Below are 72,089 nucleotides of genomic sequence, written 5' to 3'. Positions count from 1 at the left end.
CGGTGGCCATGGAGCGTCTGCTTCCTCATGAGGTCGTCGAGCGGGAGCTGGAGATGCAGGAGGCGGCGGAGATCGAGGAGCGCCGGGAGGAGGAGTTGCACGTGGCCTAGGTCGAGGTAGAGAAGAGTCTGTCCGTCGAGGAATCGGCGGTAGAGTACCAACGTGAGCTCTGGCGCAGCCACTACTACGAGTACTACAACCTTGAGGGTGGCGCCGAGGACGAGGACGAGGACATGGTCGACTTCAGCGGGGGGGCGCGGAGTCTACCAACGGCGGCATGTCGCCAGGACAAGTCATCGACATCTCATCTCACACCGGCGATGCATAGGCCGGCGCGGCGGCGGATTTGTTCAAATTATTTGTACTTAGGCTTTGTTTTTAATGTTGGTCTTTTGTTAGAGCAATGTTTAGGTGAACTGTCTCTGTTTAATTACTAAAATTGCTCGATTCAGTAAGTCTGGTTTGTGTGTTGTGCGCTCTTTTGTGTGCCCAAATTATCAAGCGATGTTAAATTATGCAATGACGTCCGCGGGGAAATTTCCACCAAAATTTCAATTATCAAACTCATCCCATGCGTGTTAAGCAGAAGAATCGTTTGCGATGCACACTATCATTCAAAGTGAATGGTGTCCGACGGCACCGCACGCAAAGTTTTCCTCCACATTTCAAATTTTTTTGGCCTACCACCAAAATATCTACCCTCCCCCCCCCCTCCCCATCCCCTTTTCTCCCCGACCACAAGTCACATTTCCCTTGTTTCCCCCTTCCTTCCTTCCTAAGCTATAGCTGCTTCCTCGCTTGCTTCCTCGCTCTCTTCATCTCGCATCCTACCACCGGGGTCGCCATGGTCTTCTTCAAAGACCTCTCCAGCGGTTCCTCCTCCGATGACGACTCATTCACCACCCGGGTTGAAAGTGCATTATATCGACTAGAGGGGGGTGCATAGGCGATTTTTATGAATTCTTCACTGAGGAATTTGCTGGTGAGGAAATTCCTTAGCGAAGAACTACTTGCAGCGGAATAAGTACTCAAAGGTAAACATAACAGAACACAAGCATAGTCATCATGATGAAAAGAAGACAAGCATAGAGTACAGAAAGCGTAAACACAGGATAAGGATAACACAAGATGAAGACGGACAGACTGAAGAAATTGAACTGAGGAAATTGAGAAAGTCTTCAGTCAAAGTCTTCAAACAGATATGAACAAGCACACAACAAGTGAAATGAGTAATTGAAAGAGTTGAGGAAATAGAACCAGTAAGCTTGGTGAAGACAATGATTTGGTAAACCAGTTCCAACTGTTGTCTCAGTTGTACATCTGGTTGGAGCGGCTAGGTATTTAAATGAAAGGACACACAGTCCTCACCGTATTCTCCTTGAGCTAAAGTCACACAGACCTCGCCCAATCACTCGTGGTAAGTCTTCAGGTGATTTCCGAACCTTCACAAACTCGGTCACCCGGTGATCCACAATTCCTCTTGGGTGCTCTAGACCTTGGCGCCTAACCGTCTGGAAGAAGCACAGTCTTCAAAGGAAACAAGCGTCGGATCCATGCAGGATCAATCTCTTCAGTGATGCTCAATCACTTTGGGTTTGAAGGTGTTTGGGTTTGGGTTTTCCTCACTTGATGATTTTCGCTCAAAGTCCTAGAGGATGGGTTGCTCTCAAATGACAAGTGTCGGTTTCTCTCGGAGCAGCCAACCAGCTAGTGGTTGTAGGCACCGGCTATTTATAGCCTGGGGAGCAGCCCGACATGATAAGACATAAATACCCTTCAATGATATGACCGTTAGGTGGGTAGATATTTTGGGACAGCTGGCGCGTAGCACAGCAATGGTCGGAATTTTTACTCTCAAATTCCTCAAGGCTATCATGTTCCTCACTGTGTAGGCAATCCGCACTGGCGAATTCCTAACTCCTCAGTCAGAACAAATTCCTCAGCAACCAGAAGAACTTCGTCTCTGTTACTGAAGAAATTGACTGAACTGTATGAGATTTCCAATGGCTTCACTCGAAGGGATTGGTAGGTGTAGGATTTTGAGTTGAGCATCACATGGAAATTTTTCCTTAGTATTTCCTCGACCCCCTTTAACAGTACGGTGTTTCCTATGACTCAAGAAAGAGAAAATGAAACTATAAAAACAAAAGTCTTCACGCTTCATGTTCCTCGAATGATTGCTAAGTCTTCAAGGTCACACCAATTTCTTCACTTTCAAAGTCTTTAGAAAGTCTTCAGAAATCCAAAGTCTTCAGTCGAAGAACTTCATTTTTAGGGGTCAAGTTTCTCTGTAAATATCAAACTCCTCATAGACTTATAGACATGTGTACACTCACAAACGCATCAGTCCCTTAACCTATAAGTCTTCAATACACCAAAATCACTAAGGGGCACTAGATGCACTTACACGGGTATGCCTCTCTTCTCTCTCTCGGGCTATGACTTTGAATGAAGGAATTTTACCCGACGGTCGATTTGAGTCATTTCTTCCTCTTGTAGTTCCCTAGGACCATCAGTTGCAACGAATGGAGTGGGGTGGCTGAAAATCTGTCTGCTCGTTGTCACCATCAATCTCCATGCGTGAAGCTAGTTGCGTTTGAACCTGTGGACAATGGGAAGAAGTTTCTGGCATGTGCAGCGAAGGTTAGTGTCGGTGTCAAAACCGGCGGATCTCGGGTAGGGGGTCCCGAATTGTGCGTCTAAGGCTAATGGTAACAGGAGACTGGGGACACGATGTTTACCCAGGTTCGGGCCCTCTCGATGGAGGTAATACCCTACTTCCTGCTTGATTGATCTTGATGATATGAGTATTACAAGAGTTGATCTACCACGAGATCGTAGAGGCTAAACCCTAAGAGCTAGCCTATGATTATGATTGTTGTTGTCCTATGGACTAAACCCTCCGGTTTATATAGACACCGGAGGGGGCTAGGGTTACACAGAGTCGGTTACAGAGAAGGAGATCTAACATCCAAATCGCCAAGCTTGCCTTCCACGCAAAGGAGAGTCCCATCCGAACACGGGGTGAAGTCTTCAATCTTGTATCTTCATAGCCCAACAGTCCGGCCAAAGTATATAGTCCGGCTGTCATGATACCCCCTTATCCAGGACTCCCTTAGTTAGACCCTCTTTCGTTGTAACAAATCATTTTTTAGATGTGATTCAGACACTGTCACGGTCCCAACCCATTCATACCACACCTTCAACCAAACGCATCCTAAGACAGTGTCACAGTTTGTACCTAGTATCTAAAAATGTTGCCATCTCATCAGCGGTGCCATTAGAAAATTATTTGGCACCGCTTCAGCAGTTTGTGGAGCCAACTTGTCCACACATCCGAACAGTCAAGCAGTAAAATACTAAATCTTTATGGCACGAAGGAATTGGGCATCAGAGCAACTAGGTGCTCCGGAGTTTGGGTCCCTGATTTTTTTCCGCCGCATCAGCTCGCTAGTGCAGGGCACTGGTGCAAGATGTAGCCACAGTTGTCTTTACACCGGTTTGGGCATACATAGTGGACGCCTTAGTGCTATTAGTTATATGTTACTAATTTGTGCATGTACACACCTGTTAGTATCAATTTGTTGTCATCCAAACACTGTTGCTATGTTGTTGCAGTTATATTTACCTTCCTCTTAAAATCTTCAATTTGTTATTTGTAGTACATGAGTAAGAACTTGTAGCATTATTGTAGTTAATTATAGCTTCTGATGTTTTGGAATTTGGTTGTTGTGTCAGTAGCAATTAATTCATTTGCACATTGATCTTTTTGAGAAGATATGTCATAATTAACCTATTTCTTCAGTTTTTCAAAATAAGTATTGGTGATTTTCTATGTTGCTATAAACCCATTTTCCCTACAATTGTTACTGATCTAGTTTTAAATATTATAGGATGAATGAAAGTGTTCTTACTTTGAGTAGGTTGATCAAGAGTGGCCACAGTCTTTGAAGATGTGCCTAGCAAAGCTCTGGAGCATGTATCAGGAAGAGAACAGAGGTAGGCTTAGAGATAGTGTTGTCAACACTGAAGAATATTTGAAGATGCTGGATAAAAGAGGAAGGTGGAGAAGGAGCTCGGATTTTTTTACATCAGACTTTGCTAAGATGGTGTTGGCGAAGGAGGAGGCACTTTCCTAGTTGGCCAGTGCAAAACAGGTTCTTATTGAACTGAAATCAGAGGTGGATAAGGCGAGCCTGGATGATCTCGATTAGGGAAATGAATATATTGTTCTAATATTGTTCTTATGAAGTTGAACTATCTATGTGTTGTACTGTGTTGTTTTCCGGTAGCTATCGTAGTGTGATGTTAAAATATATCTATGTGCCTGATACGAAATTGGCAAACAGTTGTTCGATATGAAATGTGAATTTCCGTAATACTAGAATTATTAATTGTAAACTAATAAATCTGTGAAATGGATCATGGAACTTTGCAAACGGTTCTAGAAGTAAAAGCGCTTGTGATGGATAGCCCAATGCCACACAGTTTTCTTCAGCAAATCATGTGTGATGTAGTTGATAAAAGCAAACGGTTAACCAAGGCAGAGCGTGTGTGATAGTTACACGTATCACACACGAGCCTATACATAAACTTGTGTGGGATGTACATACGAACGGAAACGTTTTCCCTAGATTGACTGTGTGGATGTACATAAGAACGGAAACGTATTCCTTGGATTGACTATGTGATATACATACCCACAAAAATGTTTTTCTGGGATTCACCGTGTGGGATCTACATACCTACGGAAATGTTTTCTGGAATTTAACGTGTGGGATGTACATACCTATGGAAATGATTGGGTTTCCGTGGGTCACCTGATCGCACACGAACTCATTTGGTGTCCCAGGAGGGCCTATCCTCGACGATTTCTGGGTCGTGTGGGAAGGACCCCCCTATCGCCCACACTCACTTGGCGACAGTTCCAAATGTCGTCACGGAAAGGGGTTTAAAACCATTTGTATAGCACCGACGTGTACCAATATTATTAACCCCTCCCGCAAGCATCCGCAATTATGAAAGAAGATTTAAGATAAATCTAACCATAACATGAAACATATGGATCCAAATCAGCCCCTTACGAAGCAACACATAAACTAGGGTTTAAGCTTCTGTCACTCTAGCAACCCATCATCTACTTATTACTTTCCAATGCCTTCCCCTAGGCCCAAATCATGGTGAAGTGTCATGTAGTCGACGTTCACATAACACCACTATCGGAAAGACAACATACATCTCATAAAAATATCGAACGAATACCAAATTCACATAATTACTTATAACAAGACTTCTCCCATGTCCTCAAGAACAAACATAACTACTCACAAAGCATATTCATGTTCATAATCAGAGGAGTATTAATTATCATTAAGGATCTGAACATATGATCTTCCACTGAATAAACCAACTAGCATCAACTTCAGGGAGTAATCAACACTACTAGCAACCCACATGTACCAATCTGAGGTTTTGAGACAAAGATCGGATACAAGAGATGAACTAGGGTTTGAGAGGAGATGGTGCTGGTGAAGATGTTGATGGAGATTAACCCCCTCTCGATTAGAGGATCGATGGTGCTGATGATGGCGATGATTTCCCCCTCCTGGAGGGATGTTTCCCCGGCAGAACAGCTTCGCCGAAGCCCTAGATTGGTTCTGCCCAGGTTCCGCCTCGAGACGGCGATGCTTCATCCCGAAAGATTCCTTCTGATTTTTTTTCTAGGTCAAAACACACCATATAGTAGAAGATGGGCGTCGAGGGCCTGCTAGGGGGCCCACAAGACCGGAGGGCGCACCCAGGGGGTAGGGCGCGCCCTCCACCCTTGTGGATGGCAGGTGGCCCCCCTCTGGTGCTTTCTTCACCCAATATTTTTTATATATTAAAAAAATATTCTCCTTGAAGTTTCAGGACTTTTGGAGTTGTGCAGAATAGGTCTCTAATATTTGCTCCTTTTCTAGTCCAGAATTCCAGCTGCCGGCATTCTCCCTCTTCTTGTAAACCTTATAAAATAAGAGAAATAGGCATAAGTATTGTGATATAACGTGTAATAACAACCCATAATGCAATAAATATCAATATAAAAGCATGATGCAAAATGGACGTATCAGTCTGATGTGGGGTCCACCCCCGATTTTAGATCGGAGGCTGGTTCCAGGATTGAGGTCGCAGTGGCCGAGGAGATCTCAAGCAGATTCAGACTCCAGCTAGAGAGGGCGAGGTTGCCACGGGAATCGACAGTGTATTCCAAGTTGACAAACGTGATGACTTGATTTGAGACAAAGCTTTCGACACGGTCGAGATAACCAGTCATGTTGGCGTGAACAAAAATGTTGCCGAACGCAAAGAGTTGGCCGGGGACAAAGATGTCACCACGGCCAATGTCTTTGTTGATCTGGAGATGAGCCATCGATCTTTTTCGACCACACAGCGAGACCTGTATGGCCACCAATGTTGGTACTAAAACTAACAGATCTCGGATAGGGGGTCCCGAACTGGGGATTTGGAATGATGGGTGATAGGAGACGAGGGACATAATGTTTACCCAGGTTCGGGCCCTCTCGAAGAGGTAAAATCCTACATCCTCCTTTGATTGTGATGATGATGAAGTGTCAAGTATATGATGATCTACCTCGAGATTGTATGTTGTGTTCTAAACCCTAAGGCTAGTAATTGTGATTGTCCCTCTATGGACTAAACCCTCTGACTTATATAGGCACAAGGGGTATCTAGGGTTACATATGGTCGATTGCCAACTAGGAATAAACACGCCGACAACTGGAGTTATCCTTGAAGTATACGCCAAGTCTTCGATAGTGTCCATCTTGATCACACCTATGTTCGAGGCTTCTGGATTCCTTCCTTATTGAGATCGGTGGGCCATGAGCTTGCCTCGTGGACTATGGGACAACTAGGTTGGTGCCCCCTAGTCCAGGACACCGTCAATGTTGGAGATGTGTCAGACTTTAGATCTATTCAAGGGTTCAACGACAACGACTATGACTCAAGGGCACTGATTGTTAAGCACATGTGCATGAAGACTTCCAGGTTGTCATCAGCATGGTCAAGTCGGCTCCGGTAAGGGAGCAGCAACAATAGTACATTGACGACTCGTTATCGCGACAATAGCGGTCATTCGTGGTCTCAAAATCTCAATGTAATTTTTATTACGTTTGAGGTGCGTTTGTATTTTTCCATTGAACTTTGATTTGGATCATTTTTGTAAAAAAATGTAAATACAAGGAAGAAAGGAAGTTGATAAAGTTGTAGGGCCAACTCCAACGAGGCGACCCAAATGGGCACGGATTTGATCCGCTTTTTGTCCGTTTGGGTCAGCCAATGGGATGGCTGATATGTCCGTTTTGCATCATGTTTTCCTACTATTATTTATGTTGTTTTATTGTATAATAATGCTCTTTGGAGTAATTCTAATGCCTTTTCTCTCATAATATGCAAGGTATGCACCAAGGGGGAGAATTCAGGCAACTGGAAATCTGGACCTGAAAAAGCTACGTCAAGCTACCTATTTTGCACAACTTCAAATGAGATGAAACTTCCACAGGATTTTTTATGGAATATTTAATGAATATCACAGCAAATAAGTACCAAAGGAGGGCCACCAGGTGGGCACAACCCACCTGGGCGCACCAGGAGGCCCAGGCGCGCCCTGGTGGGTGCTGCCCTCCTTGGCCCACCTCCAGTGCCCATCTTCTGGTATATAAGTCATTTTGACCTAGAAAAAATAAGGGGAGGACATTCAGGACGAAGCACCGCCGCCTCGAGGCGGAACTTGGGCAAGAGCACTTTTGCCCTTCGGCGGAGCGATTCCGCCGGGGGAACTTCCCTCCCGGAGGGGGAAATCATTGTCATCATCATCACCAACAACTCTCCCATCTTGGGGAGGGCTATCTTCATCAACATCTTCACAGCACCAACTCCTCTCAAACCCTAGTTCATCTCTTGTGTTCAATCTTTGTATCAAAACTATAGATTGGTGCTTGTGGGTGACTAGTAGTGTTGATTACATCTTGTAGTTGATTACTATATGGTTTATGTGGTGGAAGATTATATGTTCAGATCCATTATGCTATTTAATACCCCTCTGATCTTGAGCATGTTTATCATTTGTGAGTAGTCACTTTCGTTCTTGAGGTCACGGGAGAAATCATGTTGCAAGTAATCATGTGAACTTGATATGTGTTTGATATTTTGATGGTATGTATGTTGCCATTCTCTTAGTGGTGTCATGTGAACATCGACTACATGACACTTCACCATATTTGGGCCTAAGGGAATGCATTGTGGAGTAGTTATTAGATGGTGGGTTGCGAGAGTGACAAAAGCTTAAACCCCAGTTTATGTGCTATTCCGTAAGGGGCCGATTGGATCAAAAGTTTAATGCTATGGTTAGAATTTATTCTTAATATTTTTCTCATAGTTGTGGATGCTTGAGAGAGGGTTAATAATGAGTAGGAGGTTTGTTCAAGTAAGAACATCACCTAAGCACCGGTCCACCCACATAGCAAATTATCAAAGTACCGAACACGAATTAAGCCAACATGATGAAAGTGACTAGATGAAATTCTTGTGTACCCTCAAGAACACTTTGCTTATCATAAGAAACCATTTTGGCATGTCCTTTGCCTCAAAAGGATTGGGCTACCTTGCTGCACGTTTGTTACTACTAGTGTCACTTGCTCGTTACAAATTATCCTGCTATCAAACTACTCCGCTACTCATAATTTTAGCACTTGCAGACAGTACCTTGCTGAAAACCACTTGTCATTTCCTTTTGCTCCTCGTTGGGTTCGACACTCTTACTTATCGAAAAGGGCTACAATTGACCCCCATACACTTGTGGGTCATCAAGGCAATTTCCTGGGGCCATTGTAGGGGAGTGAAGCGCTCTTGGTAAGTGGAAATTGGTAAGGAAACATTATTACTACATGCTGAAATTTATTGTCACTTGCTACTATGGAAAACAATCCTTTGAGGGGTTTGTTCGGGGTATCTTCACCTTGATCGGAACCACAATTAGTTACCCCTCAATCTACTACACCTACTTAAAATATTGAATATGAAATTCCTTCGGGTATGTTAGAGCAACTGAGCTAATCCTTATGCAGGAGATGGAACCGAACATCCTGATATGCACTTGATATATGTGGACGAAATTTGTGGATTGTTTAAGCTTCCAAGTTTGCCCGGAGATGAAGCTAAGAATAAGGTTTTCCCTTAATCTTTGAAGGGAAAAGCATTGATATGGTATAGGCTATGCCATGATATTGGATCTTGGAACTGGAACCATTTGAAATTGGAATTTCATCAAAAAAATTATCCTATGCATCTAGTTCATCGTGATCGGAATTATATATATAATTTTTGGCCTCATGAAGGAGAAAGTATCGCTCTAGCTTGGGGAAGGCTTAAGTCAATGTTATATTCATGCCCCAATCATGAGCTCTCAAGAGAAATTATTATTCAAAATTTTTATGCTCGGCTTTCTTGTAATGATCAATCCATGCTCGATACTTCTTGTATTGGTTCTTTTATGAAGAAGACTATTGAATTCTGGTGGGATATTTTGGAAAGAATTAAACACAACTCCGAAGATTGGAACTTGAAAGGTAAAGAGTCAAGTATTGAACCTAAGTTTGATTGTGTTAAATCTTTTATGAATATCGATGCTTTTCAAAAGTCTAGCACTAAATATGGACTTGACTCTGAGATAGTAGCTTCCTTTTGTGAATCTTTTGCTACTCATGTTGATCTCCCTAAGGAGAAGTGGTTTAAATATCACCCACCAATTAAAGAAGAAACTAAAGAATCTGTGAAAGCTAATTAAGAAACTATCATCTACAATGTTGATCCAGTTTTCCCGCTGCTTATATTGAAAAACCACCTTTTCCTGTTAGGATGAAGGAACGTGCTAAGGCTTCAATTGTGGTTAACAAAAGTTATGTTAGAACACCCAAAACTTCTGAACAAATCAAAGTTGAACCTAGTGTTGCTATGGTTAAAGATCTCTTAGTTGATAATATTGATGGGCATGTTATCTACTTCTGTAGTGAAGCTTCTAGAATTGCCAAACCTGAAGGAAAAGATAAACATAGACCAGTTGTTGGCATGCATGTTGTCTCAGTTAAGATAGGAGATCACTGTTATCATGGGTTATGTGACCTAGGTGCTAGTGTGAGTGCTATTCATTTCTCCTTATATCAAGAAATTAAAGATGAAATAGCACCTGCTGAAATAGAAGACATAGATGTTACTATTAAACTTGCTAATAGAGATACTATATCACCAATTGGGATTCTTAGAGATGTTGAAGTCTTGTGTGGGAAAATAAAATACCCTACTGATTTTCTTGTTCTTAGCACCCCACAAGATGACTTTTGCCCCATTATTTTTGGTAGACCTTTCTTGAACACCGTCAATGCTAAAATAGATTGTGAGAAACAAATTGTCGGTGTTAGCTTTGGTGATGAATCTCATGAATTTAATTTTTCCAAGTTCGGTAAACAACCTCATAAGAAAGATTTGCCTAGTAAGGATGAAATTATTGGTCTTGCTTCTATTGTTGTGCCACCTACTGATCCTTTGGAACAATATTTGCTAGACCATGAAAATGATTTGCATATGCGTGAAAGAAATAAAATAGATAGAATCTTTTTCCAACAACCACCTCTGCTTAAACACAATTTGCCTATTTAACCTCTAGGAGGTCCTCCTCCACCTAAAGGTGATCATGTGTTTGAACTAAAACAATTGCCAGACACTCTGAAATATGCTCATCTTGATGAAAAGAAGATATATCATGTTATTATTAGTGCTAACCTTTCAAAACATGAAGAAGAACGATTATTGAAAGTTCTAAGGAAGCACAGGGCTGTTATTGGATATACTCTTGAAGATCTTAAGGGCATTAGTCCCACTCTATGTCAGCACAAGATTAATATGGTACCTGATGCTAAACCCGTTGTTGATCACCAACGTCGGTTAAATCTGAAAATGAAAGAAGTGGTAAGAACGGAAATATTGAAACTCCTGGAAGCAGGTATAATCTATCCTATAGCTGATAGTAGATGGGTAAGTCCTATTCATTGTGTCCCTAAGAAGGGAGGTATTACTGTTGTTCCTAATGATAAGAATGAGCTTATTCCACAAAGAATTGTCACAGGCTATAGAATGGTAATTGATTATAGAAGATTAAATAAAGCTACTAGAAAAGATCATTACCCTCTGCCTTTTATCGATCAAATGTTAGAAAGATTATCTAAGCACACACATTTTTGCTTCCTTGATGGATACTCTGGCTTTTCACAAATACCTGTTTTACAATCTGATCAAGAAAAGACCACTTTTACTTGTCCTTTTGGAACATTTTTCTTATAGACATATACCTTTCAGTTTAAGTAATGCACCTGCTACCTTTCAAAGATGTATGACTGCTATATTCTCTGATTTTTGTGAAAATATTATTAAGGTTTTCATGGATGACTTTTCTGTTTATGGGATGTCTTTTGATGATTGTTTAAGCAATCTTGACCGAGTCTTGCAGAGATGTGAACAAACACATCTCATCCTGGATTGGGAGAAGTGCCACTTTATGGTTAATGAAGGTATTGTCTTGGGCCATAAAATTTCTGAAAGAGACATTGAGGTGGACAAAGCCAAGGTTGATGCAATTGAGAAACTAACATGTCCTAAAGATATCAAAGGTATTCGTAGTTTCCTTGGTCATGTTGGTTTCTATAGGAGGTTTATCAAAGACTTTTCTAAAATTTCTAGGCCTCATACTAATCTTTTGCAAAAGGATATTCCCTTTGTGTTTGATGATGATTGCATGGAAGCCTTTGAAACACTAAAGAAAGCCTTAATTACCGCGCCTATTGTTCAACCAGTTGATTGGAACTTGCCTTTTGAGATTATGTGTGATGCTAGTGATTATGCTGTTGGTGTTGTTCTAGGACAAAGAGTCGATAAGAAACTAAATGTTATTCATTATGCTAGTAAAACTCTAGACAGTGCTCAACGGAACTATGCTACTACTGAAAAAGAATTCTTAGCGGTGGTGTTTGCTTGTGATAAATCCAGATCTTACATTGTTGATTCTAAAGTAATTGTTCACACCGATCAAGCTGCTATAAAATATCTTATGGAAAAGAAAGATGCTAAACCTAGACTCATTAGGTGGGTTCTTCTGCTAGAATTTGATTTGCATATCACTGATAGGAAAGGAGCAGAGAACCCCATAGCTTATAACTTGTCTAGACTTAAAAGTATTCTTGATGACCCACAACCTATTAATGATAGCTTCCCTGATGAACAACTAGTTGCAATAAATGTTTCTCATAGTACAACTTGGTATGTTGACTATGCTAATTATATTGTTGCTAAATACATACCACCTAGCTTCACATACCAACAAAAGAAAAAAATCTTCTATGATTTAAGACATTACTTTTGGGATGACCCACATCTTTATAAAGAAGGAGTAGATGGTATTATTAGACGTTGTGTACCTGAGCATGAACATGAACAGATCCTATGGAAATGTCACTCTGAAGCTTATGGAGGACATCACGCGGGAGACAGAACCGCTCATAAGGTATTGCAATCTAGTTTTTACTAGCCTACTCTCTTCAAGGATGCCCGTAAGTTTCTCTCATCATGTGATGAATGCCAAAGAATAGGTAATATCGGTAGGCGTCAAAAAATGTCTATGAATTATTCACTTGTTGTTGAACCATTTGATGTCTGGGGATTTGATTTTATGGGACCTTTTCCTTCCTCTAATGGGTGTACACATATTTTGGTTGTTGTTGATTATGTTACTAAATGGGTAGAAGCTATTCCAACCAGTAGTGTTGATCACAACACCTCTATTAAAATGCTTAACAAAGTTATTTTCCCAAGGTTTGGAGTCCCTAGATATTTAATGACTGATGGTGGTTCACACTTTATTCATGGTGCTTTCTGTAAAATGCTTGCTAAGTATGATGTTAGCCATAGAATTGCGTCACCTTATCATCCTCAGTCTAGTGGTCAAGTTGAACTTAGCAATAGAGAAATAAAATTAATCTTACAGAACACTGTCAATAGGTCTCGGAAGAATTGGTCTAAGAAATTAGATGATGCACTTTGGGCTTATAGAACAGCTTACAAAAATTCTATGGGTATGTCTCCGTATAAAATGGTTTGTGGAAAAGCTTGTCATTTACCTCTTGAGTTAGAAAACAAAGCATTTTGGGCAATAAAAGAACTCAATTATGATTTCAAACTTGCTGGAGAAAAGAAGTTATTTGATATTAGCTCATTAGATGAATGGAGAACCCAGGCTTATGAAAATGCTAAGTTATTCAAAGAAAAAAGTTAAAAGATGGCATGACAAAAGAATCCAAAAGAGTGAGTTCAAAGTAGGAGAATATGTTCTTTTCTACAACTTTGGTTTCAGATTCTTTGCAGGAGAACCCAGATCAGATTGTACACTATGTCATCGAGGAGGTCTATCGATCCGGAGCTATCAAAATAAATAATGCCGAAGGGACTAACCTGAAGGTTGTCAATGGGCAACAAATAAAACACTATATCTCGGGTACGCCCATTAACGTTGAAAGCAATGTTATCCAAACTTTGAAACCGGAAGAACACATAAAAGAGTCCTACCAGAACACTCTAGAATCGTGAAAATAAGGAGGTACGTGATACGGTAAGTAAACGGACTCCGAAATATCCGCAAAAATGTTTTTGTCAGTTTTAGAATATTTAGAGAATTAGGAAAATAAGAAACTTCTAGGAAAGTGACCCTGGTGGGCATGATACACCAGGGTGCGCCAGGCATGCCTGGCGCGCCCAGGTGGGTTGTGTCCACCTCGGGTAATTTCCGGCCTCCGTTTTTCTTCCGTTCTGCTTGTTCCCTAAGATAAAAAATCTATATATACCTCCCGAACCTGTTAACCTCCGTATCACGGAGAAATCTCATGTTTTCTTTTCTTGTTGTTTTCTGTCAGATCCAATCCACCATGGCCGCTTCAAGTTCCTCCAAGGACAAGTTCTTCGACAACGTCATCAACCCATACCTGCGGGAGGTGATGCAGCACCCTCAAGCCATCCAGATGCGCAATGGGGTGCTGCACATCCGCGATGTGCAAGGACCCAAGGGAACTGGATCCGTGGAGGCCAGGCTTGGAGCGATGGAGCAGGACATCTTCAAGTGAAAGGGGATGGTGGAGCGTGGACTCAATGCCAATCACCTCATGATCGTGGACTATACCCGTGATCTCAAGGTGGATGGCAAGCCCATAAAGGACATCATCTTCTCCCTCAATGAGCAAATCAACTTCCTCCATAGCTAGATCCATGGTCTTCAAAGCTAGGTCTTTGAATATGAGGCCAGGTTTAAAGGTATGAGTTTGGCTGCCAGTTGCAGGATCCGGGAGACTCACTCCTCCTCTTATGATGGTGAGCCTCTGCCATGGAAACCCGAGGATAAGAAACCTTCTACTTCATCACCACCATCTTCTTCATCACCACAAAAAGAAAACTGGGTATTGGGTATGGGCACTCCCCTTGGCTTTCGCCAAGCTTGGGGGAGGTGCCCCGGTATCGTATCATCCCCACTATATTTTGCCTTTACTTTCTTAGTTCAATTAATGGTTATCTTTTGCTATTAGATGAATAAAAGTTAGTTCGACCCTTTCTTTTTGTGAGTTTGCTTAGTGATCAATCCTTGTAATCGTGTGCGAGATATATAATAAAGTTTAGTTTGAGTGTTACCTTCTTTACTTTCTTGTTGCAACAAAAAGAAAGGAAATAAAAAGAAAAGATCATATGTTAATCTTATGGTAAGTGATGACATTACACAAGGAAAAGTATAAGTAGAAAATTTTATTATAGATTGACAAACATAGCATTGGTCAATGATGCAACACATGAAAGAATTAATAAGGGAAGAGAAGATTCGCATATAAATATACTATCATGGAAATCTTTTATGATTGTGAGCACCCATCAAAATATTATATGCCAAAATTGTTGACGTTGGACAAGGAAGACAACTTAATGATTTATGTTTGTTCATATTCACATAGAAGTAATATTGTCATAGATCCTTCAACATGTGGTGCTTGCCCCTATCTTTGCTAGCCAAAAATTCCGCACTACTACTTGTGCATCCAAAACCCTTAAACCCTATCTTGTTTGAGAGTCCACCATACCTACCTATGGATTGAGTAAGATCCTTCAAGTAAGTTGTCATCGATGCAAAAAGGCAAATAAAAAATTCTTATAAAAATGTTAGATCATCTAGTGTAAGGGAAAATTGAGCGTTGTACGAACTTGTGATGGTGAAGAATAAAAGCGACAGACTGCATAATAAAGGTTGCCATCACAAGGGGCAATATAAAATGATGTTCTCTTGCACTAAGGGATTGAGCATACAAACAAAAAGCGCATGGCAACCTCTGCTTCCCTCTACGAAGGGCCTATCCTTTACTTTCATGTATTTATTTTTGTGCAAGATTCAAAGTGTTTCTCTCTATTCCTTTTATTTTTTTCTCCTTCGGCAAGCATCATGTGGTGAGGAAAGATCTAGGCACATATGTTGAGTTGAATATGGGTAGCATGAGTTATTATTGTTGACATCACCCTTGAGGTGAGTGTGTTGAGAGGCGAAACTATAAGCCCCTATCTTTCTTTGTGTCCGGTTGAAACATTTTGCTCATGTGCACGAGGTGAGTGTTAGCAATCATAGAAGACTAAATGATGGTTGAGTATGTGGACTTGCCTAAAGGCTCCGATATGTGACCCTTCCTGAAAAGATGATGAATTGTAGTTGTAAAGTTGACTGAGAACATAGTTTGTTGATTTCCAATAGAGTTTATGCTTTATACTTCGATGTTGTGATGAATTGTCACTTGCTCATGAGAAGTCTATGATAAAAGTTTACATTAAAGTTTTTTTCTGTTATAATAAATCACATGATGCTGCTATGTCTGTATTTTTGTTTTTTATCGACACCTCTCTCTCTAAGCATGTGGACATGTTTTTCGATTTTGGTTTTTGCTTGAGGACAAGCGAGGTCTAAGCTTGGGGGAGTTGATACGTCCATTTTGCATCATGTTTTCCTACTGTTATTTATGTTGTTTTATTGTATAATAAAGCTTTTTGGAGTAATTCTAATGCCTTTTCTCTCATAATATGCAAGGTATGCACCAAGGGGGAGAATTCTAGCAGCTAGAAATCTGGACCTGAAAAAACTACGTCAAGCTACCTATTCTGCACAACTCCAAATGAGCTGAAACTCCCCGAGGATTTTTTATGGAATATATAATTAATATCATAGCAAATAAGTACCAGAGGAGGGCCACTAGGTGGGCATAACCCACCTAGGCGCGCTAGGAGGCCCAAGCGCGCCCTGGTGGGTGGTACCCTCCTCGGCCCACCTCCGGTGCCCATCTTCTGGTATATAAGTCATTTTGACCTAGAAAAAATAAGGGGGGGACATTCGGGATGAAGCGCCTCCGCCTCGAGGTGAAACTTGGGCAGGAGCACTTTTGCCCTTCGGTGGAGCGATTTCGTCGGGGGAACTTCCCTCCCGGAGGGGGAAATAATCGTCATCATCATCACCAACAACTCAGAAATCATGTTGCAAGTAATCATGTGAACTTGATATGTGTTTGATATTTTGATGGTATGTATGTTGCCATTCTCTTAGTGGTGTCATGTGAACGTCGAATACATGACACTTTACCATATTTGGGCCTAAGGGAATGCATTGTGGAGTAGTTATTAGATGGTGGGTTGTGAGAGTGACAGAAGCTTAAACCCCAGTTTATGCGCTATTCCGTAAGGGACCGATTGGATCCAAAAGTTTAATGCTATGGTTAGAATTTATTCTTAATACTTTTCTCGTAGTTGCGGATGCTTGCGAGAGGCTTAATCATAAGTAGGAGTTTTGTTCAAGTAAGAACAACACCTAAGCACCGGTCCACCCACATATCAAATTATCAAAGTACCGAACACGAATTAAGCCAACATGATGAAAGTGACTAGATGAAATTCCCGTGTACCCTCAAGAACACTTTGCTTATCATAAGAAACCGTTTTGGCCTATCCTTTTCCTCGAAAGGATTGGGCTACCTTGCTGCACTTTTGTTACTACTACTGTTACTTGCCCGCTATAAATTATCCTGCTATCAAACTACTCCGCTACTCATAATTTTAGCATTTGCAGATAGTACCTTGCTAAAAACCACTTGTCATTTCCTTCTGCTCCTCGTTGGGTTCGACACTCTTACTTATCGAAAAGGGCTACAATTGACCCCCATACACTTATGGGTCATCAATGGCATTTGACTTTGTTTGTGGTTTCATGGACAGTGCGGCCAACCGGGTGATCCATTTGATCCGCCCGGCCAGAGGCCAAATGTGCACAATTTTTTCATGTATGTATATAAACTATAATAAACATTGCACAATCAAAAAAATCACATAGTTTTACATGACAAATAATAAATAGTTTACACCTAAATAGAAACCTCAGTTTACAAACCAAATTAAATTTAAATTGTCACAAATAAATTGAAAGAAAACAAGTCGGTGCACCTATTGGTTGCCAAGGTGAGTCAACATATGCTCAACCAAATTATTTTGGAGTTGAATGTGAGTTATTCAATCACGCATTTCATGATGAAATTAGGTGAACTATGCAAACGTTGCCAGTCCATGTGAGGCACAACATTGTCACCCTGAAATTGAAGTCCTTGGTCGAAGATTTGGTCCTCACGCCCATTCTCTAAGATCATATTGTGTATGATCGCACAAACAGTCAACACCTCCCACATCTTCTTGGTGCTTCATGTTCTAGCAGGGGGTGGAACGATGGCCCATCCAGATTGAAGCATACGAAAAGCATGCTCCACACCCTTCCTAGAACTCTCTTATGCTTGAGCAAACCTAGCCCTCTTCTCTCCTATCGGGTTGGAGGTTTTCTTGACAAGAGTTGACCATCGAGAATAGATACCATCACATAGGTAGTATCCCTTGTTGTAGTGGTGGCCATTGATCACAAAATTGACCTCAGGACTGTTGCCTTCTGCAAGCTCCCAGACATCGGAGAGCGTTGAAGTATATTGTTGTCATTGTGCGAACCAGCTATGCCGAAAAAAGAGTGCCAAATCCGGAGATATTGTGAAGCCATAGCTTCAAGTATGACAGTGCAAGCTTTCACATGCCCCTTCTATTGCCCCTAAAGGAAATATGCCCTAGAGGCAATAATAAAGTTGTTATTTTATATTTCCTTATATCATGATAAATGTTTATTGTTCATGCTAGAAATGTATTAACCGAAAACTTGATACATGTGTGAATACATAGACAAAACACCGTGTCCCTAGTATGCCTCTAGTAGACTAGCTCGTTGATCAAAGATGGTTAAGTTTCTTGGCCATGGACATGAGTTGTCATCTCATTAATGGGATCACATCATTAGTGGAATGATGTGATGGACAAGACCCATCTGTTAGCTTAGCACAATGATCGTTCAGTTTTATTGCTACTACTTTCTTCATGTCAAATACATATTCCTCAGACTATGAGATTATGCAACTCCCGGACACCGGAGGAATGCCTTGTGTGCTATCAAATGTCACAATGTAACTGTGCGATTATAAATATGCTCTACAGGTATCTCTGAAGGTGTTTGTTGGGTTTGCATAGATCGAGATTAGGATTTGTCACTATGAGTATCAGAGAGGTATCTTTGGGCCCTCTCGGTAATGCGCATCATATGAAGCCTTGCAAGCAATGTGAGTAATGAATTAGTTACGGGATGATGCATTATGAAACAAGTAAAGAGACTTGCAGGTAATGAGATTGAACTAGGTATGAAGATATCGACGATCGAATCTCGGGCAAGTAACATACCGATGACAAAGGGAATAACGTATTTTGACATAGCGGTTCGACCAATAAAGTATTGGGGAACGTAGTAATTTCAAAAAAAATTCCTACGCACACGCAAGATCATGGTGATGCATAGCAACGAGAGGGGAGAGTGTAATCTACATACCCTTGTAGACCGAAAGCGGAAGCGTTAGAACAACGCAGTTGATGTAGTCGTACGTCTTCACAGCCCGACCGATCAAGCACCGAAACTACGGCACCTCCGAGTTCTAGCACACGTTCAGCTCGATGACGTCCCTCGAATTCCGATCCAGCCGAGTGTTGAGGGAGAGTTCCGTCAGCATGACGGCATGGTGACGATCTTGATGTTCTACCGTCGCAGGGCTTCGCCTAAGCACCGCTACAAAATTATCGAGGAGGACTATGGTGGAGGGGGGCACCGCACACGGCTAATAGATCTCAAGGATCAATTGTTGTTGTGTCTTTGGGGTGCCCCCCTGCCCCCATATATATAGGAGCAAGGGGAGGTGGCCGGCCTATGGAGGAGGCGCACCAAGGGGGGAGTCCTACTCCCACCGGGAGTAGGACTCCTCCTTTCCTTGTTGGAGAAGGAAAGAGGAGGAGAGGGAGAAGGAAAAGTGGGCTGCCCCCCTTGTCCAATTCGGACCAGAGGGGGGGCGCAGGCCTCCTTCCTTTTGGCCTCTCTCCTCTATTCCCGTATGGCCCAATAAGGCCCATATACTCCCCGGCGAATTCCCATAACTCTCCGGTACTCCGAAAAATACCCGAATCACTCGGAACCTTTCCGAAGTCCGAATATAGTCGTCCAATATATCGATCTTTACGTCTTGACCATTTCGAGACTCCTCGTCATGTCCCCGATCTCATCCGGGACTCCAAACTCATTCGGTACATCAAAACTCATAAACTCATAATATAACTATCATCGAAACCTTAAGCGTGCGGACCCTACGGGTTCGAGAACAATGTAGACATGACCTAGAACTATTCTCGATCAATAACCAATAGCGGAACCTGGATGCTCATATTGGCTCCTACATATTCTACGAAGATCTTTATCGGTCAAACCGCATAACAACATACGTTGTTCCCTTTGTCATCGGTATGTTACTTGCCCGAGATTCGATCGTCGGTATCCAATACCTAGTTCAATCTCGTTACCGGCAAGTCTCTTTACTCGTTACATAATGCATCATCCCGCAACTAACTCATTAGTCACATTGCTTGCAAGGCTTATAGTGATGTGCATCACCGAGAGGGCCCAGAGATACCTCTCCGACAATCGGAGTGACAAAACCTAATCTCGAAATACGCCAACCCAACATGTACCTTTGGAGACACCTGTAGTACTCCTTTATAATCACCCAGTTACGTTGTGACGTTTGGTAGCACCCAAAGTGTTCCTCCAGTAAACGGGAGTTGCATAATCTCATAGTTACAGGAACATGTATAAGTCATGAAGAAAGCAATAGCAACATACTAAACGATCAAGTGCTAGGCTAACGGAATGGGTCATGTCAATCACATCATTCTCCTAATGATGTGATCCCATTAATCAAATGACAACACATGTCTATGGTTAGGAAACATAACCATCTTTGATTAATGAGCTATTCAAGTAGAGGCATACTAGCGACTATATGTTTGTCTATGTATTCACACATGTATCATGTTTCCGGTTAATACAATTCTAGCATGAATAATAAACATTTATCATGAAATAAGGAAATAAATAATAACTTTATTATTGCCTCTAGGGCATATTTCCTTCAGTCTCCCACTTGCACTAGAGTCAATAATCTAGTTCACATCGCCATGTGATTTAACACCAATATTCACATCTGCATGTGATTAATACCCATAGTTCACATCATCATGTGATCAACACCCAAAGGGTTTACTAGAGTCAATAATCTAGTTCACATCGCTATGTGATTAACACCCAAAGAGTACTAAGGTATGATCATGTTTTGCTTGTGAGAGAAGTTTAGTCAACAGATCTGTCATATTTAGAGCCGTATGTATTTTGCAAAATATTCTATGTCTTCAATGCTATGCACGGAGCTACTCTAGCTAATTGCTCCCACTTTCAATATGTATCCAGATTGAGACTTAGAGTCATCTGGATCAGTGTAAAAGTTTGCACCGATGTAACTTTTACGACGAACTCTTTTATCACCTCCATAATCGAGAAACATCTCCTTATTCTACTAAGGATAATTTTGACCAATGTCCAGTGATCTACTCCTAGATCACTATTGTACTCCCTTGCCAATCCAGGGCAGAGTATACAATAGGTCTGGTCCATAGCATGGCATACTTTATAGAACCTATGACTGAGGCATAGGGAATGACTTTCATTCTCTTTTCTATTTTCTGCCGTGGTAGGGATTTGAGTCTTACTCAATTTCACACCTTTGCAACACAGGCAAGAACTCTTTCTTTGACTGTTCCATTTTGAACTATTTCAAAATCTTGACAAGGTATGTACTTATTGAATAACTTATCAAGCGTCTTGATCTATCTTAATAGATCTTGATGCTCAATATGTAAGTAGCTTTACTGAGGTCTTTCTTTTAAAAGAACTCCTTTCAAATACTCCTTTATGCTTTCCAGAAAAATTCTACATCATTTCTGATCAACACTATGTTACTCACATATATTTATCAGAAAGGCGGTAGTGCTCCCACTCACTTTATTGTAAATACAGGCTTCACCGTAAGTCTGTATAAAACTATATGCTTTGACCAACTTATCAAAGCGTATATTCCAACTCTGAGATGCTTGCACCAGTCCATAGATGGATCGCTGGAGCTTGCACACTTTGTTAGCATTTTTAGGATTGACAAAACCTTCTGGTTGCATCATATACAACTCTTCTTTAATAAATCCATTAAGGAATGCAGTTTTGACATCCATTTGCCAGATTTCATAAAATGTGGCAATTGCTAACATGATTCGGACAAACTTAAGCATCGATATGAGTGAGAAAATCTCATCGTATTCAACACCTTGAACTTGTCGAAAAAACCTTTTGCGACAAGTCGAGCTTTGTAGATAGTAACACTACTATCAGCGTCTGTCTTCCTCTTGAAGATCCATTTATTTAACATGGCTTGCTGATCATCGAGCAAGTCAATCAAAGTCCATACTTTGTTCTCATACATGGATCATATCTCAGATTTTATGGCCTCAAGCCATTTCGCGGAATCTGGGCTCATCATCGCTTCCTCATAGTTCGTAGGTTCATCATGGTCTAGTAACATGATTTCCAGAACATGATTACCATACCACTCTGGTGCGGATCTTACTCTGGAAGACCTACGAGGTTTGGTAGTAACTTGATCTGAAGTTTCATGATCATCATCATTAACTTCCTCACTAATTGGTGTAGGAATCACTGGAACTGATTTCTGTGATGAACTACTTTCCAATAAGGGAGAAGGTACAATTACCTCATCAAGTTCTACTTTCCCTCCTACTCACTTCTTTCGAGAGAAACTTCTTCTCTAGAAAGGATCCATCTTAGCAACGAATAACTTGCCTTCGGATCTGTGATAGAAGGTGTACCCAATAGTTACCTTTGGGTATTCTATGAAGACGCACTTCTCCGATTTGGGTTTGAGCTTATCAGGTTGAAAACCTTTTTTCATATAAGCATCGCAACTCCAAGTTTTAAGAAACGACAACTTTGGTTTCTTGCTAAACCATAGTTCATACAGTGTCGTCTCAACGGATTTAGATGTTGCCCTGTTAAACGTGAATGCATCTGTCTCTAATGCATAACCCCAAAACGATAGTGGTAAACCGATAAGAGACATCATAGATCGCACCATATCCAATAAAGTGCGGTTACGACGTTCGGACACACCGTTACGCTGTGGTGTTCCAGGTGGCATGAGTTTGTGAAACTATTCCACATTGTTTTAATTGAAGACCAAACTCGTAACTCAAATATTTGTCTCCACGATCAAATTTGCAGAAACTTTATTTTCTTGTTATGATGATTCTCCACTTCACTCTGAAATTATTTGAACCTTTCAAATGTTTCAAACTTGTGCTTCATTAAGTAGATATACTCATATCTTCTCAAATCATCTTGTGAAGGTCAGAAAATAACGATACCCGCCACGAGCATCAACACTCATTGGACCGTATACATCGGTATGTATTATTTCCATCAAGTCACTAGCTCGTTCCATTGTTCCGAAGAACGGAGTTTTAGTCATCTTGCCCATAAGGCATGGTTCGCAAGCATCAAATGATTCATAACCAAGTGATTCCAAAAATCCATCTTTATGGAGTTTCTTCATGCGCTTTACACCGATATGACCCAAACGGCAGTGCCACAAATAAGTTGCACTATCATTATCAACTTTGCATCTTTTGGCATCAATATTATGATTATGTGTATCACTACGATCTAGATCCAACAAACTATTTTCATTGGGTGTATGACCATCGAAGGCTTTATTCATGTAAACAGAATAACAATTATTCTCTAACTTAAATGAATAATCGTATTGCAATAAACATGATCAAATCATATTCATGCTCAACGCAAACTCCAAATAACATTTATTTAGGTTTAACACTAATCCCAAAAGTATAGGGAGTGTGCGATGATGATCATATCAATCTTGGAACCACTTCCAACACACATCGACACTTCACCCTCAACTAGTCTCTGTTTATTCTGTAACTCCTGTTTCGAGTTACTAATATTTAGCAACCGAACAAGTATCAAATACTCAGGGGTTACTATAAACACTAGTAAGGTACACATCAATAACCTGTATATCAAATATACCCTTGTTCACTTTGCCATCCTTCTTATCCACCAAATATTCAGGGCATTTCCACTTCCAGTGACCATTTCCTTTGCAGTATAATCATTCAGTTTCAGGCTTTGGTCCAGCTTTGGGCTTCTTCGCGGGAGTGACAACTTGCTTGTCATTCTACTTGAAGTTTCCCTTTCTTTCCCTTTGCCCTTTTCTTGAAACTAGTGATCTTGTCAACCATCAACACTTGATGCTCTTTCTTGATTTCTACCTTCGTTGATTTCAACATCACGAAGAGCTCGGGAATTGTTTTCGTCATCCCTTGCATATTGTAGTTCATCACAAAGTTCTACTAACTTGGTGATGGTGACTAGAGAACTCTGTCAATCACTATCTTATCTGGAAGATTAACTCCCACTTGATTCAAGTGATTGTAGTATCCAGACAATCTGAGCACATGCTCACTAGTTGAGCGATTCTCCTCCATCTTTTAGCCATAGAACTTGTTGGAGACTTCATATCTCTTAACTCGGGTATTTTCTTGAAATATTAACTTCAACTCCAGGAACATCTCATATGGTCCATGACGTTCAAAATGTCTTTGAAGTCCCGATTCTAAGCCGTTAAGCATGGTGCACTAAACTATCAAGTAGTCATCATATTGAGCTAGTCAAACGTTCATAACCTCTGCATCTGCTCTTGCAATAGGTCTGTCACCTAGCGGTGCGTTAAGGACATAATTCTTCTGTGCAGCAATGAGGATAAACCTCAGATCACGGATCCAATCCGCATCATTGCTACTAACATCTTTCAACACAATTTTCTCTAGGAACATATCAAAATAAACATATGAAAGCAACAATGCAAGCTATTGATCTATAACATAATTTGCAAAATACTACCAGGACTAAGTTCATGATAAATTTAAGTTCAATTAATCATATTACTTAAGAACTCCCACTTAGATAGACATCCCTCTAATCCTCTAAGTGATTACGTGATCCATATCAACTACACCATGTCCGATCGTCACGTGAGATGGAGTAGTTTCAACAGTGAACATCAATATGTTGATCATATCTACTATATAATTCACGCTCGACCTTTCGGTCTCCGTGTTCCGAGGCCATATCTGTTATATGCTAGGCTCGTCAAGTTTAACCTGAGTATTCCGCGTGTGCAACTGTTTTGCACCCATTGTATTTGAACGTAGAGCCTATCACACCCGATCATCACGTGATGTCTCAGCACGAAGAACTTTCGCAATGGTGCATACTCAGGGAGAACACTTCTTGACAATTTAGTGAGAGATCATCTTAAAATGCTACCGTCAAACTAAGCAAAATAAGATGTATAAAAGATAAACATCACATGCAATCAATATAAGTGATATGATATGGCCATCATCATCTTGTGCTTGTGATCTCCATCTCCAAAGTATTGTCATGATCTCTATCGTTACCGGCACGACACCATGATCTTCATCATCTTGATCTATATCAATGTGTCATCACATGGTCGTCTCGCCAACTATTGCTCTTGCAACTATTGCTATCGTATAGCGATAAAGTAAAGCAATTATTTGGCACTTGCATCTTATGCAACAAAGAGACAACCATAGGGCTTCTGCCAGTTGCCGATAACTTCAACAAAACATGATCATCTCATACAACAACTTATATCTCATCATGTCTTGACCATATCACATCACAACATGCCCTGCAAAAACAAGTTAGACGTCCTCTACTTTGTTGTTGCAAATTTTACGTGGCTGCTACGGGCTGAGCAAGAACCGTTCTTACCTACGCATCAAAACCGCAACGATAGTTCGTCAAGTTAGTGCTGTTTTAACCTTCTCAAGGACCGGGCGTAGCCACACTCGGTTCAACTAAAGTTGGAGAAACAGACACCCGCTAGTCACCTGTGTGCGAAGCACGGCGGTAAAACCAGTCTCGCGTAAGTGTACGCGTAATATCGATCCGGGCCGCTTCATCCAACAATACCGCTGAACCAAAGTATGACATGTTGGTAAGCAGTATGACTTGTATCGCCCACAACTCACTTGTGTTCTACTCGTGCAAATAACATCAACACATAAAACCTAGGCTCGGATGCCACTATTGGGGAACATAGTAATTTCAAAAAAAATTCCTACACACACGCAAGATAATGGTGATGCATAGCAACGAGAGGGGAGAGTGTAATCTACATACCCTTGTAGACCGAAAGCGGAAGCGTTAGAACAACGTGGTTGATGTAGTCGTACGTCTTCACGGCCCGACCGATCAAGCACCCAAACTACGGCACCTCCGAGTTCTAGCACACGTTCAGCTCGATGACGTCCCTCGAACTCCGGTCTAGCCTGTTGAGGGAGAGTTCTGTCAGCGCGACGGCGTGGTGACGATCTTGATGTTCTACCGTCGCAGGGCTTCGCCTAAGCACCGCTACAATATTATCGAGGAGGACTATGGTGGAGGGGGGCACCGCACACGGCTAATAGATCTCAAGGATCAATTGTTGTTGTGTCTTTGGGGTGCCCCCCTGCCCTCATATATATAGGAGCAAGGGGAGGTGGCCGGCCTATGGAGGAGGCGCACCAAGGGGGGAGTCCTACTCCCAGGACTCCTCCTTTCCTTGTTGGAGAAGGAAAGAGGAGGAGAGGGAGAAGGAAAAGTGGGCTGCCCCCCTTGTCCAATTCGGACCAGAGGGGGGGGGGCACAGGCCTCCTTCCTTTTGGCATGTCTCCTCTATTCCTGTATGGCCTAATAAGTCCCCATATACTCCCCGGCGAATTCCCGTAACTCTCCGGTACTCCGAAAAATACCCGAATCACTCGGAACATTTCCGAAGTCCGAATATAGTCGTCCAATATATCGATCTTTACGTCTCGACCATTTCGAGACTCCTCGTCATGTCCCCGATCTCATCCGGGACTCCGAACTCCTTCGGTACATCAAAACTCATAAACTCATAATATAACTGTCATCGAAACCTTAAGCGTGCGGACCCTACGGGTTCGAGAATAATGTAGACATGACCTAGAACTATTCTCGGTCAATAACCAATAGCGGAACCTGGACGCTCATATTGGCTCCTACATATTCTACGAAGATCTTTATCGGTCAAACCGCATAACAACATACGTTGTTCCCTTTGTCATCGGTATGTTACTTGCCCGAGATTCGATCGTCGGTATCCAATACCTAGTTCAATCTCATTACCGGCAAGTCTCTTTACTCGTTACATAATGCATCATCCCGCAACTAACTCATTAGTCACATTGCTTGCAAGGCTTATAGTGATGTGCATTACCGAGAGGGCCCAGAGATACCTCTCCGACAATCGAAGTGACAAAACCTAATCTCGAAATACGCCAACCCAACATGTACCTTTGGAGACACCTGTAGTACTCCTTTATAATCACCTAGTTACGTTGTGATTTTTGGTAGCACCCAAAGTGTTCCTCCGGTAAACGGGAGTTGCATAATCTCATAGTTACAGGAACATGTATAAGTCATGAAGAAAGCAATAGCAACATACTAAACGATCAAGTGCTAGGCTAACGGAATGGGTCATGTCAATCACATCATTCTCCTAATGATGTGATCCCATTAATCAAATGACAACACATGTCTATGGTTAGGAAACATAACCATCTTTGATTAATGAGCTAGTCAAGTAGAGGCATACTAGTGACAATATGTTTGTCTATGTATTCACACATGTATCATGTTTCCGGTTAATACAATTCTAGCATGAATAATAAACATTTATCATGAAATAAGGAAATAAATAATAACTTTATTATTGCCTCTAGGGCATATTTCCTTCATAAAGATATTCATAGAATATGTAGGAGCCAATATGAGCATCCAGGCTCCGCTATTGGTTATTGACCAGAGAGGTGTCTCGGTCATGTCTACATAGTTCTCGAACCTGTAGGGTCCGCATGCTTAAAGTTCGTTGACGATATAGTATGAGTTATGTATGTTGGTTACTAAATGTTGTCCGGAGTCCTGGATGAGATTACGGACATGACGAGGAGCTCCAGAATGGTCCGAAGGTTAAGATTCATATATTGGATGATATGGTTAGGCCAAGGGGTCAGGCCCACGGGGCGATAAGTCGGTGCAAACAGAGTTTTCCGGAGGCCAGGAGGCCAAACGCCGGAGACCTTGGCATCTGGCCCTGGGCCAACGCCGAGGCCCATGGCGTCTAGGCCAGACGCCAAGGATTGTGGCGTTTGGTTCTGGAGTCCGAGTGGGACACTTGCCATTCGGGCAAAATCGACTTTGAGGAGGCTATTGCGCCAAGTTTCGACCCCATGGCTCAACATATATATAGAGGGGCAGGGCTAGCACCAAAGACACATCAAGATTCACCAAGTTGTGTGCCGGCAACCTCATCCGCTCTAGTTTATCCTCCCTCATAGTTTCCGTAGTGCTTAGGCGAAGCCCTGCGGAGATTGTACTTCACCAACACCGTCACCACGCCATCGTGCTGCCGGAACTCATCTACTACTTCTCCTATCTTCCTGGATCAAGAAGGCGAGGACGTCATCGAGATGAACGTGTGCAGAACATGGAGGTGTCGTATGTTAAGTACTTGATCGGGACGGATTGTGAAGGTGTACGACTACATCAATCGCGTTGATAAATGCTTCCGCTTTCGGTCTACGCGGGTACGTAGACATACTCTCCCCATCTTGTTGCTATGCATCTCCTGGATAGATCTTGCGTGAGCGTAGGAATTTTTTTGAAATTGCATGCTACATCCCCCAACAGTGGCATCCGAGCCAGGTCTATGCGTAGATGATATGCACGAGTAGAACACAAAGAGTTGTGGGCGGTGATCGTCATACTGCTTACCACCAATGTCTTATTTTGATTCGGCGGCATTGTTGGATGAAGCGGCCCGAACCAACCTTACATGACCACATTCATGAAACCGGTTCCACCAACAGACATGCAACTAGTCTTTCATAAAGGTGGCTGGCGGGTGTATGTTTCTCCAACTTTAGTTGAATCAAATTTAACTGCGTCCGGTCCTTGTGAAGGTTAAAACAGCAAACTTGATAAATCACCGTTGTGGTTTTTGTGCTGTAGGTAAGTACGATTCTTGCTAGAAGCCCGTAGCAGCCACGTAAAACTTGCAGCAACAAAGTAGAGGACGTCCAACTTGTTTTTGCAGGGCATGTTGTGATGTGATATGGTCAAGACATGATGTGATATAAGTTGCTGTATGAGATGATCATGTTTTGTAAAAGTTATCGGCAACTAGCAGGAGCCTAATGATTGTCGCTTTATTGTATGAAATACAAATGCCATGTAATTGCTTTACTTTATCACTAAGCGATAGTAATAGTCGTAGAAGTAATAGTTGGCGAGACAACAACGATGCTACGATGGAGATCAAGGTGTCAAGCCGGTGAAGATGGAGATCATGATGTTGCTTTGGTGATGGAGATCAAAAGCACAAGATGATGATAGCCATATCATGTCATATATTTTGATTGCATGTGATGTTTATCTTTATGCATCTTATTTTGCTTAGTACGGCGGTAGCTTTATAAGATGATACCTTACTAAAATTTCAAGGTATAAGTGTTCTCCCCGAGTATGCACCGTTGTGAAAGTTCTTCGTGCTGAGACACCACATGATGATCGGGTGTGATAAGCTCTACATTCAAATACAACGGGTGCAAGCCAGTTTTGCACATGCAGAATACTCGAGTTAAACTTGACGAGCCTAGCATATACAGATATGGCCTCGGAACACTGGAGACCGAAAGGTCGAACGTGAATCATATAGTGGATATGATCAACATAGAGATGTTTACCATTGACGACTACTCCATCTCACGTGATGATCAGACATGGTTTAGTTGATTTGGATCACGTATCATTTAGATGACTTGAGGGATGTCTATCTAAGTGGGAGTTCTTAAGTAATATGATTAATTGAACTTTAATTTATCATGTACTTAGTCCTGATAGTATATGCAAATTATGTTGTAGATCAATAGCTCGCGTTATAGCTCCCTTATGTTTTTTGATATGTTCCTAGAGAAAACTAAGTTGAAATATGATAGTAGCTATGATGCGGACTGGGTCCGTGATCTATGGTTTATCCTCATTGTTGCACAAAAGAATTATGTCGTTGATGCACCGCTAGGTGACAGACCTATTGCAGGAGCAGATGTAGACGTTATGAACGTTTGGCTAGCTAAATATGATGACTACTTGATAGTTTAGTGCACCATGCTTTATGGCTTAGAACCGGGACTTTAAAAAGGTTTTGAACGCCACGGAGCATATGAGATGTTCCAAGAGATGAAATTGGTATTTCAGAATCATGCCCGCGTCGAGAGGTATGAGACCTCTGACAAGTACTTCACCTAAAAGATGAAGGAGAATAGCTCAGCTAGTGAGCATGTGCTTAGAAATATGGGTACTGCAATTGCTTGAATCAAGTAGGAGTTAATCTTACAGATAAGATAGTGATTGACAGAGTTCTCTAATCACCATCACCAAGTTACTGGAACTTCGTGATGAACTATAATATGCAAGGGATGACGAGAACGATTCCCGAGCTCTTTATGATGCTGAAATCGACGAAGGTAGAAATCAAGAAAGAGCATCAAGTGTTGATGACTGAGAAGATCACTAGTTTCAAGAAAAGGGCAAAGGGAAAGAAAGGTAAACTTCAAAAAGAATGGCAAGCAAGTTGCCACTCCCGTGAAGAAATCCCAAAAGCTAGACCCAAGCCTGAAACCGAGTGCTTCTACTGCAAAAGGAAATGGTCACTAGAAGCAAGATTTCCCCAAACATTTGGTGGATAAGAAGGATGGCAAAGTGAACAAAGGTATATTTGATATACAGGTTATTGATGTGTACCTTACTAGTGTTCATAGTAACCCCTGGGTATTTGATACCGGTTCAGTTGCTAAGATTAGTAACTCTAAACAGGAGTTGCAAAATAAACAAAGACTAGTTAAGGGCGAGGCGACAATGTGTGTTGGAAGTGATTCCAAGGTTGATAAGATCACCATCGCAAACTCCCTCTACCTTCGGGATTAGTGTTGAACCTAGATATATGTTATTTGGTGTTTGCGTTGAGCATGAATATGATTAGATCATGTTTATTGCAATACGATTATTCATTTAATTCAGAGAATAATTGTTATTTTGTTTACATGAATAAAACCTTCTATGGTCATATACCCAATGTAAATGGTTTATTGAATCTCGATCATAGTGATACATATATTCATAATATTGATGCCAAAGATGCAAAGTTGATAATGGTAGTGCAAGTGCAACATATTTGTGGCACTAAAGCGCATGAAGAAATCCATGCAAATGAACTTTTGGAATCACTTGATTATGAATCATTTGATACTTGTGAACCGTACCTTATGGGCAAGATGACTAAAACTCCGTTCTCCAGAATAATGGAATGAGCTAATGACTTATTGGAAATAATACATACCGATGTATGCGGTCTGATGAGTGTTGAGGCTCGTGGCGGGTATCGTTATTTTCTAACCTTCACAAATGATTTGAGCAGATATGGGTATATCTACTTAATGAAACACAAGTCTGAAACATTTGAAAAATTCAAAGAATTTCAGAGTGAAGTGGAGAATCATCGTAACAAGAAAATAAAGTTTCTATGATCAGATTGTGGAAGTGAATATTTGATTTACAAGTTTGGCCTTCATTTAAAACAATGTGGAATAGTTTCATAGCTGACGCCACCTAGAACACCACAACGTAATGGTGTGTCCGAACATCGTAATCACACTTTATTAATATGGTGCGATCTATGATGTCTCTTACCGGTTTACCACTATCATTTTGGGGATATGCATTAGAGACAGTTGTATTCATGTTAAACAGGGCACCATCAAAATCCATTGAGACGACACCGTATGAACTGTGGTTTGGCAACAAACCTAAGCTGTCGTTTCTTACAATTTGGGAATGCAATGCTTATGTCAAAAGGCTTCAGCCTGATAAGCTCGAACCCAAATCGGAAAAGTGTGTCTTCATAGGATACCCTAAGGAAACAATTGGGTACACCCTCTACCACAAATCCGAAGGCAAGATCTTTGTTGCTAAGAACGAAACCTTTCTAGAGAAGGAGTTTCTCTTGTAAGAAGTGAGTGGGAGGAAAGTAGAACTTGATAAGGTAACCGTACCTTCTCTCAGATTTGGAAAGGAGCTCATCCAAGAAATCCGTTCTCGTGATGTCTGCACCAACTGGAGAGGAAGCTAATGATAATGATCATGAAACTTCAAATCAAGTTGCTACAGAACCTTGTAGGTCAACCAGAGCATGATCTGCACCAGAGTGGTATGCTAATCCTGTTCTGGAAGTCATGTTACTTGACCATGACGAACCTACGAACCATGAAGAAGCTATGATGAGCCCAGATTCTGATAAATGGCTTGAGGCCATGAAATCTGAGATAGGATCCATCTATGAGAACAAAGTGTGGACTTTGGTGGATTTGCCCGACGATCAGCGACCCATAGAGAATAAATTGATCTTCAAGAAGAAGACTGATGTTGATGGTAATATTACTGTCTATAAAGCTCGACTTGTTGCAAAAGGTTTTCAACAAGCTCAAGGGGTTGACTACGATGAGGCTTTCTTAACCGTAGCGATGCTTAAGTCCGTCCGAATCATGTTAGCAATTGCCACATTTTGTGAAATCTGGCAAATGGATGTCAAAACTGCATTCCTTAAATGGATATCTCTAAGAAGAGTTGTATATGATGCAACCAGAAGGTTTTGCGAATCCTAAAGGTGCTAACAAAGTGTGCAAGCTCCAGCGATCCATCTGTGGACTGGTGCAAGCATCTCGGAGTTGGAATATACGCTTTGATAAGGTGATCAAAGCATATGGTTTTATACAGACTTACAGTGAAGCCTGTATTTACAAGAAAGTGAGTGGGAGCACTACAACTTTTCTGATAAGTATATGTGAATGACATATATTGTTGACCGAAAATGACATAGAATTTTCTGGAAAGCATAAAGGAGAGTTTGAAAGGAGTTTTTTCAAAGAAAAACTTCGGTGAAGCTGCTTACATATTGGGCATCAAAATCTATAGAGATAGATCAAGACGCTTGATAAGATTTTCAATGAGTACATACCTTGACAAGATTTTTGAAAGAGTTTAAAAATGGATCAGTCAAAGAAGGAGTTCTTGCTTGTATTACAAGGTGTAAAGTTGAGTAAGACTCAAAGCTTGACCACGGCAGAAGATAGAAAGAGAATGAAAGTCATTCCCTATGCCTCAGTCATAGGTTCTATAAAGTATGCCATGCTATGTACCAGACCAGTTGTGTGCCTTGCTATGAGTTTGGCAAGGGGGTACGATAGTGATCCAGGAGTGGATCACTGGATAGCAGTCAAAGTTATCCTTAGTTACCTAAGAGGACTAAGGAAATATTTCTTGGTTATGGAGATGATAAAGAGTTCATCATAAAGAGTTACGTCGATGCAAGCTTTTACACCGATCCAGATGACTCTGAGCCTCAATCTGGATACATATTGAAAGTGGGAGCAATTAGCTAGAGTAGCTCCATACAGAGCATTGGAGACATAGAAAATTTGCAAAATACATACGACTCTGAATGTAGCAGACCCGTTGACTTAACTTCTCTCATGAGCAAAACATGATCACACCTTAGTACTATTTGGGTGTTAATCACATAGCAATGTGAACTAGATTATTGAATCTAGTAAACCCTTTGGGTGTTGGTCACATGGTGATGTGAACTATGGGTGTTAATCACATAAAGATGTGAACTATTGGTGTTAAATCACATGGCAATGTGAACTAGATTATTCACTCTAGTGCAAGTGGGAGACTGAAGGAAATATGCCTTAGAGGCAATAATAAAGTTGTTATTTTATATTTCCTTATATCATGATAAATGTTTATTATTCAGGTTAGAAATGTATTAACTAGAAACTTGATACATGTGTGAATACATAGACAAAACACCGTGTCCCTAGTATGCCTCTAGTAGACTAGCTCGTTGATCAAAGATGGTTAAGTATCCTGGCCATGGACATGAGTTGTCATTTGATGAACGGGATCACATCATTAGTGGAATGATGTGATGGACAAGACCCATCTGTTAGCTTAGCATATACCTGGCCAAGGGCCGGGCCTAAAAAAGCCCACGACAAAAAATTGAGGCCCAAGCCCTACCATCGGGCCTACTTTTCAAGCCCAGGCCCGACCCATATGGTAAAAAGCCGTGAAAATCCCTTAGGGCTTAGGGCTGTGGGCCGGGCCTCTTCCTTAAAATGCCAATATGGCAAGCCCAAGCCCGTCCAGGCCTTGCTGGTGGGCTCAAAACTCAGGCCCAAGCCCGCCCCACGGCAAGCCCATCGGGCCCAGGCCCTAGATTTTAGGGCCGGGCCTGGGTGGGCCGACAGGTCCGGGGCTGAGATGGCCAGGACTAGCTTAGCATAATGATCGTTCAGTTTTATTGCTACTGCTTTCTTCATGTCAAATACATATTCCTTAGACTATGAGATTATGCAACTCCCGGACACCAGAGGAATGCCTTGTGTGCTATCAAACGTCACAATGTAACTGGGCAATTATAAATATGCTCTACATGTATCTCTGAAGGTGTTTGTTGGGTTGGCATAGATCGAGATTAGGATTTGTCACTATGAGTATCAGAGAGGTATCTCTGGGCCCTCTCGGTAATGCGCATCATATGAAGCCTTGCAAGCAATGTGAGTAATGAGTTAGTTACGGGATGATGCATTACGGAACAAGTAAAGAGACTTGCCGGTAACGAGATTGAACTAGGCATGAAGATACCGACGATCGAATCTCGGGCAAGTAACATACCGATGACAAAGGGAATAGCATATGTTGACATAGCGGTTCGACCGATAAAGATCTTCATAGAATATGTAGGAGCCAATATGAGCATCCAGGCTCCGCTATTGGTTATTGACCAGAGAGGTGTCTTGGTCATGTCTACATAGTTCTCGAACCCGTAGGGTCTGCACGCTTAAAGTTCGTTGTGGAACGCAGTAATTTCAAAAAATTCCCTACGATGCAAGATCTATCTAGGTGATGCATAGCAACGAGAGGGGAGAGTGTTGTCTACGTACCCTTGTAGACCGAAAGCGGAAGTGTTATGACAACACGGTTGATGTTGTCATACGTCTTCACGATCCGACCGATCCTAGCACCGAAGGTATGACACCTCCGCGATCTGCACACGTTTAGCTCGATGACGTCCCACGAACTCTAGATCCAGCTGAGGTCGAGGGAGAGTTTTGTTAGCATGACGGTGTGGTGACGGTGATGATGAAGTTACCAGCGCAGGGCTTTGCCTTAGCACTATGACGATATGGCCGATGTGGAAATCTGTGGAGGGGGGCACCGCACACGGCTAAAAGATCAACTCGTGTCTATGGGGTGCCCCCTCCCCCATATATAAAGGAGTGGAGGAGGGGGAGGGCCGACCCTCTATGGCGCGCCCAAGGGGGGGGGAGTCCTACTCCCAGTAGGAGTAGGTTTTCCCCCTTCCCTAGTTGGAGTAGGAGAAGAAGGAAGAGGGAGAGGGAGAGAAGGAAAGGGGGGCCGACCCCCCTCCCAATTCGAATTGGGCTTTGGGGGGGCACCTTGGCCGCCTCCTCCTCTCTTCCACTATGGCCCATTAAGGCCCATTGACTCCCCGGGGGGTTCCGGTAACCTCCCGGTACTCCGAAAAAATGCCCGAACCACTCGGAACCTTTTCGGTGTTCAAACATAGCCTTCCAATATATCAATCTTTATGTCTCGACCATTTCGAGATTCCTAGTTATGTCCGTGATCACATCCGGGACTCCTAACAACCTTCGGTACATCATATCACATAAACCATAATACCAATCGTCATCGAACGTTAAGCGTGCGGACCCTATGGGTTCGAGGGCTATGTAAACATGACCGAGACACGTCTCCGGTCAATAACCAATAGCGGAACCTTGATGCTCATATTGGTTCCTACATATTCTACGAAGATCTTTATCGGTCAAACCGCATAACAACATACGTTGTTCCCTTTGTCATCGGTATGTTACTTGCCCGAGATTCGATCGTCGGTATCTCAATACCTAGTTCAATCTCGTTACCGGCAAGTCTCTTTACTCGTTCCGTAATACTTCATCCCGCAACTAACTCATTAGTCACAATGCTTGCAAGGCTTATAGTGATGAGTATCACCGAGAGGTCCTAGAGATACCTCTCCGAAACACGGAGTGACAAATCCTAATCTCGATCTATGCCAACCCAACAGACATCTTTAGAGACACCTGTAGAGCACCTTTATAATTACCCATTTACGTTGTGACGTTTGGTAGCACACAAAGTGTTCCTCCGATATTCGGGAGTTGCATAATCTCATAGTCTGAGGAACTTGTATAAGTCATGAAGAAAGCAGTAGCAAAGAAACTGTTATGATCATCATGCTAAGCTAACGGATGGGTCATGTCCATCACACCATTCTCCTAATGATGTGATCCTGTTCATCAAATGACAACACATGTTCATGGCTAGGAAACATAACCATCTTTGATTAACGAGCTAGTCAAGTAGAGGCATAATAGGGACTATATGTTTTGTCTATGTATTCACACATGTACTAAGTTTCCGGTTAATACAATTCTAGCATGAATAATAACATTTATCATGAATTAAGGAAATAAATAATATCTTTATTATTGCCTCTAGGGCATATTTCCTTCATGTACCTTGCAGGCCAAGCTTCGGGCACCTTGCGGAAGTGGGGGAGTTCCGGACGGTGAAGATCCGAGCGCCCTCCCCGTACATGCAGAAGGCCTGTCGAAGCAGATGTGAGTGCGGCCGGTGGCCGCGGAGTACGAGGCCGACATAAGTGGAGGGGAGGCGACTACGACCAGCGCCCGTGGCTTCTCGTGTACCAACGTCAGCAAGAATGTGCCTCGGATGCGGCTTTGAGGATGGTAGGATGGGTGGATGCTTGAGACGGTCTGAGCGGCGTTCAAGCGGCCGGAAGTGGGTGGCGGGATAGGGCTACGAGGGCGAATGGTGTCGGAGTGGAGGTGCCGGGGGGGAGGGTAGGGGGGAGAATGGCCTACATGGCACCAACCGGCGGGCCAGGGGAGGACAAGGCCGGACGCTGAGCGCGCCCACGCTGACGCAGACCCGCGTCAAAATTGGACCGAAAATGGATCGCGAGAGGATGAAAAACGAATGACCGTCCGTTAGGACCACCGCGTTGGGTCGTGATTTGTGTCTGTTTTGATTAAAACACGTAGGAACGGAAAAAATGACTGTAATGCGTTGGAGTTGGCCAGGGGACTCACACCGGAGGAAGAACGAGTGACAAGTCTAGGGTAGAGGTCAACCTAGATCTTTACTTTGTCACCTATCAGTTCTTCTTTCCGGCGTACGAGACCACCCGTCAGAGCGTTCAGCCCTCTGTCTCTGACCCCCAACCTCGGCCCGAAGCAGCGGCTCGGATCAGGCTTCAAACCTCAGGGCTACACATCACGCCGTCCGTCCCGTCTCTCTCCCCAAACGCGGCGGCACCAGGCTGCTGCTCGGCTGCTCCCACACTCCTTCTAAACCCCCACTCCCCGACGTTCCCCTCCCGGTCGGGGTCGGACAGCCGCACCGCTCGCCGGCGACGCGTCAGAGATGGACGGGGGCCACGGGCAGAGGCAGCCGCTGTCGCCGGCGATCTCGGCCTCGGCGGTGCTGCCGCACCAGCGGCAGATGCAGCTCCTCCAGCACCCGGCGCGCCCGGCAATCGCCGATCTCTTCACCCTGTACCTCGGCGTGCGTGCCCATCCCTTCCCCCCAATCTTTCACCGTACGCTCTCGCCAAACCCTAGTTCTGACCCTGCGTGCCCGTGGCCTTGCAGGTGAACTCGAAGCAGCGAGCCGAGGACCCGACGAGGGAGACCTCGTAAGTTGCTTCCTCTCCTGTGTGCTTCAAATTGGGTTGGATTTCGTGCGTAGTGCCGTATTAGTATTTGGTTAAGGTGGTATGGTAGATGATGCCAGATTTTGTTTGTGGCACCGTTATTTGTTTTACTGCATATGGCGTTAGCTGAGCGCATGAGGATTATTATGCCTTCTTAATGTCATATTATGCTGACAATTCTGAAATAGCTCGTGCAACCCTGGTGTGGTAGCTGTCTTTCTTGTACATTGTCTTATAGCACCTGTTCTGTACTCTGACCACGCGAATTATTCAGGAACAAGCTGCAGAAGAGAGTATCTGCTCATAACAGAGATCTGCCTCCCCGCGACGAGCAGTTCATTTCAGATTTTGAGCAGTTGTGCATGCCGTTTCCGGTAAGCAGAAGCATTGCACAGATATTCATTTGACCACAGGGCAAAAACAGAAGAGATTGATTATGTTTCCCTTTTTCTTAGGAGCAGGAGCAGTTACAGGCTGTCACAGAATCAGTTCTCATCTCATTTGTTCTGCAATGCAGTAGCCATGCTCCACAATCTCAGTTCCTGCTCTTTGCTACGCGGTGCCTCTGCGCTCGTGGCCACCTCAGATGGGACAGTCTCATTCCATCTCTACTTACTGTAGTTTCCTCCGCCGAGGCACCAATGGGCCAAGGGGGTTCTGTGACTGTTGGTGGCCCTGTGTCTTCTTCATCAGCTATTGCAGTGCCAAATGCTCCAAGCTTTCACGCTTCAAATCCTACGTCTCCCTTGTCAGCAATGAACACTATAGGATCTCCTACTCAATCTGGTATTGATCAACCTGTAGGGGCAAATGTGTCACCCATGAAGGCGGCTGAGTTCTCTACTCTTGGGCAGCCTGGTACAACATCAAGAGGTGACCAGTCCCGCGGAGGAGCACAAGTTAGCTACCTGCATCATTTATCCTGTAGGATTATTTTAGCTGGTCTGGAGTCCAATTTGAAGCCAGCTACTCATGCTGTGATATTCCATCATATGGTAAATTGGCTAGTCAATTGGGACCAGAGACCCCATGGCGTGGATGAAGCTGATACAGTGCAAACTTCTAGGATCGGAAGGCCCGTGCATGAATGGATGCATCTATGCTTAGACGTGATTTGGATTTTAGTTGATGAAGAGAAATGTCGCATTCCATTCTATGAGCTTGTTCGCAGCAACTTGCAGTTTCTGGAGAACATTCCTGATGATGATGCAGTGATTTGCATCATTATGGAGATCCATAGGAGGAGGGACATGGTGTGCATGCACATGCAAATGTTGGATCAACACCTTCACTGCCCAACATTTGGAACTCATCGGTTCTTGTCACAATCCTATCCAAGCATAGCTGGTGAATCTGTTGCTAATTTGCGTTATTCTCCTATTACTTATCCCAGTGTTCTGGGTGAGCCACTGCATGGAGAGGTAATATTACCCTTTTTTCAATAATTAGCCACATCTTTCCTTTTATGCCTACTTTTCCCATGGATTGTTATATTATACATGCATTGAAGCCCCCGGTCAAGCTCATGCTACCTCCATTCCAATCTATAAGGCGTGCATACATCTAAAGATTTAACTTTGACCATCAGTTAGATCAATAATATACAAGTCGTATGTCCTAAAAATTATACTATTGGAAACTTCTTTCGAATACAAATTCAACAATATAATTTTCGTGGCATATAATCTACATTTCGTTGATTAAATTGATGGTCAAACTTGTTTTGTGGAATGCGTGTGCGCCTTATAAACTCGAACGGAGGGAGTAGTGTTTACTATTACCTCCATGCAGAAATACTTCTATGGAGATTATTTTGATAGCAAGCACATATCATGAAGGTTTTAAACTTAAGCAAATAATTAGATAGAAAAGATAAGTGAAATGTCCTTGTGAATACCCAAGAGAATGAGGGAGGAATAAGTTAATGTACAAACATTCTCTATTCACCAACATTTTTGGAAAGGCAGAATTGTGTGAACACATTCTGAGATAGATTTTGCTAATGCTATTTTCACGTGGCCGTATTAGATAGTTTTATGTATATTAGTGATTCTCATGTGGTCATGTTAGATGTATTTATTATTGTCTAAAGCTGCTATAGTTCAAGTGCAATGTTTTTAAAACGGTTTATGTTTAGTTACAAAGGGATCACTATTTTTTTCTATGGTTTAGTGGTTCAGTACTGCAAATACAAACAATACTATTTATTTGCGGGTGTCTTGCACATTATTGATACAATATTCATCGTTATGATTGATCATAAATTATATGCAAGATGCATGAAGTTACACACGAAACAAGTGAAATGAAGCAACTAAAAACTGTTAGGCAACAAACTTGGGCAGGATACCAAAGCTTACATTGCATTCTTGTTTAGGATCTTGCAAACTCTATTCCAAAGGGGGGTTTCGACTGGGAACGTGCTCTGCGTTGCTTGAGGCATGCTCTCCGCACAACTCCATCACCAGATTGGTGGAGACGCGTTCTTCTTGTTGCTCCTTGTTACAGATCACATTCTCAAACATCAACACCAGGAGCTGTTTTCTCACCAGATATGATTGGTGAGGCAGTTGCTGACAGGACAATTGAACTACTGAAGTTAACTAACTCAGGTTAGCATCTGGGAGCTTCACTGTTTGTCGATTCGAGTACAGATCCCTTCTCAAGTGGGTGGATTCCAGATGTACATGGATGCTCACCCCTTTTACTAAATGCCCTTTTTAGGCATGCACCTTTTTTGTTAAGAATATAAATCTGCTTGTCGGATATTCGTATGGAGTTATTAATTATTGCCTGCTGCCTATGCACTCATTACAGCTCTGTCATACTATTGCAGAAACTCAGTGTTGGCAAGATTGGCTTTTGTTTGCAGATATCTTTTTCTTCCTAATGAAAAGTGGCTGTATTGATTTTCTCGATTTTGTGGACAAGCTTGCATCTCGAGTAACAAATGGTGATCAACAGATTCTACGCAGTAATCATGTCACATGGTTGCTTGCACAGATTATCCGTATTGAGATTGTGATGAACACACTTAGTTCGGACCCAAGGAAGGTGATATACTCTTGTATGATGATATGTACATATTTCTTCTTTTCTCTAGTTACTTAAATTCAGTTCTTTAGTTCTTTACGAGAGATGTAGGTGAGGCAATGACAATACTCCCTCCGATCCATATTAATTGTCGTTGATTTAGTACAATCCACGACTGTACTAAATCAACGACAATTAGTATGGATCGAAGGGATACCAAGTTAGTGACAATTAATATGTATCGGAGGCAGTAGATTTTGTTAAACCTTACAAGAAGGTATCTACACGGTTGACAGAGTGTGTACACGGGGGGAGGGGGGGGGGGCGCAATCAAGGAGGAAGTGAGTCGTGGGCAATCAAAGAAGATGATGTGTATCTGAGTTGGTGTCCACAGACAGAGAGTCCAATAGAATTCCAACATATAAGGTGCTGAAGGGGCAGCTCCAGAAAAGACGACCCCTGGTTTTCAGTTCTTCTGGATTGCAGAGCACACAGTTCGAGTCCTCAGTGACATTGAATGTTATGCCTACGAGACATGCCAATGGCGCTGAGTATCATTCTGTAGGAGCTATGCAAAGGTCTTAAGCTTGGAAGTGCATTTGCGGTTCCAAATCTGCTGTATAGGCGTGATCCTGGAGGAAAAGGAAGCATAGCCCTGTATATGGTGCAAATGTCATTGCTTTCCTTAGTTAACATGATGGTCGAGGAGGAGCTGTCGGAGATCGTATGTTCATCAATGGCTGCGATGAAGGGGGAAGTGGAGTGCGATTCTTATTTGATGACTGGGTGTTGTAAAAAGGCTATTCTGTTGTGGAATATTATTAAATGCACTTTATCTGGTCTACACTCAATTTGTTTAACACTAACAAACTGTTACAGATAATAACAATACATGACTAACTTCACGTTTAAGAGCTGTAAAATCTAAAATGATTACCGTTTTGTTATATCGGATAATATTTTTATTTTTTTATGCTTCCTTTTGTTACTTGTCTTATTGTATTTGTCTTAGTTTCACAGTTGCATGTTCATTGTAACTACATAATACTCCCTCCGTCCGAAAATACTTGTCATCAGAATGAATAAAAAGGGATGTATCTAGAACTAAAATACGTCCAAATGCATCCCCTTTTGTTTATTTTGATGACAAGTATTTCCGGACGGAGGGAGTATCATTCTAATTATTTGCTGTTCTGTCAGGTTGAAACGACACGCAAGATAATTTCATTCCACAAAGAAGACAAAAGCCTTGATCCTAATAACATCAGCCCTCAAAGTATTCTTCTTGATTTCATAAGTAGCAGCCAGACTTTGCGCATTTGGTCTTTCAACACTTCAATTAGAGAGCATTTGAACAGCGATCAGCTTCAAAAAGGCAAACAGATAGATGAGTGGTGGAAACAGATGACAAAAGGTACTTGTGCCCTAGATTTACCATCATGCTCTGCTTTGTAAAAATTCTGGCTAAATCAAGAGTTCATTAAAAGGGATATGTGTAGATAGGCCAGGAACTAATTAAATGTAGGAAAATCCTTGTTTGCATTACATAATAACACTAGAATTGGGAATGCAGGCGATGCATGTTATTTCATTGAGAGATGCTTGGCTGCAAACCATTTTTGTAATTTGCAATTTTGCCTTCCTTAATGTATCTACTGATAAATTGGAAACATTTCCCCCCTTGAAATAGCTTCGGGAGAGAGAATGATAGATTTTATGAACTTGGATGAGCGAGCAATGGGCATGTTTTGGGTTCTCTCGTTCACCATGGCACAACCAGCATGTGATGCAGTCATGACCTGGTTTACATCAGCTGGAGGGGCAGAATTCATGCAGGGACCCAATATGCAACCAAATGAAAGAGTGACGATGATGCATGAAACTTACCCTTTGTCAATGGCGTTGCTTTCTGGGTTGTCTATCAACTTGTGTTTGAAGCTTGCTTACCAGCTTGAAGAGACTATATTTCTTGGCCAGGTAAAACTTTAAAAAATTACGCTGCTGCTAATACCCTAGTTGCATTTACATTTCTGTTCTGTATTTAGCTTTATAAAGCCCACCACAACTTTTTATTCAGACTATAAGCTTTGTGGTTGTTAATTTTATATACATTAGTTGATACATAAATAGAAAATAGCTTAGTTCGCATATGGTTTCACATGATCAAAACAATTTCTGTGAATAATTCTTCTGCTCATTTAAATAGCAATTGCTGTTACAGTTCTGCTAACAATATATGAACCTGTGACTATCTGTTTTAAAATTATGACATCATTTGCAATCTTGACTGGAAATATATCTTTCTCGAAGTATGCATACAGTCACAATTATCTGTTCTTTTGGTTTGATTGCTAATTCTCATCTATCTTTAGATGCCATACAGTTGATATTGCTATTTTAATCTTAACTCTGTTCTTTGATAGGCTGTTCCTAGCATTGCTATGGTGGAAACCTACGTTAGGTTGCTGCTTATAACACCACATTCATTGTTCCGCCCACATTTTACGGTAAGTTTTGCTACCTGTTAATGTGATCTGTATTCTTCATATGGAGCTTCTGCCAGACTGACTGTTGTTTTCCTCTGATTTCCGAATTACTTTTTGTAATTGTAACTTATAACCCTAAGGGTCCCCTGTTCTGAGTTCGTGCAAATTATGGTCTTATGGAAATTCTGATACATTCGTGCTATTTAAACTTGGCAGACACTAACCCAAAGATCGCCATCTATTCTGAGCAAATCTGGTGTGTCTTTGCTCCTACTTGAGATACTGAATTACAGACTACTTCCTCTGTACAGGTAATTCTTTACCTAATTTGATTTTTAGTTTTTTCTTCTTCTTTTTATTAAAAGAAAAGTAGCTTTGGCACAGCAAAAGATTGGAATCTTTACCTGAGTGTTTCTTTTCCCATCTCTTTCTCCTTTCTTTTCACCTCATTCGAAATGCCTTCTATATTGTGCATATAGAGATTTACCCTTCTAAACTGATCTCAGCATAATAATACATGAATTTCCTTTTGTTTTGCAGTCCTTTAGAAAATCCTCAAAGTCTGCGTCTTTTGTTGATTATATCATTGTGCGTTTCTTATTTTCTTACATCATTATGGATCTTTTGTAGGTATCACGGAAAAAGCAAGGCATTGATGTATGATGTCACAAAGATAATATCAATGATTAAGGGAAAACGTGGAGAGCATCGCCTTTTTAGATTAGCTGAAAATTTGTGCATGAACTTAATTCTCTCACTGAGAGACTTCTTTTTGGTGAAAAAAGAGTTGAAGGTAAAAAGAATACACATTTTTCTTTAGAAATTCGACTATCACTAGTTTGTGGAGTGACTTCTATGTTTATGTAGGGACCAACTGAGTTTACTGAAACGCTTAACCGCATAACCATAATAAGCCTTGCGATCACCATCAAGACACGTGGAATCGCCGAGGTTGAACACATGGTTTATCTTCAACCACTATTGGAGCAAATTATGGCAACCAGTCAGCATACATGGTCAGAAAAGACTCTACGTTATTTTCCTCCCCTTATTCGTGACTTTTTAACGGTTAGGGCGGATAAGAGGGGACAAGCTATCCAAGCATGGCAGCAGGTATAATTTTTTGGGGACACATGTTTGGCCATTTATATCCGTATGCATCTACTGATCACCATCTTGGGTAGTTTGTAGCTCATTTTTGTTGAGGATTGATTAGTTATGCTTCTGTTTGCTAAATCTTTTTTAGCTTGTAATAACTGCTCTTCTTATTTGTGGATAGTTTGGTGGAGAATGTATTATCAGTTGTATGCACCATTTATGTACTATTAGCATTAGGAAATGCCATTAAATATATACCTCCAGAGTGATATTATCACATATTCACATTTTGCTACTTTATGGTTAAGTTGAATAAATATGGTCTCTGTGACCTGAAAATGCAGCATTTCCACATGCTTGTTCTGGCCATGTGTAAGAGTATAATATCGCCAAAGGTCTTGGATTGATTTCTTTAACTTGCTATCATATGTTTTTGAGATTATTGTGCCAGGCGCCCGGGCCACATTGTTCTTCACCTTTAATTTTGACAATACTCTCATTTCAGGCAGAAACTACTGTTATCAATCAATGCAACCAGCTACTGTCACCATCCGCTGAGCCGAACTATGTCATGACTTATTTGAGCCATAGTTTCCCTCAGCATCGTCGCTATCTATGCGCTGGTGCTTGGATGCTAATGAATGGGCATCCTGAGATCAACAGCGCAAATCTTGTATGATTTTATTTTTTGTGATTACTTCCATACGAGGGTTGTCAGTTACTCTATACATGTGCTGCTTGATCTTATCGCAGGCTCGTGTCTTGAGAGAGTTTTCACCTGAAGAAGTTACTGCAAATATTTATACAATGGTTGATGTTCTTCTGCATCATATCCAGCTTGAGCTTCAACGGGGGCATCTAGTGCAGGTGACACAAGATTATTTTTTTGTTACAAAAGTTGTCTCTTTGCCTTTTTGTTTTTTGTGGTTTTCCTTTTCTAGTAGCTTGCGTCTAAATTTTTCTGGTCGCTTATTTTTTGCAGGATTTACTTTCCAAAGCAATCACGAATCTTGCATTCTTTGTCTGGACACATGAGTTAGTTCCACTGGACATTGTGCTACTAGCTCTTATTGACAGGGATGATGATCCTTATGCTTTACGTCTTGTGGTAGGTCCTCTTAAAACAATTAGGTTTGAATCCCATATTTCTGTTACATCATTAGTTCAATAACCACTATTTAGTTACCAACTGACTGTTTCCCAGTTGTTAGATAGCTTTAAACATTCTACTAAAAACCAGTTCAACAGCTGTTCATGCAAATATTGAAAGCAGCTAATCTAATAGAATGGTTTTTGAGTTTAGGGTTGATAAGTAGACTCTCGCCAGAGTTCAGGGTTGAAAGCCAGACACTTTTTTTTATTCTATTTGCAATTTTTAAAGCTTGCACAAGTTGTTTAATGCATGGATATGGTAACACGCTACAGTTTTTGTATTAGTCATTAAAAGAGTAACAGAGGGCAGCATGTGGATGCCTTTTGGTAACACATTACTATTATCAAAGTGTCGTAGGAATAGACATAGAGTACCCTGCTGTATATAGGAGGGCAGCACAAGGGCACCACCGTACGGGGCCAGAGATCTGGCTGGCGGTCACCAGTGGTTGAGCTCCAGCTCTGTGGAGGGCGTGGAACTTGAGGAGCTCGGGGATGATGTGTGGGTGCGAAGGGCATCGTAAGCTGTCAGGGGCTCACGGATGGCTGTAGAGGGGAGCTCTCGGGCCATTGCCGCTGTTTTCTCCCAAATCTTAGACACCTTCATCGGGAGATGGGAGGAGATTAGACTGGGATGGGGAAAGTGGAAAACTACAGAGGATCTCCTTATATATATGCGCTGGCAGTTTGCTTGTAAATAATGTGTAGTGCGGGGAAGTCTCCTGTGGAAGGTTTGGCAAGGGGCTGCAGGAAGCAACTCTGGTGGCGCTTCTCCACCCCAGTGTAAAGCCGACAGGTGTTTGTTGAGTGTGTGCTTCTAGAGGGTTAGAAACACCACAAGCTGAAGCACAAGCCCAAACAAACAGGGTCTTCTGAGTACCAACCAGTGCCTGAGCTGGCTAATTTCTACTCTAAGTAACAACTAGATTTTCGTCTGTGTATACCAAAGTAATTAGAAAGCATTGTACTCGGACAGATTTGATGTTTTAAAACTGACTAGTTGCTTCATCTGTGCATGCTAAAGCTTGGACTTGCTTTGATGATAAATTTAACATTACAGATAAGTCTGCTTGAAAGATCTGAACTTCAGCACAGAATTAAAGCATTCTGCAGTTCTCGTTCTCCTGAGCATTGGCTAAAAAATCAACCTCCAAAAAGAGCTGAGCTCCAGAAAGCTCTTGGTAACCATCTTTCATGGAAGGACCGGTAAGTGCAATCTTTTAATTGATATTCAAGTCCAGTGTTTTAGTTAAATATGCAATTATGCATTTGGAATTTGAACGATATATAACATATTCGTTGAAAACATGCGTAAAGCAGGTTCATTTTTAACCTTAATTGTCTTTTGAATAGCAATACCAACTAGCTATTTGATTGAAAATTTGCTTGTTAATCTGATTGCCCGGTACAGTCTGATATATTTGGATCTGTAGATAAATTCGAGCGTACTGTGCTTAGTTTATCTTTAGTCAGTGGCGTTTCTTGGTATGCCTGATAAGTACTTGTCCATTTATTTCCCAGCCTTAAATTGAACCATCCCTGTTTTTATCTGAATCTCGCTGGTTTGGGAAACCCTTGTCCTATTCCCAACCATATATGGCCACTAGTAATAGACTTCCTGAACATTCTTAAGGGTGGATGTAAGATGCCTTTTTCTACGGATTGCTGTGATTAGATTTTACTTTAGCAATGGATCATATATCTACTTTACCCGGTTAAAGAACATATCTACTTTCTTCTGCATTTGTTTTTTGTTTGTAAAATCATCTTGATGTTTTAAGTGGCGTGCATTTTTCATGATTCAACTTTGTAAGTAACTAAAAGCAAGGTTTAGTGGTAGAAAAGCAATACATTGTAATGAAATTGATCAAAGTTTAGTTTTGAGTTTTCGACAATTCTTCCAATTTGCTGCTCGGGCCAGTGCCAATAGTCTCAATATGTAGGGTGGAAACGGATTGGATGCTGACTAGATGGTACTCTAACCAGTTTCTTTTCCATATTTTCAAAACGAGTACAGATGCAAATACGGATGTTGTCGAACACGAGGACAGCTCGGGTGCTACTTGAATACAATTATCCTAATTTTTTGCGAGGTTAAATATCCTAAAACTTTGACGACACACTATAGGGCACTTGATATTGCTGTTGATTGATGACATATGATGAACAGTGGTTCACTTGATCTCTTCTTTGGTTGTTCAAGGCTTCCAGCGGCACAATATATTCCCTCCGTAAAGAAATGTAAGAGTGTTTAGATCACTAAAGTAGTGATCTAAATGCTCTTATATTTCTTCAGAGGGAGTACCAGCTAACAAGTCTTAGAGCTGGGCAGCAAACTAGTTTGGCATTTTATCTGTAAAAGTGTGAGTCATAATTAAGTGCATGGTAGATTTTTGTCCAGCTCTTTACGCATGCATCTTGATTCCTGAAAGCAACACCGTGACGTGATTGATTACTACTGTATGGTCATGTAATTACCGTGCGCGATGGAAGCTGAAAGGAGTAGGAGCGTGCCTGCGTGGAGAAGAAAGCGGAAGAGTTGCATGGAGGGCACTAGTGTGAAGAGGGCGACGTGCAAGTTGCTTGGCAAGGGATGCGACTGAGGTGTCTGATGCCAGAGCTTTGGCACTTTCCTTGCTAAATGGGCTGAGATCTAAGGGGACAGCCGCACCGGGTCAGGGAGCTGGATAGTTTTTACTCCGACACTGATACATTCGATTTCAAAATTAGTATCCTCGTCTTTTTCCAATGCCACATCTGCATTTATATCTGGATATTAAGTCCCCATATTGTCAGGATCCAGATTTGATTCTGATTCGGATGCAGATATTTCATCCCATAGTAGCCTTTTCTTGAATACGGACATCAGATAATTTGTATTATCTAGTGCTAGTTTCCACCCTTAACAATATGTTGCTCCGGTTCAGAGGGGCTGATGCACCTACAGAAAATCCCTACAAAGTGAGCCCAATAATTAATTTGCAGTTTGGGACGCAGGGGTAGTTAGAAGGGTGTGCTAGCCTCAATCCCCTGGCTGATACATATATCTCTTTACTTTCTATGTTTATATTACCTTGTAGACTTGTACCATGGCATATTATGTTGATTTGGGTATATTTGACTTTTTAAATCATATTTCTGTTGGTATATTTTGCCCTTTTGGGTTTCTGTGCAAAAGTTATTGAAGCTTGATTCACTATAGTTGTTTTATGAATGCAGCTATCCTCCCTTTTTCGATGACATTGCTGCCCGCTTGCTTCCAGTCATCCCACTGATAATTTATAGGCTTATTGAGAATGATGCTACAGATATCGCAGACAGGGTTCTCGCATTTTATTCTACCTTTCTCGCTTTCCACCCACTGAGATTTACATTTGTGCGGGATATTCTTGCATACTTCTATGGTCATCTTCCAAGCAAGTTAATTGTCCGGATCCTCAACGTGCTGGGTGTTAGCACCAAGGTAAACCCCTGTTTCTTTTCTGGAAACTCTTCTAGCTGTCCAGTTCTATTCGTTCATACTAATGGTGATCATTTTACAGACTCCTTTCTCAGAATCCTTTGCTCAATATTTAGGGTCTTCAAATTCTTCTATTTGCCCACCACCAGAATATTTTGCCAACCTTTTGCTAGGCCTTGTTAATAATGTCATACCTCCTTTGAGTAGCAAGTCCAAATCAAACCCAGCAGATGCTTCTGGCGGACGCACAAATTTCAGCAAGCCTCATGCATCTACGCAAGCTGGTGGAAATAGTAACGCTGATGCTCAGAGGGCATTTTATCAAAATCAGGATCCTGGGTCATACACACAGCTTGTCTTGGAAACAGCAGCTATTGAGATTCTCTCACTTCCTGTGCCAGCTTCTCAAATAGTGTCCTCTCTAGTTCAATTAATAGCTCATGTACAAGCAATGCTTATACAGTCAAATACTGGTCAAGGAATGTCTGGTGGTTTGGGCCAAAACTCTGGGCTGCCAACTTCTCCTTCAGGTGCGGGTGCTGAGTCGGCAGGTGCCAGCCGAGGAAACACTTCAGCAAGTGGAATCAGCGCGAACTTTGTTTCTAGAAGTGGCTACTCTTGTCAGCAGTTGTCTGTTTTGATGATTCAAGCATGTGGCTTCTTGCTGGCACAACTCCCACCAGAATTTCACATGCAACTTTACTCAGAAGCAGCTCGAATCATAAAAGATTGTCGTTGGCTTTCTGACAGTTCGAGACCTGTGAAAGAGCTTAACTCAGCTGTTGGTTACGCACTTCTGGACCCAACATGGGCTTCTCAAGACAGTACATCGACAGCCATCGGTACCGCAAGACATTTTTGTTTACTGTGTTTTTACCCCATTTCAGCTTAAACATTTGGGCCCATTCAGCTCATTGTTAATTTAATACAGTTATACCATTTTGTGCTCTGGTTATATGTTTGTTCTGCCTTGATTGCAGGTAACATTGTGGCCCTTCTACACTCATTTTTTAGCAATCTTCCTCAAGAGTGGCTGGAATCTTCACATACTGTCATCAAACATCTCCGGCCAGTGACTTCAGTTGCCATGTTGAGAATTGCCTTCCGCATATTGGGCCCCTTATTGCCTCGTCTAGCCTTTGCTCGACCTCTATTCATGAAGGTATGCCTGGTTTTCCCTTTGTACTTCCTAGTTACTAAAAGAATGTATAATTTGGATTTACAGCTGTTTTGAACAAATTTCTACGATATATGTTACACCTGTAATCTCAATAATCAAAGCAAGATCATGTTCCAACATGGCTTCTATTCTGTCTTCTGTTTCAGAAACTTCACACTGAAAAAAGCATTGCTAGCCTCTTTCCAATGTACTCCCTCCGATCCATATTACTTGTCGTTGCTTTAGTACAACTTTGTACTGAAGTTGTACTAAAGCAGTGACAAGTAATATGGACCGGAGGGAGTAGTATTTTTTGTCTATTTAAAGACTGCAAATCCTATAGGAATGTTTTTCCTATATATATGTTTGGAACAGGGAATGAGTTTCTAGGATTCTTACGGAATGACTCTCAACAGTTCCTCTCGTGCATTCATATAGGCTCGCAGTCATATATCACTAGGCCCTACACTTGTCTGATTTGCTCTGTTGTGTCTTCGACACAATTGAGCTGTAAGTGTGCCCTTGCTCTCCGAAGGAAATAAATGAATGCATGTTATTGATTGTTCCCCACGACCCAATGTTTTCATACATGCGAAGAGCTTCATGCAGGCCAAAGGCGTCCGAGACCACAACATCCGCTCTTGCTATATCACTAGTTTTCATCATTTTCGCACCAACAGAAACACCATTTTTCTTTACTCCACCAGCCCCTGCTCTCTGCTGGCTTCACCGGTGGTCCGATATATTGTTGTACGAAGTACAGTTTATTTGTTGTTCTGTACTAATTTTCTCGTGTCCTCGGGATCTGCAGACACTGGCTTTGCTGTTCAATGTGTTGGGGGATGTGTTTGGGAAGAACTCTCAGGCCTCACCTCATGTGCCGGCATCAGAAATTGGAGACATCATTGACTTTGTGTAAGATACTCCTAATCCTTGCTGAAAATTCTCGGGCATGGACTACATGTATCTTCCCATTCTGTGCTCAATCGTTAATTCAATGTCTAACTTCTCATATGAGCTACTTCATGTTCTCGTCGCGAAAACAGGCATCATGCCGTCATGTATGAAGGTCAAGGCGGCCCGGTTCAGAGTACCAGCAAACCTAAAGTGGAGATACTGACATTGTGCGGGAAAGTGGTGGATATGCTTCGGCCTGACGTGCAGCATCTCCTGTCCCACCTCAAGACCGATCCAACCTCGTCGATTTACGCGGCGACCCATCCAAAGCTAGCGCAACAACACCCATCCTAAGCTAGAGCACAACATGGATGATGTAGAATAGTGTACACCTGGAGTGCTGCGGCTCGGCTGATTTCGCTGTACAGGCCTGAGCGCCAAGCGGCTTTAACCAGTTAACTCGCTGCCAGACCGGAACCTGGAGTTTATCTCAACGGTTAGGGGCAGATTGTCCGTTGGATCTTGTGTTGTAACCCATATATATGTAGCAGTGGTGTAGATTGCGACGTTTATCATCTAAAAATTTAATTTGTCTGTCTAAAGTCAAAACATATTTACTGTCAACTCCATGCAAGCGCTTGTGCATTTCGTTCGTCGCTTCATGGCTGCAACTCATTGGCTGGAGTTAGCGGCAGTCGGTTGTAAGTAGTACTACCCCTTTTCCTCTGATGCTGCAGTGCAGGACACAGCTCGTTTGGTCGATGGTCACGGTCAGGGGTTACCCGTCGTGACACCGATCTGAGCCGAGCAAGTAAGAGCGCATCGCGTGCTTGCAAGGTTTGTCACGGAGCAGGAGCCAAGGACGGACGGACCCTTGTCGCCGGTGGCCATCAGACGCTCGCTGGTATACCCGTGTCGTGAGCCGTGGACATCGCGTCACAGTGGCGCGCTGCGTGCAAGACGGCTTCTTTCCGGTTGGGGTGGCCAGGAAATTTTCGGTTTTTTCCACGTTAACATAGCCCGCACTCCTGTGCAAACTACAGTCGTCGTTGTACTGCTGACCGGCGAGCAAGTTCACCAGTGTCAGCTATGCCTCGTAAACATCAGTGGTCACTTCTCTAAATTTTCAACAGTATACCCCGGGTTCAAATCCCTATGTTCACGTGTTGGGCACGGTACAAAGTTTGTGCGAAAATCCACACGTTTCCGAGCCTCCCACGGTTCATTCAGCCCCTTTATTCTCCGATAGGTAGATATATACCGCCGCGGTGATTAGCAAGCAAGGTCCACGTAGTACGTGCCTGGTAATCCGTGGCCCGTTTTCTCCTGCTGCTAATCCGTGGTCGGGTGCACCGCCTAGCAGAATGAAACACCATGCGTATATGCATGCATGGTCCACCTGTGTGGGTGAGGCCGAGGCCGGTTGATGAGATTCAGAGCGAGCAGAGGCCGGCTCACACGTACTGGGGCTCTGCTCGCCACGTGCGCGTGGCCCCTTTCCACTTCCGGCCGCACCTATTAATCCCCCGCTACGCGCCTCCGCTCCCACATTAAGGCCAAACTTCTTCCTCCTGGGACTGACTGATTCCCTCGAGACTCGAGCAAGCGCCTGCCCCTGCCGCCTCCCTTCCCAGCTCAGCTCGCTCGCTCACTGGTGCTCGTCCGGCTCGACCGACAGAGATGGGCAGGCAGCCATGCTGCGAGAAGGTGGGCCTGAAGAAGGGGCCGTGGACGGCGGAGGAGGACCAGAAGCTCGTCGCCTTCCTCCTCTCCCACGGCCATTGCTGCTGGAGGCTCGTCCCCAAGCTCGCAGGTCAGCGACGCTTACACCCGTATATGCATGGCGACGGTTCGGCTCGGCCACCCTGCAAACGCATACATTTGGTCTCAGACTCTCAATCGCATGCAGGGCTGCTGAGGTGCGGCAAGAGCTGCCGCCTGCGGTGGACCAACTACCTGCGCCCCGATCTCAAGCGTGGCCTCCTCTCCGACGACGAGGAGAAGCTCGTCATCGACCTCCACTCGCAGCTCGGCAACAGGTGTGTGTCCAGCTCGATTCCTCCCCTCCGGAGTCCGGACATTTTTCTGCATGTTCGCGTCGTGAATTCTGTTCTTGTGCTGCGGCGCAGATGGTCCAAGATCGCGGCGCGGCTGCCGGGCAGGACGGACAACGAGATCAAGAACCACTGGAACACCCACATCAGGAAGAAGCTCAAGAAGATGGGCCTCGACCCCGTCACGCACCAGCCCGTCGCCGCCTCCCGCGCCGACCCCCTCCAGGACCCGCAGCAGGACCCCCACTGCGACGGCAAAGCCTCGTCCCAAGAATCGGCCGGCTACGGCACCGGCGCTAGCGCCGAGGAGGAGGCGCTGACGAGCGCCGAGCCGAAGCAGGGCGCCACCTGCTCTGCCTCCACCGCGTCGGCCGTGTCGCCGTCCCCCTGCTCCTCCTCGTCCGCCTCGGCCTCGGCCTCCGCCGCGACGCCCGGCGGCGCCGACGTGGACTGGCCGGACCCCCTCGACCTCTTCCAGGTCGACGCCATCATCGACATGGACTGGGCCAGCATCTTGTCCGGTAGCGGCGGCGGCGGCGACATTGGCGTCGATCTCTTCGACCAGTGCTCCGACGTCGGCTTCGATCAAGAAGTGTGGATGTGATCAAGCGGCTGTTAGTATTCGAATCGAGGGTTAGAATTAGATTGCGTCACTCACTCAGAGTCACCTCCTTCTGTTTTCCTCTCACTCGCTTGCTCTCTCCGTGCTCTGTTTTCTTTGGTTTCTTGGGAGAGAATTCGTCAGTGTTCATGTCCGTGCATGCATGCATGCTTGCTTGTTGATAAGGAATGAGAGAAATGTTGACTGTGCTTATGAAAATTGATTATATGCGAAGAAAGTGTCAAGAAGCAGTTCACTGGATCATCGATCACGGTATGATCTTTGGTTCAGCACGCTCATGCACACGCACAAAAGAACAAACATTCCCACCCATCCCCTATAAACATATTCAATTCTGAAAGCGAAAAGCTAAGCCTTTCGTCAAAGAAAAATGTTTTGTTTTATGAACATGGCTGAATAGTATTTGTGCATGCACGCTCCAATGATGGACTGCGGCAGAGACTCCCTGGAATGAAAGCTCAGTACTTCCGGGACCAGTTTGGAAGTGTGAGGAGTGCTTTTGCAATAGTAGTGGACTACTTAAGTTCAAGATGTCTGTTGCTAATATAACCAAACACCGATTAGTTAAATAAGAAAGGCTCCATGCACAAAAGCATCCTTGTGTAGATAATCCAAAAAGAAAAAGAAGATCATTAAAAAATCAGTACTCAAAGAAAGATCATTCAAAAAATTTATGGCCGCAGCCTTGTAAACCTTCTCTTTGCCAGGTCTCGAGAAGCATCCTTCCGATCACCGGGAGCATAATTCTCCTTGATTTGACCGTTAGGCTTTGTTCGGATTGAGTGCGTTTTTTCGCGAAATACCAGGGAGCACAAGAAAAGACCCCCAATAAAAACAGGCCTGTTTTTGATAAATAAGAAAAAAACAATAAAATAACAGGCCTTTAGATATACACATTGTTTTGCTTGGTTCGTTTGCATCAACACCTAAATAATTACATACAATAAAACCTTCATGAACTGAATATTTTACTTTTATGTTACATTTGAGAACCCCTTGAACGCCTTCTCAAAGGGTTGTCAAAATTCTAATTAGACCTTATTTACTTATTTATATATAATAGAGCGGTACATATATGCTTTCCAGTTACACAAGAAAAAGTGTTTCGCAAACTAAAAGTACTTGTATCACAAGTCAAGGCAAGGACAACTCAGTAGATAGTCACTTTTAGACCATGCTTGTGCACAATTGAATCTACGGTATACTGAAATGGCTTATTTCCCACTCATAAAAGACTCATTTCATATCTGGGATGGATTCCAATTTTGGTCTTTGAAAGACTTGATTGGTTGGGAGATACTCCACTCTCCAGACAATATGCATGCTTTACTTTACGCTGGAGAGGAAAAAAATGACATTGTGACACATGTCATGGGCACTGCTCCTTTAATTTGTCCTTCAGGGGAATCGTTGGGGCAGAATCTGCTTAACGCGTATGACCTTTTTACATGAGTAGGTCAAACGCATTTAGTTGTGACAAGAAATATATTTAGTTGATATCTATATCAAAATATGGGTTTCTCCATGAAGTCCTCGTATACAATACTGGCACACCTAGGTGCTCATTCTCAATCATTAAATCTGGAAAACTAAAAGAATCAAAGGGGAGGGGGTTATGCTCACCGAGCACTAAAAAAAATACACTTCCGTGATGATACATGTTTGTCACAGTAGGTCACGTTTTCTGTCATGCATGTACATCCATGACGATTTTATGACAGAATCAAGATAGTCATACATGTGCTGTCGTAGAAGTGTTCCATGACAATACCGAAATTATCATCACGGAAGTGTCCACTTCCATGACGATAAATAGCGCGTCATGGAAGTGCTTTCGTCAAGGATAACTGACACGTGGCATCCACCGTAACGGGTCGCCGTTAAGCTATCGGGTTTCAGTTTGGATCCGATAACCCGTTAACCGCCTCGACCAATGAAGATTTTCCACGTGTAAAATTCTGATTCGCCTTAGTATCCACGTGTCAGCTCCGGGTTGGGACAAGTGTCATCAAGCGAGTGGACGGGACGAGCCTATGGTACGTCGACATGTGCCTCGTCCCAACAGTGGCCCATTTAGGTTAAATGGCCGGGCCTGTCAAAATAAGCGGGCCGACCCATTAGCGGCCTACTTGAGTCATGCCCATTCACAAGCACGACCCATACAAGTTACACATAATTGGTCCATCAAAGGCTCATTCTAGATTTGACAATTTTCAGCTCATCGTCAGTTCCAACCCGTTAACGGCCCGCTACGTCTTTGGGCCCAATTACGACCTGACCTTCTTTCGGTCTGTTAGCAGCCCATCGTCAGTTCCGGCCCGTTAACGGCCCAATATGTCTTTCGGCCTTTTCTCGGCCCATTCCGCGGTTGGGCTAACTTCTAGCCCATTGTGACTTTCAGCCTTTCCTCGGCCCATTAGGTAAATGGGCCAATTCCTAGTCCATTTTGTCTTTCGGCCTGTTAACGGCCCGCACAATAGTTGGGCCTTTGACGGTGCAACCTGATTTTGGGTCCATTAGCAGCCCACGTTCCGCAGGGCACAATTTCAGCCCGACGCGACTTTTGGCCTGTTAAAAGCCTAGTTTGCAAATTGGGCCTCTTCTGGCCCAAAACACTTTCGGCCTCTTACTAGCCCGTCAAGTAAAAGGGCCGAGACAAAATTGACATTTATTTTGGCCTGCTAGGGCCCGCGGGCCATTTCCATTTATACAACCCTATCGAGCTTTCGGCCTGTTAACTGCCTGCTAAGAGCCATTGTTACGATGGGCCACATCGTTTGGGATCCACTAAACATTAAGTTGCTCGGCCCAATTAAGGCCCGCTTTGACTTACATGTTTGTTCGTTCGGATGGCGTCTAGGTAATGTTTGGGCGTGTTGGCCCCTGTTTCAACGATATACCATATACAAAGAATTATCCTATCTATACTATTGCCTCTAAAAAACCCGCACTATACAATAAAGAGACTAAGGCATAGAAACGAAGAATAATCCTACACTATACAATAAAGAAATTATAGCAGATTATACCCATTGGGCATTATAGTTCGGCGTTCGGCATCAGTAATAATAAAGCGTACACAAACAACAATTACATAGACTGGGCAAATACATCATGGACACGCATCAACAGAACATACCATTTGAACTATAATCTCTTCAGAAAATAGGATTGGCCGGATTCAGATAGCATAAATTTTAGTCTGCAAAATCTGCAATTCCTTTGTGGTTACCTCAATGTCTTGTTTCATTTTTTTGACTCCTGCATCTAATACGTGCAAGTCCAATCTCAACATGTTGACTGCATGTTGAGAATCATGTACACGTTGTATTGCCACCTCTAGTTGATGCTCGAGAATATCAACACATTCCAATTGCAATCCATAATCATTTATTAACGGCCATGCCATACTGCTTTTAGATCTTTGTGTTGATGTTAGTTCATCCTAAAATATTTTTGTAAATACACATGAGTAGAGCAAAAATATAGTTACAACAGTGAAGCGAGCAAGACAGACTATTTTGTACATGGCAAAACAGGACTAACAATAATGTTACACGTCATGAAGCATAAGCAGGTGGTATTTTAAAAATTATAAAAATGGTAGTCTGTGCAGCCGCATACATAAATCTCTCTTAGCTCACCAGAGGAGCATGATGTTGGGGCCAAATCCAAAACACAGACAGGTTACAAATTTAGACCACACACAATCAAGATGCATTTTTATGAATAGTTTATCTTGTGAGAGAAAATGATGAACATGGGAAGGCCTTATTTGCAAATGTGGAGAGGAGTGTGGGTATCTTTTTGTGAAATTGCCATAGTTTCCTTCCTATCCGTCAGATATAAATCGGACGACCTATATTGCAGGATGACAGACACACCATCATCACCAACTCTGTTTTTTTATAAAAGTATGTAATCAAGATCCTAGTAATGATAGGGAGGCTAATGATGTGAATATGTGTTTGGTTATGACATTTATGACATCGACAACTCTACCATAGCAGGAAGCAGTTTCACACTGTTCACTACTATAAGATGTTTTAGATATTTAAAAGTAGACTACATTCGTAATGAGTGAACAAACACATTAAAATGTGTTTACATACATCTGATTTACAAAACAGTTAGAACATCATATAGAAGTGAGCAGAGGGGTTTTTAATCAATGGCCAAATGATTGGTTACAGGTGAAGAACCCTACGCAAGGACAATGTCAGACAAATAGGATCTCCTGGTAATTGTAATACAGTGACTTACCATAACTGGTTGAACAGGCTCAGCGCTGCTCCTCCTTCTCTTACAAGACTCCTTCCTAACATCTTGTACTTGGAAATCCTCAACTTATCTTCATTGCACCCCCTCTGCAAGGTGACACAAACTAGTTATTAGTCTCCTTGGAAGATAAATATGCATACTTTCCAGTTTGTGAACAACACAAAAGGATGAGTTTATAACAAAACAACACCACATAATGAAACATGCCACATCTCTTGCACACAATGAAATGAGCATTTACTATGTGTGCACTGTGTAAAAACTAGGCATACCTTCGAACTGGATCTCCAGGTACTCTTGGAGAGCCTATTTTAGTGTACACCCAAACCTTTATGTCACCTATGGTTATACAAGCCCCCACTATAGTAGCCCTTAGTGTTTAAATCGTTGACAAGCTCTGTTAGGTCAAGAATAGTAAGTAATCAAAGCAAACAGTCCTAGTATGGTTGGCTGATACAAACAAGCAATTGAACATATGTGTAAGAAAATCTTGCACAACACTGAATTACATATCAAGAAAAGAAGCATAGAAGGAGGCTTAAAGACCATCAATTGACTGGCCAGATTTAAGGGGTATTTAAACATCATGTGCAACATATGAACTAACATAAACATTGCATATTTCAGATTCTATAATGAAATGCACATGTATTAGGTTATGCCATGTATGATGCCTAAATGTACACTATAGCATGCAAGAGTGATTCATCATTGCATGCACAATTGAGTTGCAGGTTAAGGGCCAGTTCTCTTTTGACTTTTCAGAGCTTATTGTCAAATAAGCCAGAAAAGATGTAAAGAAGTCGTTTTTGAGTTATGGGTTTGGGCTTAACTTATTTCGCTTTGGGGAGGGGGGGGGGGGTGCTTCGGGTCGAAGCTCACTAAAAATTGAAGGGAAGGGGAATAGCGAAATGACTCGGTTGTCTGCCTATATTACACTCAGAATGCCACTGCTCACGCCTGCGTCACACCTGACCCTCAAGTAAAAACAATCACGCAAGCGTTCATTGCCCTGCCCGCTTGCATCTCCTCTCCCCTTTTCCTCTACCTCGATCCCCTGCCTATAGCGCTAGGGTTCCTCCAGCGAGCCGTCGCCACTGGTCCCATCTGGCCTGCTCCTCGATGATGCTCTGTCCAGCTAGGCTACATGGCCGGTGGGTAGGGCCAAATCTTCCTGGCTGCTCCTCCCTCTAGCACCACCCCTCACTCTCATGGTCTCCAGCAGCTGCTCCGCTATGGCCCGTCCAACGCACTACTCTGCCGGTCGCTGCACAACTACGGCCGATGCCCCACTCCAGCAGAAGGCACCTCGTCCCCCTCCCCTCCTGCCAGGCCGTGGCCTTGAGGTGCTGTTGAAGGATGAACTCATCGAACAAGGTGAGGATCTTCTCTGAATTTTTTTTGCCAAATTTTCATCTTGATCCACTATACAATGAATTGCTATGATCGAGCTGTTGTTGTTGCTGCTATATGATGCATTGCTATGAGCTGCTCCTGTTGCTGCTATATGATGAATTGCTATGAGCTGCTGATGCCATATGATGAATTACTATGAGTTGGTGCTGCTGCTGCTATATGATGAGTTGCTATAAGGTGCTCCTGATGTTGCTATATGATGAATTGCTATGAGTTGCTACTATTGCTGCTATATGATGAATTGCTATGAGCTCCTGCTGGTATATGATGAATTACTAGCTGCTGCTGTACGATGAGTTGCTATGAGCTGCTGCTGCTGCTCGGCCCGGGCGTTCGGTCTTTTCGGTTTGTTTAGTCCGGACTTTTTGGTCTTTAAAAAGTTCGGTCTTCTATAATTGAAGACCAAAATAATTTCGGTCTTTTCGGTTATTCACTATTCGGTCTTCGGTCTTCGATCCGACCAAACACACCAAATTAATTGCTAGAACTCAGATTTATGTTACTTCCAGTACCACCTGTATACAAACTACATAGAGTACAAAGCATGTACAAACGTGTGTGTATCGAGACAACAAATGTTTGTATAGAGGAAGCATGTACAAAGGTGTGTGTACCGAGACAACAAATGTTTGTATAGAGGCGCATGTGTACATAAGAACAATTCAAACAAGTAACACTTGTATGCAATCTGCATGGAATTTAGTACACCACATGAAAATCTTAAAATAGAAAATCAACACTATATATAATCACCACTTCACCAGCAACAAGATTCATGCACGCACACTCATTTATATTTGAAAGTAGAAAGTAAGAAGCTCAAGTAACATCAGCCCTTGACATGAGACAAATCAAGTTCAGTACATGATTTAAATTCAGCAGCAAACAATAAACATCTCACACACTACTCTTAGTTCTCAATTCTCAAGTATCAAGTCACAATTCACAAGCACAAGACGATAATTAAAACATCAAACATTCAACAAGATTTTAGTCCAGCCACGAGTAGACGTGGACATCACTTTGTTGGTTGACTTGCACACTTCTACAGTTGTTGCTTCTGCATCTGCCTCTTCCTCTACACTCATAAATGTATCGTGTTTGTGCTTCAACTCCTTATCATGTTTAGATTCCAATATAGAAAGCATCTACAAAAAAATACTCGTTATTAAACCATTTCTTCATCTAACAGTACACACGAACATACAAAATAATAAGAAGATACTGATTACAAACAAGCCATTACGTCAACATAAAGTAGCATGACATGAGCATGCCATGAATATACAAGCCACTAAAAAGGCAAGCCACTACATCGACATTAATTTGAACATCACAAATCTGGACATCACAGAACTTGGACAATATAATTGATTCACATAAATAAATAACAATTTGGACATCACATATGCACATAGGGAGATGAAGTAGCTTGCTCACCTTCAGGCTTCAGCTGCGATGTAGAGCACCGGAAGAACAATAGGCTGCGATTCGACAACCAACCTGGAAGAGGATGAGAGATGGTGATGAACTGCAGCAGCAACAACTACACTTTTTGTCAGGAGATGGAGCACCGCTGGCGGATGGCGCGGCGTCACGAGCAGTGGAGCGACCTAAGAGGGTCGGGCTTGGCGGCACGACGCACGGGGCACGGAGGTCGGGGAAAGTGGTCGGCTCGTCGTCACTGGTTAGGGCAGCAACTCCGGGCGCCGGTCCACATCGGTCAGGGGCGCGCGACATGCCTTGGTGCATGGTTGTCACGGGCTCAGGGCTAGCGGCTTGGCGACTCAACTTCGCGCCACAACGAGGGGTGACGGATAGGGTTCATGGTGGGAGAGAAAGGAGGAATTGTGAATGAAGCGGGGGCAGCGGCTAGGTTTCTATGAATTGATTGAATTGTGAGGTGAGGACCTGAGGTGTGTTGTGTGTGTATGTCGCTCCGACCTTGGGCTGGCCAGATGGGCCGTAGGTAAACATGGATGGACATGGACTTTTGTAAATCCGGTCTATAGGGGCTATTTGGTCCTCAACATCAACTGACCGATCAGACCGTAACTAGTTCGGTCTTACAGTTGTGCAGACCGTTTTTTGTTCGATCTTTTTTAGTTTGGTTTTTTCGGGGTCGGTCTCGGTCTTTTGGGGTTTGGTTTTCGGTCTTTGGTTTTTATGCCCGAGGTGAGCTGCTACTATATGATGCTCTTAGGTGGTGCTGCTATATGATAATAACCAGCCACTTGGACCATCGAATTTCGATAAATAATAGTTCTTCATTTAAATTTAGGTCATGCGTTCTTCATTTAAATTAGGCAATGGGATCTCTATGGAAGACAATGACCAAAGTAGATTGTTCCAAGTAGATGGTATCATTTGCATTTTGAACAAATATTGATGGTCTATTTTCCTATCATATTAATTACTGCACTGGGTTCAATTTGTGATGTTTGCAAGTCAAATTAATTTTCATATGGGCAGCAAAATGACAAAATATAATGCAATCTAGACTTTTCACTGATCATACCACAGATAAGCTGAAAAGGTAGGCAATGAAAAGAACTAGTTGGCTTATTATCTGGAGCTTATATTCAAAGGTGCTTATTTTCTTAGGATAACTTGAAATAACTGTCCCTAAGAAACTTGGCCAACAGCACTGACATACAAATAACATGTCATGATGATTGCAATGGGAGTGACCTACCATAGCACACTGTATAGGATCACAACTGCCTCTCCTTTTTTTGTGATGTTCCAAGAAATTCCCACATACATCTTGTACTAAGAAATCTTGTACTTTTTCATTGCGTAACCCTATCTACAGGTTGACACGGCTAATTTTAGATATCTCTGCATGATAATACATTGCATATCCCTTGCGCATATGTAAACCACCAATTAACGATTGTGTGTGTAGTATAAACTAGCCATGACTCTGTGTACTGGACTAGCAGACACTCTAAGGGAGCCTAATGTAGTGCACTGGAATTCCTACATGCCTCCTACGATTTTTTGTAATGTACTACCTCTATTCCTAAATATATGTCTTTGTAGAGATTCTAGTATGGACCACATACAGATGTATATAGATGCATTTCCGAGTGTAGATTCACTCATTTTGCTGTGTATGTAGTCTATAGTGGAGTCTCTAGAAAGACCTATATTTAGGAACGGAGGGAGTATCATGTATGACATCTACATCTCTAATTTAGCAGCCAGTAGTGGAAATCATTGTCTGCAAAGGAATTACTGGTAAAAAATCCTAGCAAAGCATGCTATCAGGCACACAACAATACAAGAGAGAGAGAGACACACTTACAAGATCATAGCAATGACTTGGTCCAGGATCTTGGTTGGCCAAGCTGTTAGATCCAAAAGAAACATCATCCTTGGTGTTTTTGCCAGCTACATAACATGTAACAGCGACCTATTAGTATACTTGAAGTACATCGGTCAAATGATGCTGGACGGGTTTAAAGGTGACAAGTACCTAGGCTGCGGCGGGTGCTTGGCATCTTGCGAGCCGGTGGAAATCAGGTTAGAAATGTCAAGGCTGATGACACTACGCTAGCTGTTGGGGTCTGGTAAGGAGATCTAGAACTGTGGAGTAGGGTGTTTGTGGAGTGGGTCCGGTAGGGTGGACTACGGTGTGGGCGAAGAGGATCTGAGGCCGTGGACGAGGGCGTTGGTGAAGCTGATCCGATGGTTGGGTTCAGCATGGTGTCGATGATGCGGATCTGTGGCCATGGATGGGGCGTCAGAAGCTGCTCCGGTAGGTTGGACGAGGGTGCGACGAAGCGGATATGAGGCCGTGGACTTGGGCGTTGGCAAAGCGGCCATGGTAGGGTTGAGAATGTTATAGGCGAAGCCACTTTGGTAGGTTTGAGGAAGGTGTCGGTGTAGCGGCTTTGGTAGGGTTGAGGAAGGTGTCGGCGAAGAGGATCAAAGGCTGTCAACAGGGGCGTTGGTGGGGCGGCTCCGAGGGTGTGGACGAAGCGTCTTCAATGGGGAGTACGAAGGAGCCACTCCAGATGCATTGCGGTTGAAGAGAGTACGACGAAGCAGATCCGGCGCCGTGGACAAGGCCGGAACTGAATGGGCTGTGGTATAGTGGTGGATGAGCAGTCTACTTGTTTCTAGGGGAGGTGGGAGGGATAGATGTGGCCGCAGAAGTAGATCCGGCGAGGTGGACGCCGCTGGCAGTGAATGGGCTCTGGTACGCCGGTGGATGAGCAATCTAGGGTTTCGACAAGGAAGGGGTAGAAAGGCCGATGAAGTACGGACGACGTGATGTAAGATGCTCTGGTGCTGTGGAGTAGTCGTTTTTGCGGGAGGGGGAAAGGAAATGGGGGTGCCGTGTGGTGGGGGGAACCAAAAGTTACCAAAACAGCCCCGACCTATTATGTAAATGAGGGCCATATTGTAACTATTGTTCTCCATGCACCAAGGATAGAAGGGGAATTTTGCATGCTAAAGACTAGGTGGCGGAAATTTTATAAGGAGGCGGGAGATTTTGCCGCCCGTAGGATCGTTCATATCCAGTTTCGATTAATTTTGGACAGTGCTAGCGGGAAGGTCATGCGAGTATGTGTACACGGGACACTCGTCAGCACTTAATAACTGGTATGAAGTCCACCCCAGAAAAAAGACAATAAGTCGGGGTGATGCACCAATAACTTGGACATCCACATGGGCGCGACCAATCATATGTGTGTAGAGGCGCATTCACAAAAAAAGGATCAAACGCTCAGCCTATGTATTTCTCGTGTAAATATAATGCTTTTTTTGTGGGGGATAAACATAATGCATTGACGTGTTAATTTTAATATAGAGGCACAACAAGAAATGGATATTTAGTCCCACAAAAGAAATGGATACTGTAGTCCGCTACTTAAAAGTGTTACCTCATATGATTACATGGCCTCTATTTCATAAATTGCGTACACGTTGAATTCATATATGAATATTACATATATTACTTCATAATTGAACCTTAAATCATCCAAGACTAATGAATTTGAATGCAAAACTAACAATGGTGCATGTACATGATAACTACAATGGTTGTTTAAAGAAACATCACTGTAACTTTGGCATGCACAATTCAAAAGGACTATTTGGAAAAATGCGATATGTGAGTGTCCAATCTTTATAGCGTTGAATGGATATTGTATCGTGTCCATGATACGAAGTAGATATTGATTTATGTTCAAGTGATGCACGTCCACGGTCGCTAGATAGTGATACGTGAATGAATTGTGCGATATCTCTCACACGCATACATATCTCATTTTTCCGTGGGCATGGGAATCACACACGCGCACTTCACGTATTTCTCTCCCTCCGTCAGGGTTAGAATTCGTCTTTCTACCCCGTCCTACAAGTCTCTCACACAAAAATACACACGCTCTCTCTATCGAACATGCCCACCCCTTTAATTCCGCCCACCCACCGCCACTAGTGTCTCAAAGTATAACTATGTCTCGCACACATATGCGTAAGGTTAACTTGAGTCCCGGAACCATATGAATACATCCAATGGGATTCCAGCAAAGCACCTTTTGTTTTGAGATTTCGCTCACACACACAGACAAACACATACGTGCGCGCGCAGACATTGTTTCTCTCTTCATTTTTTTCTGGCACTTGCATGCACACCACTTATTTATCTCCATGAAGCTTTAAGTATGCCTGGCACACATGCTATCTACCTATCCCTTAATATAGATATGTATCACACAAACTCCTTCTCCCTATATCTAAGTGTCACTGGCATCCCCCACACAGCCACTTCCCGACATCGAAGGACCAGGGTGACACCTCGATCTTGATACTAATCTATCTACCGGCTTCTCTCTCAAGCACACACACACACACACACGCTTCCTGACACCGATGGAGTAGTGTGACACCTCGATCTTGATACTAATCTATCTACTGGCTTCTCTCTCAAACACACACACACACGCTAGTTGCGCCTGTGTGCCTACCACGCACACACTCTTGATATGTCTTTCTCTCCCTCTCCCTCCCCACCCCCAACAATGAAAGCAGAAGGGTGAAAACTTGATCTTGATTTTAATCTATCAATTGACCTCTCTCTCTCTCTCTCTCACACACACACACACACACACACACACACACACACACGCTAGTTGCACCTCCGTGCCTACCACGCACGCACTCTCGATATGTCTTTCTCTCCCTCTCCCCTCTCCACCCCAACAATGACAGCAGAAGGGTGAGAACTCGATCTTGATTTTAATCTATCAATCGGCTTCTCTCTCTCTCTCTCACACACACACACATTCACGCTAGTTATTCGCTCACATACACTCGATACGTCTTTCTCTTTGTAGCCCCCTCGATTTGTAGACTTCTCGCGTGCACACAACTGTAGTGACGATGACGCTGAACCCAGTGTGCCTTTTTTTACCGGCCTCATGTGATAGTTTTTACCCTGTTTTCTTTTAATTGACAAGGCAACCTTTTCTTTGTAACTACTAGTGAATTTGAGATCATTCGGGGCAGACATAAAATATATCACTTCAACCCAATTATTGTAGCAACTATTTAAACAGGAACTTGCAAGATGCCTGTGCATTGCACGGAACATCAAGATGCATTTGTATGAGTAGTTTATCTTATGAGAGAAAAGGATGAATGAGGGAAGGCCTTATTTGCAAATGTGGGGAGGGGTGTGGGTATCTTTTTTGCAAAATTGCCATAGTTTCCTTCCTATCCGTCAGATATAAATCGGACGACCTATATTGCAGGATGGCAGGCACACCATCATCACCAACTCTGTTTTTTATAAGAGTGTGTGTCTATATATATATATATATATATATATATATATATATATATATATAGAGAGAGAGAGAGAGAGAGAGAGAGAGAGAGATAGATAGAGAGAGAGAGACTCCTATAAAAGACTCAGTTGGTGATGATGGTGTGTCTGGCATCCGTCATTTCTGACCATTAGATCTGCATCTAACGGCCGTGAGGTAAGTTGTGGCATTTTTGCAACAATAGCCCACTTCTCTACTCCAATTTGCAGAAAACCCCTTATTATCTTATAAGCAACCACATCCTTCCCTCACCTCATCAAAACAGCCTGAGAAATATATCTTGAGTGAAAAATAATATATTTTTAGTGGTATATATGTATATCAAAACAAGAGTGTTTTCTTTCAAGTTTGTGAACAAGTACTATTATACTTTGGATCCATTGCAACGCACGGGCACATTGCTAGTAAGAGTAGAGAGATATCTCTTGCATTGTCCACAACGAACATCTGGTGGACTGGTTAGGCGCCGGATGCTCGCAACGTGATGACCTGAGTTCGAATTCTGTTTTAACTTTAGATTTTTATATTTTTTAATATATACTTCTTTCGCTACTGTACTGACAATGGAACCCACAGAGTACTTAGAATAAGATTAAGGATGGATTTGTTTCTTTTTAACTTTCTGTATGAATCTGTAGCCACCCTGCAAGTCATGTACATTGTACGTGCAATTAACTTTTTATAGAGGGAGAATCATACACGCAATTAACTCAAATGGATTGGATGTGACTCTATTATTTCAAGCATAAGAGCATCTCGAATAGCCACCGGCAAATTTCCTCCCGCTTCCTTCTGCGGAGAATGACATCCAACGCTAGTGGCATACATTTTCACAACTCTAACCAACCAGAGGAAATTCGTGCAAACATGGACTGATTTCATATAAGCATGAAGGATTTCGTATAAAAAAGCCAGATCTTCATAAACATGACATATTTCATTACATGTGCATGAACTAAGTGGCGCTCATCCGGCTCTAGAGGTATAATTAATACCTAATCAAAATGGCCGCCCATGGATCCCTTTGTCTTCCTCATGTCCAGCAGACACTTCGGGGTCAATGAAGGTCCTCGCAAGAGACGAAGCAGCCAAGAAATCACAGTCATCGCCTCGATGGTGGCCTTAATGGGACCCAAGCAGCGACGGCCTCCCGTGTTCTACTTCTCCTCGATGATGGCGGCGTACACGGAGAAGCAGGCCACTGACTCATCGCTCTTCGCGCACCCGACTTCTATCTCTGCCTGCATGGCACTGATGCAGGCACGAAAGACGCGCCCACAGACACGAGAGGTGCGGCCACTGCAGACATGGGAGGCGCGGACACAGACACTGATTGCGTGGTACGACGCAGTAGCAATGGCGCCCATGCCGCCGTGCTCACCGCCGTGCCGGCATGGAGCAACTCGCCACTCCTCATCAAGCCGAACTGGAGCGGCGAGTTGTTGAACCACGCACCGACTTGGGGCGGCAACTGGCTCCGTTGGGCCAGCCGAGGTAGGTGAAGCACCGAGCGGCCTCGCTTGTATCCGGAGGGATCGGCGCGCCACCCAACCGGGTAGTATGCCGGAGAACGTCTCCTTGGAAGCCATTGGAAGAGTGGAGAAAATGGTGAAAGAGAAGATGGGGGAGCGGCGGAGGGGTGCGATTCTTGCCTGCTGTCTGGCCTCGTTTAAATAGAGCGCAGATGGTAGGAGATTGGCTGGCGTATGGCCTTGTTTAAACTGAGGTGGACGGGAGGAGCTCGGCCGGCGTTGTGTTTAATTCCGGCCCGCTCATGAACAGACGTGTCACTGGATTAGGTTTCTCGGTTTGCATGCGGGTTTAATGGAGGTGTTTGATGGAGGCGAGGAGGCATGTTCAGCCGGGCGTGCAGCGGGCGACGCAGTACTATTTGATTTGACAGCTAGAGTAAACCAGGACAGTTCCCGATACGGCTTTAATGCAGACGAGGGAGAGGGTAGCGGTTCCCGAAATGTTGAACAACCAATGAAGCATGCCGATGAATGCATGAGGGAAGTAATGGGCGGAGGACGGGGAAAAGAGGCAGCACGATGTGAATGCAACGCTGTTTGCACTCATATAAAGGCACCCCTCCATTCCAATGCATCTACCACATCGTACGCACCTAAGCACCTACACTAAGTGCAAAAGTGCTCATTCCAGACCCATGGCGGCGATGAATGCGAGCGGCTAGCGGCTGTGCCAGATGGTCAACAACGCCGATCCGCGACATGACATCGAGGATCATCTCCAGACGGTGTTGGCGACCGACTGCTTCATGGCCATCGTCGACGCCGGCTACGACTCTCAGTTGGACAAGATGATCGTTGCCACCATCAACAAGTTCACCATCGTGAAGAAGCTCGCGGACGACATCGCCGTACTCCTCTAGCCCGCTTGCCCAGGCTCCTCATTGCCTTCCACCCTAACCGGCCTCCATGTTGAGAAACTCTTTCAAGCACTAGTGGCCCTGCGACTGTCTGCCGACACAACAAAGAATGTCCACCTCGATATCGCGCTCACTGCTAGGCGCCTCGCCCTGCAAGAATTCATCAACCTACATATCCATGGGTACGAGGAAGTCATGTACATAGGCATCTACAAGGCCTCTGAGGACGCTACGATGTTGGCCTTCGTCAATCGGCTGTAAGCCTTGGACACATTTGTTGAGAAGCACCTTGACCTCGCCACAAAAGCCGCCGCTCCTCAGCCACCGGTGGGTGGCCCGGCGCACTGAGTCCAGGAGGAGGAGGTGGTTGATGAATGCATCTTTCTTCTTGCCTCCTGTAATCACCATTGCGATCTGATACGTCTCCAACGTATCTATAATTTTTGATTGTTCTATGCTATTATATTACCCCTTTTGGATGTTTATGGGCTTTATTTTACACATTTATATCATTTTTGGGACTAACCTACTAACCGGAGGCCCAGCCCGTATTGCTGTTTTTTGCCTATTTCAGTATTTCGAAGAAAAGGAATATCAAATGGAGTCCAAACGGAATGAAACCATCGGTAGCGTGATTTTTGGAACAAACGTGATCCAGAGGACTTGGAGTGCAAGTCAAGAAGCAGCCGAAGCTTCCACGAGATAGGAGGGCGCCCCCCCTATAGGGCGCGCCCCTGTCTCGTGGGCCCCTCGGGCATCCACCGACGTACTTCTTCCTCCTATATAAGCCTACGTACCCCAAAAACATCCAGGGAGCACCCGAAACACAATTTCCACTGCAGTAACCTTCTGTATCCGCGAGATCTCATCTTGGAGCCTTCGCCGACACTCTGCCGGAGGGGGAATCGACCACGGAGGGCTTCTACATCAACACCATAGCCCTTCTGATGAGTTGTGAGTAGTTTACCACAGACCTACGGGTCCATAGTTATTAGCTAGATGGCTTCTTCTCTCTTTCTGGATCTCAATACAATGTTCTCCCCCTCTCTTGTGGAGATCTATTTGATGTAATCTCTTTTTGCGGTGTGTTTGTCGAGATCCGATGAATTGTGGGTTTATGATCTAGTTTATCTATGAATAATATTTGAATCTTCTCTGAATTCTTTTATGTATGATTGAGTTATGTTTGCAAGTCTCTTCGAATTATCAGTTTGGTTTGGCCTACTAGATTGATCTTTCTTGCCATGGGAGAAGTGCTTAGCTTTGGGTTCAATCTTGCGGTGTCCTTACCCAGTGACAGAAAGGGTTGCAAGGCACGTATTGTATTGTTGCTATCGAGGATAAAAATATGGGGTTTATATCATATTGCTTGAGTTTATCCCTCTACATCATGTCATCTTGCTTAATGCGTTACTTTGTTCTTTGTGAACTTAATACTCTAGATGCAGGCAGGAGTCGGTCGATGTGTGGAGTAATAGTAGTAGATGCAGGCATGAGTCGGTCTACTTGTTGCGGACGTGATGCCTATATACATGATCATGCCTAGATAATCTCATAATTATTCGCTTTTCTATCAATTGCTCGACAGTAATTTGTTCACCCACTGTAATACTTATGCTATCTCGAGAGAAGCCTCTAGTGAAACCTATGGCCCCCGGGTCTATCTCTTATCAAATTTGCTTCCAATCTAATTTTATTTGCACCTTTACTTTTTGCATCTATATTATAAAATACCAAAAATATATTTATCTTATCATACTATCTCTATCAGATCTCACTTTCGCAAGTGGCCGTGAAGGGATTGACAACCCCTTTATTGCGTTGGTTGCGAGTTCTTTGTTTGTTTGTGTAGGTTCGTGGGACTTGTTGAGGAGCCTCCTACTGGATTGATACCTTGGTTCTCAAAAACCGAGGGAAATACTTACGCTACTCTGCTGCATCACCCTTTCCTCTTCAAGGAAAACCAATGCAAGCTCAAGACATAGCACGATCACATCATCGTGGCCGTAACTCTTATTGTATTATTGCATTGTCGTTCCAGTCGATAAAGACATGTGTGACCCCTTTGCTCAAATTTGGCGTCAATTATATGCATCACTTTAAGTCTGTAACTAGTACTCCCTCCATCAATTTATAAGTTGTGCTTACCTTTTGCATCAACATCGTAATTTATGTACGATGCTTGACCCGACTTATGAACTACTCATAAATTCAGAAACTGAGACCGAACTTATAAATTCAAAACTACTCGTGCAGCATGTCTGCCAGGTTCGCAAGTTCAAAACGAGAAACTAGAACACGTACATGAAGCATGTACCTTCCCCGTCGCATACCACATTGTCATTCCGCCCCCTGGTCAACGTGCATTGGCAGGATTTATATCACTACAACATGTGGGACCGCATGTGACCAAACCGATGATTTGCCAACCTAGCCACTACCCTGCTTATCTAGCGGGAAAAGCCTCGCCCTGGCGTTCCCAAACATTATTTCTATCTATCGAGCATGCCAAGGAGCAGAACCAAATGTTACAATTTACAAGATGCCCATGCGTTGCACGAGACATCAAGATGCATTTGTATGCGTAGTTTATCTTGTGAGAGAAAAGGATGAACAAGGGAAGGCCTTATTTGCAAATGTGGAGAGGGGTGTGGGTATCTTTTAGCAAAATTGCCATAGTTTCCTTCCGATCCGTCAGACATAAATCGGACGCCCTATATTGCAGGATGGCAGGCACACCATCATCACCAACTCTGTTTTTTATAAGAGTAGATATATGTTTCTCTACTCATATTAAAGACTCAGTTGGTGATGATGGTGTGTCTGTCATCCGTCATTTCTGACCATTAGATCTGCATCTAATGACTGTGAGGTAAGTTGTGGCATTTTTGTAACAATAGCTCACTTCTCTGATCCAATTTTCAGAAAACCCCTTATTATCTTATAAGCAACCACATCCCACCCTCACCTCATCAAAACAACCTGAGAAATATATTTTGAGTGAAAAGTAATATATTTTTAGTGGTATATATGTATATCAAAACAAGAGTGTTTTCTTTCAAGTTTGTGAACAAGTACTATTCTACTTTGGATCCGTTGCAACGCACGGGCACATTTCTAGTAAAAGGAAAAGGCATGGCGCGTTCGCATCGCACCTCCACACACCCGGGAATCGGGAGTACTCCACGGCCCGACCGGCATGCCACATAGCTAGGGAAGGCGTGTTGTCTAGCATTTTCACTTTGACGTGGGACCTTAGTTGAGCGAACCAACTATCGGCAAACCGCACCCCGCCCGCCGTGTTGGAAAACAGAAACGAGGGGAAGATCTAGATGTAGCACGGAAGCCAAGAAATTTGGTGTCAGATGGGACTCGTTGATAGAGTAGGAGCACTCCGTACTACTCCTACTACAAAGTTTGTACTACTACTACCACCATACAACTAGGTACGTGCACGACACAACATCGTAGTAACAAAAAAAATGGGAAGA

At 43.0% G+C, this 72,089-nt stretch overlaps 2 protein-coding genes across 3 annotated transcripts; both read left to right on the top strand.

Annotated features, from left to right (window-relative positions):
* Positions 1–37,174: 37,174 nt before the first annotated feature.
* On the top strand, positions 37,175–51,618 carry LOC123138150 (mediator of RNA polymerase II transcription subunit 23). Of its 2 annotated transcripts, none has more exons than XM_044558064.1 (21): positions 37,175–37,561; positions 37,648–37,691; positions 37,984–38,083; positions 38,171–39,130; positions 40,087–40,321; positions 40,546–40,763; positions 41,943–42,156; positions 42,433–42,719; positions 43,166–43,249; positions 43,445–43,539; positions 43,859–44,021; positions 44,096–44,341; positions 44,832–44,999; positions 45,080–45,193; positions 45,309–45,434; positions 46,539–46,684; positions 48,698–48,941; positions 49,021–49,780; positions 49,919–50,100; positions 50,909–51,012; positions 51,144–51,618. In XM_044558064.1, the coding sequence occupies exons 1-21, from the start codon at positions 37,421–37,423 to the stop codon at positions 51,346–51,348; spliced, it is 4,836 nt and encodes a 1,611-aa protein (XP_044413999.1). In that variant the 5' UTR covers positions 37,175–37,420; the 3' UTR covers positions 51,349–51,618. The 2 variants fall into 2 exon arrangements, with proteins under 2 accessions (XP_044413999.1, XP_044413998.1); XM_044558063.1 differs by having other exon boundaries at positions 38,165–39,130.
* A 934-nt stretch (positions 51,619–52,552) lies between these two features.
* On the top strand, positions 52,553–53,875 carry LOC123134484 (MYB-like transcription factor ODO1). Its single transcript, XM_044553737.1, has 3 exons — positions 52,553–52,807; positions 52,904–53,033; positions 53,124–53,875. The coding sequence occupies exons 1-3, from the start codon at positions 52,675–52,677 to the stop codon at positions 53,650–53,652; spliced, it is 792 nt and encodes a 263-aa protein (XP_044409672.1). The 5' UTR covers positions 52,553–52,674; the 3' UTR covers positions 53,653–53,875.
* Positions 53,876–72,089: the final 18,214 nt, after the last annotated feature.

The sequence above is a fragment of the Triticum aestivum genome, chromosome 6B (assembly GCF_018294505.1).
Source record: "Triticum aestivum cultivar Chinese Spring chromosome 6B, IWGSC CS RefSeq v2.1, whole genome shotgun sequence".
Lineage (NCBI taxonomy): Eukaryota > Viridiplantae > Streptophyta > Magnoliopsida > Poales > Poaceae > Triticum > Triticum aestivum.
This window is presented reverse-complemented; position numbering and strand designations above follow the sequence as displayed.

Coding starts and splice junctions, on each gene's coding strand:
- LOC123138150 (XM_044558063.1), top strand. CDS start 37,421: ATGGACGGGGGCCACGGGCAGAGGCAGCCGCTGTCGCCGGCGATCTCG. Junction 40,764..41,942: donor TTAGTTCGGACCCAAGGAAG/GTGATATACTCT, acceptor CTGTTCTGTCAG/GTTGAAACGACACGCAAGAT. Junction 46,685..48,697: donor CATCTTTCATGGAAGGACCG/GTAAGTGCAATC, acceptor TTATGAATGCAG/CTATCCTCCCTTTTTCGATG.
- LOC123134484 (XM_044553737.1), top strand. CDS start 52,675: ATGGGCAGGCAGCCATGCTGCGAGAAGGTGGGCCTGAAGAAGGGGCCG. Junction 52,808..52,903: donor GCTCGTCCCCAAGCTCGCAG/GTCAGCGACGCT, acceptor AATCGCATGCAG/GGCTGCTGAGGTGCGGCAAG. Junction 53,034..53,123: donor CACTCGCAGCTCGGCAACAG/GTGTGTGTCCAG, acceptor GCTGCGGCGCAG/ATGGTCCAAGATCGCGGCGC.